This window comes from Gallinula chloropus, assembly GCF_964237585.1.
Source record: "Gallinula chloropus genome assembly, chromosome: 26".
Taxonomy (NCBI): Eukaryota; Metazoa; Chordata; class Aves; order Gruiformes; family Rallidae; genus Gallinula; species Gallinula chloropus.
Window position 1 is genome coordinate 1,239,661 of NC_140111.1, and position 69,512 is coordinate 1,309,172.

Here is a 69,512-nt window from a genome sequence, read left to right on the forward strand (position 1 = left end):
CTTCATTACAATGCAGCATTACCTGCTGTTTTGTCACCATGGGCAGCAGTTTGTGAAATGAAGGAATGAAGCAGGGTCCAAGAATCGGTCATGACTTGGACGAGATACTTGCCAAGAAAACCCAGGACACTGCAGAAAAACGTTAGCAATAAAAGAGGCAATATTCTCTGAGTCAGTAGTGGACAAATGTGGCGGCTTGGCACACAAGACCAGTGGTGCTATGAGAAGCAGCGGGGTAGGGGGGTATCTGAGAATGAGCTACGAGGTAAAAGGCTTCGCATCTTTCACTTTAAGTAAGTGTGACTGTGATACATGTATAATGTAACCTGGCTAATTTGGTTATTGGGGTGCTTTGCGTGTAATTGTGTTAATTCACTGAGACTGAAACTAGCAGGAAGGAAAGGCTAGCTCTGGATAAGCCTCTCTACAAATATTTACATAATTAAGGACTACTAACAGTGAAATACTTGCTGCTTCTGGTTGCAAACCATTGCAAACTAGACCAAGAGAAGACCCACATATTAAAGAGATCTTAGGATCACATGATAAATTGGAAGGGACTTTAGGACATCACCTGGTCCAACCTGCTCAGTGTTGCTCAGGGCTTTATTTAATCAGGCCTCGGAAACTTCCAAGAGAGACTGCGTAGTCTCTCTGGACAACCTGTCCAAATGCTCATCCATGGCCATGATGAAAAACCTTACACCTAGCCTCAGTCTCTCAGTTTTGTTTCTCATCTTCCATTTGGTAATGCTGAACAAACGTACCACTATGATGTGCCTGGCTCCATCTGCTTGACAAACACCGTGTAGGTGTTGGAAGTTCTGTGAGGTGTCCCATAAGCTCTCAATCTAGACACCTATATGGCAAACAAAAAGCACATTTGCTTCAGAATCCTGTTTCTCAAAGGGGTAAAATAGATGCTCTGCCTTGAAAAAAAAACCCAACAAATAACTCATCAATCATCCTCCAACTCTGAAGCCATTCTCATTGCACACAGTGTGGGGAATCGTTCTTCACAAGCACTGGTGGCCAAAGCATTGAAATGGCTGAGGACCCAGCTTGTAACGAGCGAAGTGGGAAAGAACCGCTTGTATTTGAGAGCTCCCGAAGGCAGGAGGGGGAAGCGCGGCGCAGCCATCGCCCCAGGCAGCCATCGCCTCAGGCAGCCGCTGCCTCGCGGAGCTGTCAGGAAAGGCGAGACCCCACGCGCCTTTCCCGCCTTTTGGCCCGCCTCCCTTTTGCCCCGCCCGCCTTTGCGCATGCGCAGTGTGTCTCCCCGACGCCCGCCCGGGCGTTGTGTCAGGGTAGGGCAGCGTGAGGCGAGTGCCAGGGGACAGCGGTGTCCTTCTCAGGTGAGGTGGGAGGGCCAAAGAGGAATCGGGCGAGGACTGGAAACCTCCGTAGGGACGGGGCGGGGGGAGAAGGTAGTGCCGTCGTCCCGCCCGCACCGCTTGTCTTTCTTTGCGAGGCGTTTGTGGGGCAGCTGCCCTCAGTTCCTCTGGCCGTCCTGCCGCACGTCCGGGAAGCGAGAGACCCGCAGAGCCTGCCCCGTTCCCCCGCCGGCCGTTCACATGTAAACACTGCGACAGGAGCCCCTTGCCAAATAGTGAGCTGCCACACTTTAAAGGGACACCGAGACACACGGCGCATGCGCCAGCGCACTGTCAGAAAGTGAGCTTCCCGTTGGCCGAGAAGGCTGGCAGAGCGGTAAGCGCATGCGCAAGAGAAGGGTTGGGGGGGGAGTTGTGTGTGTTTTGAAGCACCGGCGCATGCGCGGAAGTTGGACTAACCCCAGAGCCCATGCGCCGGAGGCGATCCATTGGGTCCTATGCGAGGGGCTGCAGGCATGCGCAGTGGTGTCGAGCGGGGGGGGGGGCTGCGGAGGAGGCGTGGCTCGGGCGTTGCGCCTGCGCGGCCGGGAGGGGAGCGCTGGGAACGGCCATATCCTGCTTGTTCGTTAATTCGGCGCCTGCGCAGTAGGCTGCTGCGGGGACCTGCGGAATAATGAGCTGCTGCTTTCTGCGGGGGGGAGTCGGGGGAGGAAGACATGCTGCCAAATAGTGAGCTCCAGCTGCTGGTGTTCTCCTAGGGGGCTGGCTGCGGACTGGGGGCCGGAGTCCGGGGCCGCGATCCCCACCCACCGCACCTGCTTGGGACAGGGCTTCTGGGGCTGCCCCACCTGCCTCGGAGCGGGGCTTCCTCCGGCGGCAGGAGTCACTCGTAGGGCCAGGAGGTAAGAGCTGTGGGGAGAGGGGGGCAGGAGTTGAGGAGTGTGCCGGGGGGGAGCGAGGGGGCAGCGCCTGAGGGGGGGGGGGGGGTGTGTGTGTGGAGGGGAGAGAGGTGGGGCTGGTCGAAGTTGGGGGGGGAAGGCCTGGTTAAGGGGATCCTGGAGATCCCCAGGCAGGCACCAGGTTCAGTGGGGTGCCAGGACCTGAGGAAGGAAACACGAGTGGGAGAAAGGAAGCGAGGGCTGGAGTGGAAAAACCGAGATGAGTAACAGCGTGACCGAGGAGGGGCTGACAGGTCCTCGCTGGGGACTGTGAGGCGCTTGGCTAAATCAGGAGGGAACTCCTACGAGTTACCCCCCAGGGTGTCTGGGATCAGCACTGGCATTTCTTAGCCGAGTCTCGGGCCTGTGCTGGTGTTTAAAGGAAATGGTGCATCATCATGCAGCGCGGAGAGGCGAAGGAATTCCCTTTCGCAGCTCGGCACGGTTTGATAGCCGAGTGCTAATGCCTGTAGCGAGCACTCTCCTGGTTAGTGATTAGATGGCCTTACAAAGGTGAACCGGTACTCTCCTAGCATTTGCAGAGCAGCCTGTGAGGTGGGATTGCCTTTTTCTGACAGGATTTTTTTTTGGGGGGGAGGGGAGAAAAATACGGGATGTAATGTTATTTGTGGGGTTTTCTGTAGCAACGTTGGATGTGTTTACACCCGTGGCTGTAGAGCGTCATCATGTCATAATGGAAAGACACCCTCTCTTTTTTTAATTCTTGCCTTTAGAGTTCTAAATGCTTATATCTGGGGTGTCTTGGTGTGGTGCCCTGTAAGAGTCTGCAGAATTTCACTGTTGTGCATGCTTTATAAAACAGAACTCGTTGGTTAGGAAAAAAATCAAACCCAGCCTAAATTAGTTAAGCAAAACATATAACTGGCTTGCTGCTTCTTAAGTGACGTTTTCTAACCAGATGCCTGGAATGATTTGGTTTATTACGTCCCTTCTGACGTTTTGACCTGAAGAAAACCCAGATTTTTTCCATTACTGGTACTTTGTTGTGGATGTGCATTGAGATCAAGACAGCCTGATAGCACAAGTACGGCCCAAGCTGTCATCCTGTCACTGTATCAGTAGAGGACAGTAATACAAAACTGTGCCTAACATCAGAGCGTGGAAACTACTATCAAATCTCACCTCCTGATCTCCTTAAGTATAGTTGCCACTGTTATAAAATTAAATTGTGTCTCCTCCCCTAAACCTCTACGATTTGCATATAGATATGGGACAGGGAGGGTTAATGTTCAGATGGAAGGGGGGTTGGTTTGACACATGGTCTCAGTGAGCACAGCAAAGTGCTTAAAAAAAAACCCTATTTCTTGTGTTATCATTGGTACGATTTGATGATGGTTTAAACATGGGGAAGGTACCAGAACTGTCACTAGTATTGGGTTGATCAGACCTGATAAACGTTCAAAACAATTCCATTCACTGGAGTCTTCTCTCAGTTTCCACTGAGCCAACCTGACCAGTGTGGGGGGGAGGTTTAGGGTTAATCTCTGAGCTGCAGCGGAGCCTCCAGACTGACCCAGTGTTAGGTGTGTACTGTGAACCGCGGTTGTTGCCCTGTGTGATTTTTCTGGGTACTGCTGCAGTTCACAGTCAGAGGGACTTACCAGCTTTATTCTTGGCACACCCTTCTGAGCAGCATTTTACGTGTGGGGCTTGCCATTCCACTGCCTGGCTCGCTGTGGGCCTGTAAACTTGAATTTCAGCTGCTTCATTTCATCCTGGGCATTATTCCTATGAAATTTGGCATAAAGCTGGCACAGGATATGTAATTCTTGTACAGCCAGGGGCTGGTACCATTGCTGATTGCATTCATAGTTCCATGTTCGGAAATACCCACTGTAATTTTGTGAAATTCCTTCTCTCCTCCCAGCTTTGGCTCGATTTTCTGCACGATTGGAGTATTATATAAGATCTTGCTGTGTTCTTCCAACCTCTGCTGGTGTTTCCAACTCAGCACAGAGGGGAAATACGACAAAAATGTGGTGTAAACACCTCTGTGGAGAGTGCTGCTGCTCGATTCTCAGATGATAAGCTGCTACTGCAGCTCCCTTGTACTTTGTACTTGAGAGACCTCTTAAATAAAGCATGTGTCCCAAGTTCTAGAGACACATGACAGTACAGGAAACTAGCATGAGATTAAAGTGTTCATAGGCTTGAGGAGGCAAATAAGCCGTTGGTTTTGAGAAGCTGTATCTGTAAATCTATTACAACTTCTTCTCTTGGTTTCACGTTGTGAAGTGCTCCTTTACTGAACTCCAGCAGTGTTCTGGGAGGGAAGGAGTTGAGTGATTCCTGGAGCCTCCTCCTCTTTGCTGATGTGAGTAGCTGAGAATTCAAGAAAGTACGTAGCACACATGAAATGTAATTTGTGGTTTGGTGGTGTGGGTTTTTTTTTTTCCTTCACATTTTTTTAGGACAGAAAAGATGCAGAACCACTGACTGTGTAGCAAATGCCTGGAAAATACTTGGGAGTTCATTTTTATACTGTGAGTAAATCTGTTGGCTACAGGCAAAGGTTTCAGCCTTGCTTTCTGTGAGGTGTAGCTGCTCTTACAACTCCATGGATTTCTAAACATCCATAGAGTTTATAAAGTCAGGGCCATGGGAGGGATTAAACAGTTCAACACTGAATTCATACCTGGAAAATGTGATTTGGGCCATTGATACAGCAGAAGCCCATTGGATCCTGCTGACTGTAGATGCACTGACAGAAAACAGTGTTAAAAGTTTCATCTTGAGATCTTGGGTCAGCTTTTCTTAGCCTGTGTTGTAGGTCTTACTCCATAGGTTATATTGTATGGCTCTGGACTTTAAACCTGGCTTTCATTAGAGACCTAGTGTGCATGTTGTGCATTTTAAATTGGGTGGGATGCAGTGCTTGGACTGTGAATTGCATCGGGTAAGGTTGATGCTTTTGAAAGATTGATCCAACTTCTGATAACAGGAATTATTTTCCAGCAAAAAGGGATGCCCTTGTGCACACCTTTGAAAAACTTGTGTACAGAAAAATTGAGACTGTTAGTTTGAAAATAGGCTGATTTAAAATATTTAGGCATCTCCTAAGCTCAAAAATACTGTTTCTGAAAATGTACTGAAGGTTTAGTACTCTCAAACACTGAACATTGTTACATATTCAGAAACAGTTCATGCCACGTGATACATAAACTTCTATAGGGTGCAGTTGGATACTAGGATACTTAAGTTGCTTGTTGGTAGTTTAATTTACTCTGAATCTACTTTTACTTTAGAGTTAAGGTGCCATCCTTTGGGTCACATCGCTTCCATGTGTGTGACATCAGGCAGGCCAGTGGCATCCCTACAGCATCAATCTGAAATCAAATTGATGTGATGTTCTGAAAACAGAAACTGTATCTCCTGATGCCCAACAGAACTTCAAGAATTACACTTTTTTTAAACTATAAATGTGCAGGAATGGTACTTGTAGAGGTTCACAACATTATTTGTGGGAGTTAAGTAATGGTGTGTAGTTCAGGTTTTCTTCCTCCTTTCCATGAAGGCTCAGTCCTCATGCTTACCAATAACCAGCTGTCTCCAAAATGAATTTAACACATGAATATCTCTGTTAGGGCAGGAACAGGAATAGTGAAGCCAAACTTCATGGGCAGAGAAGGCAGTGTAGGAAAACTTTCTGATCTTAGAACCAAACAACAAGTAGAAGTTTGCTTCAGTTGAAGTAGTAATTTAATCTTAGAATCTGTGTAATTTTTCTAAGTGTGGCTTTAGTTACTGTGCTGTTTATGTGCTTGGCTCGTTGCTGCAGGAGTTTGTTCACCAAATCATAAATCAGAATTGCAGTGGGTTTCTTGTGAAAGAGTTCCCAAAATTATTTCTATTTCTTCTGCTTAGATTTTAAAGCTACTGAAGCCTCACCTTCTCTTAAAATAGAAATCCTTTTTAATTTTTAGTTTTTAATCTAAAATACTGGCTTTGCCTTTGTGCCTGAAAGAAAAGCAGAGACAGCCCTGGCTTTAGAGTCACGCTGAGAGCTGTGAGACTGGCGAGCAGGTGGAGACCAGTGCCCTGAATGTCTGGAGCTGCTGTATAGCAATGCAGAGACACTCCCTGGCTGCCTCCCAACTCCTGCTGCATGGAGAGGCTGGGACAGACACTGCCTGCATGGATGGGAATGTTTGCTGTTAACATGACTAGAGTCATGCCTACAGATTAACTAGGTTGACGGTTAGAGAATGTCATGTCCATGTCCCATCCCCTCCCCTGCCAAGGGTCTCTTACCATGAAGACATCCTCCAGTACCTCCCCGGGATGCATGGAAGGCAGGCTGTTGTGGGCTGGGTGTCCTGACCTTACAGCTCTGCCTTTGAGATTTCAAAATCACTTTAAATGACACCACTGTATTGGTGCCTTCATTTCCTCAGCCACAGTTCTGTAGAAATGTGCAGCCTCAACAAGTTGTGCTTAAAACCCACATGTATCCGTTTGATTAATTTCTTAGAAGCATTTGTGGGCAGCAAGTGGAATTCAGAGAACAGCATTTCACTGCTGCTTTTGAGAGACAGGCAGTTTTCCTGTTAGCTTGGGATTGTGCTCATCCATGTTCCTGGAGAGGAGAACGGTGTGTCAGTGTAGGTGTTTGAGTCCATAAGTTTTTGAAAATCACGTGTCTTGTTCTGCCTTCCAGGTCTCTGCTTTCTAGCAAGTGAGATTGCCATGAAATGACTGCTGTTTATATTTTATGGAACATACTTTTGATCAGGGAGCATAAGCACAAGCAGATTATATTCAGCTGTATCCTGGAAATGTTGTGCAACATCCTTGCTTTAGGTTGGTTCCAACTTCACCTAAAACTGTGTTGAGAGTCTGAGCTTTACGCAGCAGTAATGATTTTGAACCCCTGTGACTCAGAGTTGGTCCTTGGCTGGCAGATAACTGATGCTTCTTCCTAGATAATATTGCTAGTAGCTTGTTGAGTTTTACTCTTGGTGGGGAAAATAGTAGGAAGACAGTAAGACTTTTAAGAGTTGTTTTATAAGAACAGAAGGGGTAAGGGGAAGAAAACTAAAGTAACAAGAACAGTTTTCTTCTTTGAGGCTGGATGTGGTTTTTGGAAAGGGCTTGGTGGTGTAAAAGGGGAAGTAAATGTTGGCATCTTCTGGGAATTTACTTTCATGTACTTTTACATTTCCCTCTTTTTTTAAAGATTCAATAAATAGTTATGCTAACAACAGCTTAGAATATATAATTAGAAGTCCCTGTGTCTGAAATAATTCCTTGGAGACTTGTTGACTTATAACTTCCAACCTTAATGCCAAAAGCAGTGCAAAGCAAGCCCCTTGCTGCCCTGCTTCCCAAGTGTCAGTAATATAAACAGAAGTATAATAATGCCTCTGGCCCAGTCTTTCTCCTATGGACTAAAAAACATATTAAATACAGAATAGCTAAGCTACCAAAAATTTTCTTTGCTCTTTGTCTTACTAATTCGATAATCTTGGTCTTGAATGGTTGGGATATTCAAATCTGGGTGTAGGCGAATGCCATAATTGTGTTATTTGGGAGTGTGATTTATGGTAAGATGTGATTTTATGTTAATGTGAGTGCGATTATTAAAATGATGCTAGCGAAAGCATCACGCCTTGTTGGAGTCGGTGTGGTGTGTTTGGCAGAAAACACGGCTGCTCGTTCTTTTGTTGAGGAAAATATAGATGGTTTGGAAGTGGGAGGTGGTTGGGGTTTGATTCCCATCTCCTTCCTCTCAAAAGTAACTGAAAATTAAGGGCAACTGGTGCCTCTAAACCCCAAAGTCCTGGAGAAGTGTTACCTGGTGTAGGACAGGCTGCAAACAGGACTCTGGTCAGGTGCCTGTTCTTTATTATCTGTTAGAAGTAACTCCTGGGGTGAGCTTTCTGTTGGAATGAAGCAAGAGATTGATTGCTTTTCAGGCTTTTCCAAGTCCCCAGGTTTGCATGCTGATTCCCAGAGTGCCTTTATTCTGCAATCATACAATCTTTATATTTAGCAGGTTAAAATAATTGGGAATCATGCTGCAATTGCAAGTAGGTGAGAGAAACCAGTAGCTGGATGTCTAGTTTTGGCCACGTGTTATAATCTCCAAACCGATGATTTGAAAGCTTGATTTCCAGAATAATAACAGCACAACCTGTTATTTCAGCTCAAGTTGGGTTTTGATGAGCTCTTAGAAATATTAATGCAAGATGGCAACTGGAAAATGCTACGTGAGGACTACCAGATGTTTGTATTACTGGAAAGTTGATATAAATAAAAGGCTCCGGAGAGGATTAGAGTGCCGGTGGTTTGCGAGAGGTCAGATCTGCAATCCCATTTGAGTGCTTTAGTACCAAGTCTCAGCACAGTGGATTGAAAAATTCAGTCCTGTTTAATTTTCAGTTTTGGCTTGTTGTCTGATTAGACATCGTACCACTTAGGCGTTTTCTTCCAGTTATTTTCAAGTCCCCGGGAGCCTGTTGGGATTTTAGAGGTGTGAGGTATTTCTAGCAGTGTGTCGCTCTTAGAAGAGAAGAACAACCTACAGAGGGGAGAAAAACCCTGCTGCTGACAGGCCAATTTCTGAGCCAGAGGCTTCCCTGGGAAAGAGTGGTTTTCATCTTTTAATTTGGAAGATTATTTACATGAGAGGAAAGTGCAAATGTTTTATTTAAAAAAAAAATTGCTAAAATGGCAACTGAGTTACCTGACAAGTGACAGGCAACGATTTGCCCTGGGAGCAGAAACTGAAGCTGTAAAAGACTTTTTACGATTTGCCTGTGAGGGAGAATCTAAAATAAAAAGAGTTCACGGGCAGTTGCAAACCCCTTCTTCTCAAAAAGCCAGATCAGGTTTCTCATTGAAGGCAGAAGTCTGCTCAGGCCAGTTATTTCTCTAAGACATAAACTGGGGTGTGTTCAGAGAATGTTTTTCCTTGAGAAATGGGCAAGAATGGGTTGGCAGAAGGGAAAAGAAGTAAAAGTTTTATTCCTTTTTCACGTGCTTATGATCTGAACTAAAAAATTAGGAGGAAGATATTATTATAAGATTACATTGACGTGTGAGGAAAACCTGTTTTGAAGATGTAAGCGTCTCAGGAAGAGGATAAAGGTGGAAGTGGAAAGAGTTAAAGAGGCAGAATAGGAGTGGTGACTTAAACACAACAGTAACTCTAAAATAAAATGTAAAAAATTGTGTTTGTTTTTAAGAACTTGATTACTTTTTATATTTACTGTGGATGTAATTCTAATATACGTTGGGTAATTTGTAGTTAGGGTTGGATGTGATTAAAGGGGGTACAATTTTCTGCATCTGTTCAAACACCAGCATGAAGCAGTCTTAGGAAAACGTCCAAAATACAAACTTGGCTTAATGACTGAAGAGAGAAATCTTCAGGGGAGGATTGTTTATAAAAGCAGAAGGTTATTTAGAGAACAACTTACCACCAACTTCCTCTCCCTTTCCTTGGTTTAGTTTTAGCTCTTCGCTGTTTTATCTGGTGATGTTTGGGGAGGAGGGGAAGGGATGCTAGATAGTCTACAGCTAAAGAGTGGTGGAGTTTCTTTTCTTTCAAACACATGTAACACTTGCAGTTCTCCTTAAAATGCTGATGTTTCACTGAGTTCTCCCACCCCTTAATAGTTCCATAGAAATTATGGGGCTTGTAGGTGGGGTTTTTTCCCCCCTGATTTATAACTGGAGAATTGGTTTAAGGGAAAAAAAAAAAAAAGTAAAAACATTCCAAGAATGGAAAAGAAGCCTTTGGTTTTGGAATGTTTCTTGAAGTGGAATTTTAGTTACTGAGTTCTAGTGGGCTGCCAATACTCAGTATGTTTGGAGATAACTCTCTCTTTCTTTTATTAATGGTGCTGAAAATTATTTTTCTAGGTAATTCCTCTTTTCTATGATTTGTCATCTAAAAAAAATAATTTTGGCTATCCTGACTTGATAATGAGATTTCTGAAATAAACTGAACTAAGGTGTATGTGTCTGCCTTAAAACCTTCCTTTGATGCAGCGTCCAGAGGGCCCTGCTGTGGAATTTGGCCTTTGGAAATGTACTTGGCAACTTTGGGGTGTAATAAAAAGACAAATACCCATCCAAATCCCTGGATGCTGCTGATGGTGTAGTGGGGACAACTCACAAACTGAGTCAGGACTGATAACGCAGCCCCTTGGAACCCAAAGGAAGGTGCTCAGAGCTGTTGGGAGTTAATTTGCACTGTGTTTTATAAGGCAGCCAGGTCGTTTCTGTCCCCCAGATGAGAAGTTGTAGGTCCTTTAGCCTGGTATACACCTGCCAGTTGGTTCCTCCTATCTCTTTGCTGTGATTGTGTTGATTTTCCAGGCTGTTCTCTCATGGCTGAAGATGGTAAATGAATCTCTGTTTGTCATTTTGAGCTCAGCAGTTTTTGTGGCACTCAACAGGGTACGGGTTAACTAAGATCTGGGACTGGATGTCAGAGCACAGGGGGTAGAGGAAGGTGTAATGCACACACTCCTGGTTTTTAGGAAGTGTTCAAGCCTAATTCACCAGCCACTCTCTCTTTTTGGCTTGGGTTTTTCTTCCCTCTGATTCAGGTACAGTTAAATCTGTAGACACCCCATTCATGTTGCTCATATATAGTTTGTTTTTCCAGGTGGTGATTGACTTCTTGTTGTAGAACTATTGGCATTTCTTTGTTCCAGAAAGATAAGCCCTCTGGCTTGTGTAAACCAGGTTTCCTTTCAAGATGAAGCTCGTTGGTAGGGCTGACTTTAATCTTTCCTAAGTGTTGGTTTCTAATATCAGTCTATTTCTATTGGTACGTGTTGTTTGCTCCCTTCTATACCACCACGTTAATAAGTAGGCAACTTTGTGTAACCTCTGGAATTCACCATTCCTGGATATTAGGAGAAAGTTGGTCAATATGAGGGGGGTGAGACACAGTCCCAGGGTGCCCAGAGAGGTGGTGGAGGCCCCATCCCTGGAGACACGCAAGGTCAGGCTTGATGGGGCTCTGGGCAACCTGATCTAGTTCAAGGTCTCCCTGCTTACTGCAGGGATGTGGGACTGGATGGGCTGGGAAAGGGCTGGCAACCCAAGGCGTTGGGTGGTCCTGTGACATCAGCGTCGGTTCCTAGGCAGGGACTGCTCAGCAGCAGCACTCGCCACTGGCGACTGGTGCTGTGCGGACGCGGTGCCCAGCGGCGATCCAGTGCTGTGCGGACTGGGAAGAGTGGTATGAGACCCTGTTCAGTCTATAGATTTAAATGTGAAAGCTCACCGATCCTGTCCATCCCCTAGTCAGATAGCATCGAGTCCCACATTGCTCCTTCGGTTATCTTTCAGGGTTTGGGTTTTTTTTTTCCGCTTCCTTTTCTTCTTTTTCTTTCTTTAAGGCAGCAAATTCAGACCTTCCATTGTCCTTTCTGAGGCTTTGAAGAATGCAGGGAGATAATGGTCTTTTCCTGTGCTTCCACATCTTAGCCCCTTGTTTTATTGCTCCAATTATCTTTGTCCTGCTCCTTTTCTCTGAGCTTTTGTGCTGTTCTTGGATAGTCTTTGATACGTTGCTGGTCCAAGAAGCATCAACCCCGGTTTTTTTTGAAACACTTAATTAAAAATATACTTCTTTTACAGACTTCTCTAAGTTTTCCTGAAAAAGAAAAGAAAAACCCCAACTTGCTGAAAACGAATATACTTGGAAATTTCTGCTGCAAAGTGGTGATTTCTTAAAAGATGGTGGCTTTATCCTGAGAAGTAGAAATTAACTGGCTCCTTAGGGAAAGCCTAGTCATGTTGAGGCCTTTCCCCAAAATATTTATTGAATTGATGTTCCCCACCTCTCTCGGGTCAGGTCTCTGCTGCTCGCAGGATAGTTCTGTCTGTTGGTGCCTCAGTAGATGGGGTTCTGAGCCGAGGTGTGTGAGTACAGCTGCTAAGCCGGGAGGGAGTTGAGGGCAGGGTGGGGAGGGAACATTTTCTCAGCTACAGAAAGGTCTGGTCTGGCTCTGGTTCTTAGGAAATGTCTTCATCTGGAAGTCGTTGTGAATGAGGTGAGAATTGCTCTCTTTCTTGACTGTAATCTTAACGGTATCCAGAGACAAGTGCTGTTTGTTATTTATATCCAAGGAAGTAAGCGGCTGGCAGGGATCCCTAAGAGAATACTTTGTATTTTGGTCCCTGCGACTTGGTATTTACGCCTGTACCTTCGCGTTTGTCTCTGGCCAGGAAGAATTCTGATACCCAAACTACTTACAAAATGTTTTCCTAAAACCTCTGCCCGCAGCTCCTCTTGAAATACTCACTCCTAGGTCAGAGGTGCCAGCACTGTTAGTGATTCAAGTGTGAACTGGTAAAGTGTTCTGGGGCAAATAAACGCTGGGAGTGCTGATTTCAAGAAACTTAAGTCAGCTGTGGTTCCTTTTAAACTGCATTTAGTGTTCCTCGGTGCCAGAAGAGCGATTCAGCCTGTGGAGGTGAAAGAAGACGTGGTGGTTCCTACAGCACGCTTCTGAGGAGATATTTCAGTGACCTTCCCTGTGCTTGTTGAGCAAGGCAAGCGTCAAGTTCGTTCTTAACAGGAGTTTTTGCAGGAGGCAGTGATGGATATTACCTGTTTATTCCCATTATGAGTTGCTGCAGCAGTGAAAGTATCAGTGATGCCATTTGATACCAAGCATTTGATGGCTGATTGCTGTACTGAGCTTGTATGCTGGAGTTTAACGTTTTAATTTTTTTCTAACTGTATTTAACTGCCTGACAAAGCATCTGCAGGCAGCTTTCATGTACCAGGCTGCAAGTATTTTCCAGATAGTAGAAAATCTTTAAAATCTAGAATTTTTCTCCCCTTTGGGCCATTTTAAAAGCATAATGAGTGACGTGCTGCCATGCAGCCATTCTATTAGCACACTGTCATAACTTTTATTACCACCTGCCTATCCCAGCCATCTGGGAGGAAAGGATATAAGGTAGAAAAGTGACAGCTACTCAGAGGATATTAAATAGTACTGTGTCTCAGTTGCCTTGCCTTTAGACCACAGAAGCTTTCTAAAATGCCTTTGCCATACGTAGGATGGAGGTGATATTTAGGTACATCTTAAAATCCTGTTGAAATGCAGAAAGTAGCTGTTACAATTTCGATGTTTGCATCACAGGATGAGCTCTTTCCTTCCCCTGTGATAGGACTGATGGCTACACTCTTCTCTTTCAACTGCATAATTACCTTCAGTGTTAAATCACTGCTCTAATATGTATATAGAGATAATTAATTGCTTTAGTTTACCTGGATGTAGAAGTCTTATAGAAAACTGCTTGTTGTTGATATATACCTTACCTGAGAATTGGTTCCTTATCCAAACTGTTCTTGATCTGTTCCTTGGAGTGATTCTGGAACCAGACAAGGAGAACAGCATCACGGCCTGCCAGAGTCAGGGAAAGTGAAGATGTGGATGGACACTACTGTTGGCTCTCTGGCCATTCCTCTCATGGAGCTTTAGTGTCCAGCAGTGACAGGCTGTGCCCAAAATCACAGTTAGGTGGGAGGCAGAGTAGGTTGTTGCAGCTTGAGGTTTAATTCGCAGCTACATTTCAGTGAGGTGTGGAGGGGCCACAGTGTCATTTCAGAGAATTCAAAACATGTTTGAAGCAGAATTATTTTTATGTCTCCCCTTCATCCTTCTAAGGGTTCTTTAATAAAAGCTGCATTATTTCTCACTCTGCATAAGGAATAATTATAAAAGAGATCGGAATACCATCCTGTGCAAGTAGTTTGAGTAAAAACATGTCTAGTTAAAAACTAAAATCACTCAAATTAACTCAAGTTTAGCAACAACCACCCCAAAAAATTAATAATATCTGATTTCACGTTCCACTCTTGAGTTCTGTTGATTCATTGTACTTTATTCTGGTCAAACCTTTTCATTAGGCTTAGCATCTTGTTCGGTGTGCCCTCAGCGAGGAAGTGAGCCTAAGGAGCTTCACCCTTCCCTGGCTGCTGCGCCTCTCGTCAGTTTGTGAGTCCCTGTGTTTGTGCCTGTGCTATAAACCAGATCACTAGAATAATGTAGATTAAAAATAGCTGCGAGCAGAACAATTGAAGAACCTGGGTGGAGTTGAGCAGTGCTGCTGCGAAACCCCAAGGAGAAGGGAAAAGCTTGGATCTCTCCTGCCCATGGACTGAAACCATAGGAAAAGCATCGTTCCCCCAGCTGTGAACTGGAGAAGGTGTTTCTTGCTGCTTGTGCTGGAGAATCAGGTTGTATCTGTTGTCCAAACTGGAGTCAGCCAAGCAATGATGGAGGCAAGACTCAGTGTTGCCCTTGGAAGGGCAGTTAGCTGAGTGCTTCAAAAATAGTGTCTGCTGCTTGTGACTTGATGTGACAGAGCGGTTTCGTTTCCGGTGTTTCCAGGTACCTTGTGAAGGTGCACAGAAGTCAAAACCTGTAAACTGAAGTGTGAGCCACGCTCAGGAGAGGTCTGGTCTGCAGCTGGAGCCACGTTCAAATCCAGACTCAGTCCTGCAACTGCACTTAGAGACTCCAAAGCAAGTTGATAGCAGTTTGGGGGGGGATTATGTGCGTATATATTGATGTGCTTAGTGTCAGCATTCTCCTGTGGGTTTCAGTTGTGGGATTTTTAGGTATATATTCTCTATGCTTTCCATTGTCTCTCCACAATTTCCTCCAGAGCGTGAGTCTGCACTTTACCTGGGTATCAGCCTTTGTGTTTGGAGTAGTTCATGTGACAAAACAGCAATTTTCTGTCTTTTAATCACCTTCTTTTTAATCGTGTAGAGTTCAAAACTAACGGCAGTGGAGCTCTTGTGGTTCACTGGCTGCCCCGTGCAGAAAGAGGAAGGCAGATAAATACCACCTGCAAAACAGAAAGTGTTCAGCAGAAGGCTAAACTGTAAGGCATGTGATGCTTTTATGTCTGCCAAAGTTATGAATCCTAGTTTCCAAGCTCATCTTTGAAGAGGCTTTGTGTATCAGCCTTAGGGATCTGGACTGGGAGATGGGTTGATTATTCTATTTTGGTTTTAAATTGCCCTTCTGGTCGTTAGGTGCCTGTTTTATCAGTTGTGCCTGCATATTCATTCAGGTGTGTTGCAGTGGTTTTAACCCCATATGTTCTCTACAGATGGCAACTTGACTTGGGACTTAGAAGTTGGGAACTTCACTAGCATATAAAGGGAAAGAGAATTTCCCTCTGGCTAAAGGAGTTTGGTTTGAAGTAAGGAAATCATTACCAACACCTTCCCTAATAGTAAAGCTTCAGGAGAAGGTTTAAGCTATAAAAGTTATTCTGTTGGTGTCACTGGAGTCACTCTGAACCCAGGGGTTTGTCTTCCTGTTGGGGTTGGGTTGCATATTGCTACCTGTAGCTTTTTCAGATAAAGAACTTGATTTATCAAATCTAATCTCTGATAGTCTGCAGCTCTCAAAGTGAAAATAGGCAGTACATGGTGAGTTGAAGTGGTGGCCTGAGGGTAAAGAAGTAACTCCCAAATCAACTGGGGAGTCTCCTGGTTCAGTTTTGGGTTCCTCAAATATTCCTATATAGAGCTGAATATCGAAAGAATGAGTGGTAGTAGTGGTGTTTTCTCTAGAGAAAACATATGGTAGCACTTAAAAATGTTTAAATGTGACATTAACGTAAAGGTGCTGGGGGCAGAGAAGAAAGCATGGTGGCTTTGTGTCCCATGAGATTTAACAGCAGTCCTGAAGGTTGGGGTGGGCTTTTTTTGTTCTTAGTTTTGTTTATTTTTCTCTTTTTGGGGACTGACAGAGTGAAGTTTGGTTATCAATTTCTTCTGCTGCGTTGGGAAGCTCCGTTCAGTCTTCAAGCTGGCGATGTCAAGGGTGCCGAGTCCTCCTCCTCCGGCAGAAATGTCGAGTGGACCTGTAGCTGAGAGCTGGTGCTACACTCAGGTGAGTCCCCACTGCTGGGATACTTGTGACATAACACAGAACCCGTGGTAAGAGCTGTATGCAGAACTAGTTAAATGATACCATACTTGCCTAACAACAAGTGTTTCCTAGGGCAGCAACGGGATGTTGTCTTCTGCCCTTGGTGGAACTTTGGAGGAGGCAGTTGGAGAAGTTGGAATGGTCCAGCTGCCACTGGACTAGACTTCCACTTCCAGGCTGTTTTCTTTGTTGTGCTAGTGACTCAGTAAAACTTCCAGGTTTTCAGGTATTTTGCCTTTAAGGTGGCCAGGGTGAATGAGTAAGTGCCTAAAACGCTGGTTATCCTCTCGTTCTCAGATCAAGGTGGTGAAGTTTTCCTACATGTGGACCATAAACAACTTCAGCTTCTGCCGAGAAGAAATGGGTGAGGTCATCAAAAGCTCAACCTTTTCATCTGGAGCCAATGATAAACTCAAATGGTAAGAAACAGAGCAAAGGTTCACCCAGTTTGTACACCTGTATGGAAGAATTTGGGGTTCTGTAAAAAATAGAAAAAATACTTGTACTGCACATGGGTTCTTGTTTCTTTGAAGACCACATATGCACAGGGAGAAAATTGCTGTTGCTTCAGCATAATGCTTGGATGCCCAAAACACTGTTCACAGTGTTCCCTGATAATGGAAAATCATCAGAAATAATAGAAGCCATAGCTGGAAGAGAGAGTAGATCCTGCCTTGGAGCAGAGACGTGCCATGGAGGATTATTAACATCTTAAGTTGAGGTTTTTTTGGACTGATGTTGTTCTCTGATGACTCCTGCCCAGGAGTTTCTGCTTCTTAAAGATGACATTATTTCTGCCCGTTTCCTTTCCTATATAATGTTTCTTATCTGCCCTGAGTTCTCAAGTAATTTCCAGTAACTCAGAGTGGACTTCGGACAGCATGTGTAGCTACCAAGAGTTGTGTCTGACCTAGTAGATGTTAAGCATTCAAGCATTTTTCTTTCACCCCTGTCAGTATAGATTGCAGCAAATCAGCCACTGAATAATTTAGTGTGTGAGATACACTTTGTGTTCCCTTCCTTTGGGTGGCAGACCTGTGCTTTCCTCGGCCTGCTTTTCCTGACTAAATGACTTACCTTTGTAACCTTTGCTATTCAGATCTCATTCTAAGGTCTAGATCTTTCTGATTTTTTTTTTCTGTCCACGTGTGTTTGTGCTGTTAGTCATTTGGCCTAGTTTTTGCTTCTTATTAGATTCTGTGTCAAGTTTCAGGTCATGGAAGTGCTTATGAGTTAGCCTTTTCCTGTGCTTACTACCTTGGCTTTGCACAGGAGTATTTTTCTCTTTTCACCCTAGTATTACCTTTTCAGGAAACAACCAGCCTCCCAAAAATCCACTTTTCCTTCCAGTTATTTCCTGTGGAATTTTACCTACCATTTCTCTGGATTTGTTGCACTTCAAGTCAATTGCCTCCATTCTACTAATTTTTTCTCACTTTTCATTTTCTCAAAGTTGACATCCAGGTGGTTTTCCAGTAATTTAAACCCTACTCCCTTCTCTTTCCCACCACATGTTTTTTAATTGGTTTCCCCATCGCTGCTGCCTGTATATTTATTATCTCCTAGAGATGTAGCATGAAGCTGACTACAGCACACAGTCCCATTCTATTTACTTAGCTGTTATTTCCTCCTGGGTCAGTGGCTGTTAAACAGACCTTGTTTGCTGTACATTTCATTGTGAAAATTCCAGCCTGCCCTTTCCTTGAAAGCTGTTCCTGACATCTCATCCACGTGCCTGCTTCTACAGGTGTTTACGTGTGAACCCTAAAGGCTTGGATGAGGAGAGTAAAGATTACCTGTCCCTCTACCTGCTGCTGGTGAGCTGTCCCAAAAGTGAAGTTCGAGCAAAGTTCAAATTCTCCATCCTGAACGCGAAAGGAGAAGAAACAAAAGCGATGGGTGTGTAAAAACTCCTTCTGTCTGATGGGGTCAGTTGTTTGTCTGTTGCTGTTTGATCAAGCGAGTCACTCAGCTGGTGTTTCAAGCACCATCTCCTTTCTTCCAGAGAGCCAGCGAGCGTATCGATTTGTTCAAGGCAAGGACTGGGGATTCAAAAAATTTATTAGAAGAGACTTTCTTCTGGATGAGGCCAATGGACTTCTTCCAGATGACAAACTCACTCTCTTCTGTGAGGTAAGTCTTCCTGTGCAGCTGAAAGAATAGCGGTTCCATTAGCTTAAGGCAGACGTGACCTTATTTTTCATCGTTGCTTTTAAGGAGTCAGAGGTATCGGGAGAGACGCTGCATGTTTGTATGGCACTTAGGTTTTATTTGTGCCTGCCTGTACCTGTGTGGCTGGTGACTTTTGCTGTGTGATTCATCACATTTTGCTTCCATTTATCTTTTTTTTTTGTTGTTGTTGTTGTCACTTTATATTTCTCTTTTACCTGTGGTGATGGTAGGAATTAAGCATGTTTGATTATCATTTCACTTCTGGTTTAGTATTATCATCCATCTGTTTGTACTGCTTAATTTGAAACTCACTTGGGATAATAACCAGCACTAGCTCTGTAGTGGAAACTAGCCCGCCTATTACTCGCCTACTGAATAAAGGAGAGTGTCCTTTATGTTCCTAAGTGTGTCTTTACAGCCAACAAAAAGAGAAATTTAAGATAAAGGAATTTTATCGTAACCACAATTTTCTGTTCATTGTGTTTGTGTTTTCCTACAGCTGCTTACAAAATTATTACTTCACTATACTCATTTCAGACAAAGACACGGACACATCTATTTCTAAAACTAGATATTGAAGTTTATAAACCTTAATAAGCGAATTTAAACTGTCTAATTTAGTGTCTTCAGAGCTTTTGCTGTCTTATTTCCATTGTCATTTTCACTGCAAAATACCTCCTGTAGCTGTGATTTTTGCCAGAAGACAGGTAGGACGAGTTGTTCTCTCTCTGGATCTCCTGCAGTGTTTTTGCAGGAGTCTTTTCTTTTGCCATGTTTTCTTTCAGGAGTGAAAGAAATGCTTCAGAGCAGTTTGACAGCTGGGTTTTGTGTTGGTTTGTTGGTTGGGGTTTTTTTTCACTGGTTTTGTTTGGCCACCATACACATGCTCAAATTTAAATTAACAAACAAGGATGTGTATTCAATCAGTGTAAATGATTACTGTCCTGGAGGGAGCCCTTCCTTAAACACTTGCGGCAGTGTGGGGGGTGAAGAGGTCAGTGTCTTGCATACACCTCTGGCAGTTCCCCTTTCCTGCCTGATAAAACAGCTGGAAAACTTCCAGTTGTGGAGTGAAACTCCAGAATTCATGTCTGAGAGAGGAATTTGCGAGGTGTGATGTAGATAAACCCGAGATCCACCAGTAGTCTTGGCAACCGGTACTAATTCAAGTCAGTCCACTCTTTACTGAATTACTCCCTTCAAAAGCTTCAGCTCAGTGTTTTTGTTTGTTCTGGATGAAGAGCGAACTTGCTGCTCGCTGCACCTGGCCTTGATAGCTTTTTTCTCTTTCAGTCTGCTCTACAGTCTAGCATATAAGAAATCTTAAGTTTAGTGGTATCAGAGGAAAAGGTTTTGCTGTCTGGAAACAGTTTGGCAAGAACTTTCCACAACTTGGGTTGGGTTTGGGTTTTTACCCCCCCGCCTTGTTGGGGTTTTTTTGTCATCTTCTTTGTTTCTTTCTTTCTTCCCTGAGCTTGTAAGTCTCATAGCATGGAAAGCAATGTGCCATATGCATTCCTAATGCTTCCCTGCTGACCGCCGGTGCCAAGTGTTGCTGCTCACATCTGTACTTTCAGCAGCACTTTGTGTGTAGAAACTCTCTAAGGAGTTAGCAATGCTGGATGTTGAGATGATGGTGCTTGTTATATGGGGATATATTGGAGTTTGCTGTAGACCAGGAGGTTGCTGAGTGTCTCCGTTGCACCTTGTTCTTGCTTTATTAAAGTTAAAAGGAAAAATCCTTTTACTCTCTGCTCATGTCCGGTGCTGAACACAGATAATGTCTTGCTGAAAATGCTGTTAAGGCAGAGAATGATGTTCCTTGTCAAGCATCTCAAGTCTGACCTCATTTAGTTGTCTGTTTGGGGATTTTTCGACCTCTGTTTTGCAGGTGGGGTTTATTGTTCATATCCCAACTGCATTACTTTTTGCTGTTTAAATTATATTCCAACATCAGAGGTAAATATCATTCTGGTGAATCTCCAAAAAGAAGGTTTTTCCCCAAGTTAATGCAATAGCTCTCTTCTGTGCTAGGCAGCATTGATTCTCTTGCTAAGATGTTGAAAATAGCTTCAAGCAAAACCTTCAATATTTTGCCCTCTAAGGCTGGTCACCACTTGGAATCTAAACTCCTTATGTAAAAGCTGTGTCATGCAGTTTAATGCCAGTGACTTCCTCCATGTATGAAGAGGATTTATCTGTTGATTTGAGACACAGTTTGCAAGTCTTTTTTTGGCCGATCTGCAATGGATCTACACCTTGGAATTCCTTTTTAATGGATCTGGTGAGCTTTCACCCCTCCTTGAGCCTGTGTTGCTAGTGCAGGTGGCACAGAGCAAGAAGAGGCAGTAGCCATCAGATCAAGGACGAAGAATACTACCTTCCTCACGTTTCTTCTGCCTGACCACTCGTGTCCTTCAGCAAGCAGCATCTGGTGTGTGTTTGGTTTGGAGTGGTGTGTAGTTAATACAGGGCATGGCCTCCATCAGAAACCCACTGGAGGTTTCTCAAGGGGTATGTGCTGTCAGCAGGTGTTTGCCATAGAAGATAATTCTGTCCTCTCACTTGATAATTTACTTCTCTTACATAACTTGTGACGCTTCCTTTGCTCTCCATCATTCTGTGGCCATTCACTGGTTATTAATAGAACTGAAACTTAACTTGGCTTTGTCAGGAAATCCAGGAAATAGTTTCACATACTCTTCCCTGTCAGTCAGCTTCTTCCTTTAGTTATTGCTATAGTGGGGTAGTATTAGTCACCCTGATCTTTTCTAATTGGAGTCTGGAGTGGAAGGCTTATGATTTACCCTGTGTTTAACAATAACAGTTTGGTTCTAAATGGGCTCTTAAATGTTTCCCTTGTCCAGGTTATCCATCAGCATGGCTGGGTATGGGCCCTGCCTAACCATGTGTGCCTTAGAGCAGGTGGTAAAGAATCGATCTGCCTTCCCCAAATCTTCCAAATTACTTGACATGAAGCTGCATTTTTTTATATTCACCGTTTAGAGGGTTTTTTAAAACACACTAAGAAATTTAGATCCTGAAGCAGCAGGACATCTGGAGGGGTCAGCCACTGCCCTTGCACAGACGTGTGGGTGCAGTGCTCAGTTATAGAAGCTCTCTGTATACTTCATGTTCATTTGTACTGCTGTCTGTACTGCATTATTGATTGGGGAGGGTTTCAGAGTGTTGATGGGAAAAAAAGCCAAACTAGGTCAGGTATGGTTTCTGTAAGAGCAGGAAAATAAGGTTCTGCTTCTTTAGGAAACCTTCTCATAAAGTTATGATTAGACTGCATAGAAGTGCTGTTAACTTGGGGTTGAGAAGAAAATCTGCTGGTGTGATTGAGAAGTTGGGCTGGGTACTGGAGGAGCAGAGAACAGGGTTAAGGCAGGGTAGAAAGGATGCTTTAAAAATGTTGGCTTTTCAGTCAGGCACTGATCCTCTTTGAGAGGTGTGGGTTTTGCTCTGCGTTTCCCTTCCCCTGCCCTGGAAATACAGAAGATTATTGTAGGGAGATGATTTTTTTCAGGGGAGGTTTTTGAAGTTTTGGGTTGTTTCCTCTCCCCTCCAGGTGAGTGTGGTGCAGGACTCTGTCAACATCTCCGGCCAGAACACTATGAACATGGTGAAGGTTCCAGAGTGCCGCCTGGCAGACGAGCTGGGAGGCCTCTGGGAGAATTCCCGCTTCACGGACTGCTGCCTGTGCGTTGCAGGCCAGGAGTTCCAGGGTCACAAAGCCATACTAGCAGGTCAGTATGGAGTTGGATGGGCCTTAGTGGGGTAGGAGGCAGCAACAGGATGACAAGTGGGGGGTTTCTGAGTTACTTTGTCTCTAAAGGAGACTTCTGCAGCTCTTTTAACCGCAGAGCTGTAGTAAAAGACCATTTTGTGAACTGTTAGAGGAAGAGGAAATACCTCCTGCATCTTGAATTGCCTGCCTCCTGCCACAGAGAGGATGGTAGGAGCACTCGTGTGGCTGTAGGAGCTATAATGTGTTCCTAAAGAATTTGTAAGGAGAACTTAGTGCATTTCCAAAGGAATACTTCCTTGTAAAGTCAAAAAACATCCCTCACCACCCATGTACTCTTCCACCTTGTTTTGAAGGGACACTAGAAGTGCTCCCATACCCAGTTTGAAGCTGCATCAGCCACACTACGTTATGTCATGACCTGTGCTTCTTTAGCAGTTGTACTAAATGCCTCCTACCTACTGTAGGAGAAACTTTTCCTGCATTAAGTAGCAGGAGAGTTGTTGAGGTGTTGGCAGGCTGTGCTTAGCATCTCCTGAAAGCTGAGGAGAGCATCTCTTAACTGTGTTTTGTTTTCCCACTATCACAGCACGTTCCCCCGTTTTCAGTGCCATGTTTGAGCATGAGATGGAAGAGAGTAAAAAGGTAAGTTCCTGAAGGAAGGAGAACAACTCTGGCTGGGCAAACAGCTCTCTAGTCGACTTAGCATCACTGGTCAGATGATTTTTTTAGGTAGCGTTTGTGACTATTGTCACCTTTTTTTCATTGTTTTTCTCACATTAGATGCAGAGCTGCTTCAGCTGTCCTGAAGGGAGGAAGGAAGGGAGGAAGAAAGGGATCAAGGAGGCAACTGTTGTTACCTTTGTTACTCTTCGGTGAAAGAGTTTGGGGTGGGATAGGGAGAATTAGAAAATGTGAAATAAGACTTAAGTATTTTTACATATTTTTATCTTTTTCACATATTTTTATCTTTTTTTGGTCATTTTTTTTTTTGCAAATAGTACATGTTCTAAATAGTTAGTAGCAAATTTCTGAATACTAAAAGAGTTTGGATAGAGGGAAGCCTTTAGTGTTTTGTCAGGATCTTAATAAGCTTCATTTTTCTGATACAGAATCGGGTTGAAATCAATGATGTGGAGCCTGAAGTTTTTAAGGAAATGATGTGCTTTATTTACACGGGGAAGGCACCAAATCTTGACAAAATGGCTGATGACTTGCTGGCAGCTGCTGACAAGGTACAGTTGGGATTTGTGGGTGTTCAGAGAACCAGGAATGACATGTGCCTTTCTTTATACAGTGCTCCTGAGATTGCTGCAGTAAGCTTTTCATATCGTTGTGGTTGGGCAGTTTCTTTGAATTGGCTGTGGCTTTATAGATAAACCTGGATGGACTTATAGATACATGTGAGATACCTACAGCTCTGTAGATACTTATCTTAACATCTAACTATCAGGAATTTCTGTCTCTACTGCTCATTTCTAAGCATTTTCTTCCAATTTCAGAGGACATCTTTATTCGGCATGATCTTGCATAAGAGCTGGGGGGGGGTGAGAAGAAAATTTCAAGGTGGATTTGGCAATATTTCTTCTTTTTCCTATGTGTGATTATTACCAAATCTCAAAAGTAGTGTTCTGTCTTGGCAAACAGGATCTGCTTCTCCTTCTGGTCTGACTGGTACCAGCAGCTTCAAGAGGTGATGGCTAGCCATGAGTGGGATGGTCCTGTTGTTTATTTTCTTCTTGCAGTGGCAGTTCCCTGCTGTTTATGGAGAGAAGGGGTGCACTGTGGAGGAAGCCCTGTTGCCTAACCCCTCTGTGGCTTTGCAGGGTCCTTGCCAGGGAGGTGTCGGGGATGGTCTGACTGGAAGGCTGCTGGTAGTCCCCTGTGTGGCAGGCACAGCCCTGTGGCCTTGCCAGCCAGACAGCCACTGCCTCCTTCCCTCTGCAGCACCAAGGACAGAAGAGCCATATTAACCAGTGAAAATTCCTTATATATAACCAGAATTTTATTTCCTTTTTTTTCTTTTTTCTTCTCTTAAAAGTGAACTTCAGTGCTGGTGAAAGCTGCCAGTTTGACAGCACTGGAGACTAAAGCCCTGCATTTATCCATCGAGCAGGTTCAGCACGGGTAGCAGCAGTGCAAGATTCTCCACACTGCCCTGCCAATGTGCCTCAACTCTGACCTGGAGGGACCACCTCTGGGGGTGAGAGCGTAGTTCAGTCTCCATGCTTCTTCAGCCCTTGGATTCTCTTGTTGGGTGCCAGTTAGGGTGGTGGATTCTAAGATGTGGATGCATGTTACCTTGTTCCACGCAACCACCCCACGGCCATCAAATTCCCTGTCACTGCTGACCTGGGCTTCATCAGACAGGCTGATTTTAGAGGTGAAATGCTCCATATGCCATTATTAGGCCACTGCAACTAGAATTAAAATGGGAAATAATGCAAGGAGATTCTGGGCCTGATTGCCACGGATTTTATGATCCATTGCCACATATTTTATTCAATATTTAAAGAGTATTGATTGAGAGCTCACATACCATCTTTAACTGAGATGAGTGTAAGTAAGAAGCAGTACATTAAGGACAGAGCAGGCTTTAACTTTTGAGTTTTCTGGCTTTTAATGTGAGGGTTTTTTTCCTTTTAAACTCATTGTGTCTCTTTTAAAAGCAGAAATAAAAAATCTTTCATGAAAGCACATAAAACATCTAATATTTACTCAAGAGACTGAAACAGCTTCTTCTGAGTTCCTCCTGTCTCTTGGGGAAAATATGTAATTAGACCAAAACCAAAACAAAGCACGTCTTCTCAACCCAGGAGATACTATTTCAGCCTCTTGGGTAAGTATGCTATTAGGTAGGGTGGTTTTTTTAAAGTGTAATTAAGAAAGGGGGGGGGGAAAGGGAAATCTTGGTACCTGAGAGACCAGAATGGCTACTTTTGCCCAACTATGTAATTAGAAGCTGAGCTATTTGTAGAGAAAAATCGAAATAAAAATTGTGTGTGGAGGAGAATATTCAGTGTAGAGAAGGAATAATGTTAAGTTTTGTTTGCTGCATTTTAAGCTCTTGATAGGCAACAATATAAATAATGCCTTGCCCCTGATTTGAAACTGGTTTAGTTATTGATACAGATCGAGCAAGCAAATTCAATTTGCATTCTCAGATATCTTGGTGGGAGAAAACTGTCCTGGTTCTGAGTGCCACGCCTCAGTAGCTGTTATTGCTGAGTCTTGGGTGAAAAAAATGGGTTTATAATCTAAAATTATTCCTTTAAATTTAATCATAATGGGATGAAAATCTCAGTCAGAATATAAAGTCAATTTATAGTAATGATGCTTATCGTGTGGCAGGCACTGCCCTCATCATCTGCATGAGCTGGTTGCCACCTCCCTGGCGAGGATGACAGAGCAGTCCTTACAAACCTGGTGTCTCTGCCTCACATACCAAAGAACTTGTATCCCCTCTCATCTCTTTAAGTTGTCCAAAAAAAGCCATGTATACAATACAAAGGATGCTCTGAAATGCAGCTGTCACATCTATAAAAAATGAATTAAGAGACTTAAAAGAGCTATTTTTATTTCTTTTTAAATGGTATTTTCTTTTTAGAAATGCCAGTTTGAAGTCCTGACATGAAGGAGACTTAACTGTGTTTAATCTTTAGGACCATTTATGTAGTTCTAATGTTATTACTCATATAAGAACTGCATTAGAATTGACTGCCTTCCTAATCCCTGTGAAACATAATCATGGGATCTAGGATATTCAGAAATATTCCATTCCTTTCATCCAAAGAGCCACAAACCCCATCATCACATCACACATACACCAAGAGTTTCAAAAGTATCTCGGTCTCACAGTGCCCAACTCTGATGTCTTAAAAGACTGGGGTTTGGGGTTTGGGTTTCATGTCTTAATAACAAGTGGCTTCATGTTTTCTGAGTCCTGACCTCTCTGAAGTCTGCCCCAGGCCGCTGGGTTGCTTTTGAAAGTCCTGCCTGTGGCTGCGCGTTTCGATGCTGCCTGAACCGCTGCGGAAAAGGCGAGCGTGAAATTCAGTAGACAGCACTCTTCTTCTAAGCATATTCTTTGAATTTCTCAAACCATTGACATGGCCCAGCCCTGTGGATGTAAAAAAAAAAAAAACCACATTGAGGCAACTGCACAATTGAATGGTAGAAAGTCTTTGATTGAGAATGTGAAGTTAGACCAGAGGTTTTGCTGGGGCATTACAGACACGCTGTGATGTTTCATTTCCAGCTGGATAGCTGCAAGAAATCAGGGGCCTCTCTTTAACTGTTTAGTATTAAGCTAATAGCATGTACTTGAGTGAGGAAGATCTTAACGTGCAGGTCATTAATGGCAAAGGAAGTGAGTGAAAACTGCCTAAACATCACTGGAACACCTATGGAGCATTCACTGTTAGATAGGTCTTCCCACTGAACCCAGGTAATACTGTCACGCAGTAATAGAGTGAGAATAAAGATTTGGCTTTAGCATTCTGTGCCTTGAAGTAACAGATAGTATCACAGGTGACCTGAAATCCTCATTTCAAAGCATGAACACAGCACCAGTAAGCCTGTAACACAAGAAGAGTCATGGTGGGTATGTTTCCTCTCCATTGCTTCCCTCAGGGTGGGTGCATCATCATTCTCCTATTGTGCTGGTCACCACTTCTTTGAGTACAGTTCAACTGCACCTAGCAAAGCAGAGAGGTCTGTTCAGCATAGTAGCCTAGTTTTGTTACTGGAGAGTGAAGCAGCACAAGTAAGGCTTCACATCAGGCCCAGTGAGGTGTTTCCCTCTTTGTAACCGTGCTTCACCTTGTATTTTGCAGTATGCTCTGGAACGCCTGAAGGTGATGTGTGAGGATGCTCTGTGCAGCAACCTGTCTGTAGAAAATGCAGCTGAGATCCTCATTCTGGCAGACCTGCACAGTGCTGATCAGCTGAAGACTCAAGCAGTGGACTTCATTAACTAGTGAGTTCACTTTTGTTCCCGGATGCAACAAATCTAGAGGGGTTTTATTAGCAAATAATGAACTGTCACATACAGGGGGTTGTCCTATTTTTCGTAATGATAACTTACTTAGTTCTCCTGTTGTGATCCTTCTGGCATCCCCAAAGTGGTGTTGCCCTAAGGGCAGATCAGTCTTGTCCTGCTGGGGTTGGTCAGAGTGTAGGGCAGGACTGCCTCTGTGAGCTGTTCCTGATCCCTTCCTAGGATCCCCAGGACTCTGGGTAGTACAGTAGCAGGCAGTCCCTGATACAGAGAGACTCTTTGCAACTCATGATACAGCAGACTTTTTGCTAGATGTAGAACGAATACCAACAGCTTTGATGCCTGGAAACATGTCTACTCCTGTGTGTCAGTTAATAACAGTTATTCTCAGTAGTTCCTATACTGATTTAAAAAAGTGCTGAGTAGTCAGGGTAGATAAACACTGTATCACTGCTGTTCTCCACCTGGGATCATGCATGCTTAAGCTTTTCATTGAAAGATGGTCCAGCATATAGTTGTACCAGCAGAACCAAAGCTTACCATCTGCACAGAAGGTAATCACACACACCCAGCGATCCTAAAACAGTACCCTAAGCACGTCAGCTTTCTCAGGCACATGGAAAGAATCTGTTTAGGTAATCCTTTTTATCCCTAGTTGATAACTTTGGATTTGTTCTCTCTTCTTTCTAGTCATGCATCTGACGTCATGGAGACATCGGGCTGGAAGTCCATGGTAGTATCACATCCCCACTTGGTAGCCGAGGCGTATCGCTCCTTGGCCTCCGCACAGTGTCCCTTTCTGGGACCCCCTCGGAAGCGACTGAAGCAATCCTAAAGCCCTGTCTGTCACACCGCCCCATGTTTTTCTGGAAGCAGCATCACCTGTTGCTGCTTTAACCTTGACCACCAGGTAGACAGCGAAATCTGTGGAGCTTTTACTCTGTTGTTGGGGGAAAGAGACTGCTTCGTGACACCCAGACTTTTCAAAACAGCACCAAGTAACTTGGGGAGAGGGGGGAGGGTGGGCCTGGGGCTCTGGGGCTGTTCAACCTAACAAATCCCTGTCGCTGCATCGTCTGTGTGTTCCCTTCGACTTGGCTGAGTCAATTAAGTCCAAGGTTCGGTTTAGGCACCGACCCAAGTCGGAATAAGCCAGTAGTGGTACTGGGGAAGACAACGTCTCTGCGTCTGGCAGCACAGAACAAACCGTCAGATGCCTGGAGCAAGAGAACATTTTAGCTTTGGAGAGCGTTGGAGAGTTAAAAAGAATTTCCAGTGAGGTTCTGGCAAGGAAGTACCTGATGGGAGCACCAGTAGTATTTATATCAAAAAAAAAAAAAAAAAGAGAATTTAAGTCCTTCCAACTGAGCTGAAAACTGGACGTTTGTGTAACTCCTTATTGCCATCCAGCAACAGGAAGATCAGTTTCTCTGTTAGTAGCACTTGTATTGTTAATTGCAAAAAAATAAAAGAAAAAAAATTTAAAAAAAAAAAAAAAGAAGAAAAAGCCCCACCTTTTATAAAATGACAGGTTGAAGTGAAAGGCTGTGTGTTCTGGAGGGTGTGAATAGACTGAAGGCAGCCTTTGGCAAGTCTGGATTGCGTTTGAAAGGACTGGAAAATCCTTGATTGGGAGCGTGCTGTCTGACAAGAACAACGGTTACTGTTTTTAGATATTGTGGGAAGTGTTTTTGGCATTTTTCCCTGCTTTATTTCCCTCCTTCCCCTTTTTAAAAAAAAAAAAAAGAAAAGAAAGAAAAAAAAAAAGAAAACAATTTTCTTGTTGATGAACGCTGCGTCAAAAGTTCCTGTCCTGGTCGCTGAATGATTCTTAACAACTGTTTGTACCTGACTTGCTGACTGTATAGGAGCCAGTCCTGTTCCTTTCTATTAGTCACTCTTCTTACAGGGAAGAAGTTTCAAAATAGCTGGTAACTTTTTTTTTTTCTTTTTGAAAATATAAATAATGACTATTTTGTACTGTGTGGTATCTCTGGTCTCTTTTTTTTTTCTTTTCTTTTTTTTTTTTGCTTTGTTTCATTTAAGAAATGGTTTAAAACTGGCTCTGAACAGGTCCTGTTTCAGGCTGCTGCCACGTTACTGGTACGAGATGCTGCTCCTGGAACTCAGGTGGGGAATTTTAATCACAGAGCTTCTCGTGGTGGGTCTCACCAAAACACTAGAGCGCCCTGGTTTTAATAATAGCTGACCCCTAGTCCTTCCCTTTTACCTGTTGGGATGTGGGGAGGGAGGATGGTTTCTGGTATCTGGAGTTAGGGTGCCACACAGGATGCCTGGGTGGGATAAGACTCCACTCATTTATGTCATCCCGAGCCCCAAATCTCCAGGGAGGGGTCAGGCTGAAACACGCAGTGCCTGGGCAGCAGCAAATTGATCTGCCCTTAAGATGGTCAGGTAGAGTGTGTAATGGATTACAGAGAATCACTCTGGTTTGTCTAGAAAACAGCTGAGGGATCTGCTGTCTGATTTCTCATGCTGTTATCATACTTCCTCTCGCAGCCTCTTGTCCCTGGTGTGAAGGAGAACTCTCTCCCTACGCTCGTGTGTCTGATCTCACTGCCATCTATTTTTATCAAATGGTGACTCATGAGAGGGTCCCTGCCCCTTCCTGTGTTCCCCCACTGAGGCTCTCACCACACACACACACACACACACACCCCTGTATAGTAAAGCCTGTCTTCTAGGTGGCTCACAAACTCCCCTATTAGATCTGCTGCTCGAACACCACTAATTCCTGTGCTGTTGGCTTTGGCCTGCGTTTCCTTCTAGGTAAGCAGAGCATGTAGCCGTAACGAAACCCTCCCTGCCTACCCCGTCAGGACTCAAACCCTGCATTTCTAGCTTCTAATTGCTTTCAGACATGAAAAGTTCATTGCCAGGTAATTGCAGAAGTTGTCTGTGTGGCACAGAGATGTCTAATTACGCCGCAGCAACCGCCTTGTTTACTGAAATATTCAAACCCGAGCGAGACCTTTTCTCCTCCTCACGTCCGAGTGACCAACTGTCGGAGCAGCGTTCCCTGGCTCAGCCTCGCAGCAGAAGCAGGGGAAGCAGACATGCCTAGAAGAAAGGAAACGGCTGTTCAGTGTCTCCTGGCCCCAGCCTTTTCTTTTCTGGGGGAAGAGGTATTTACAGGGAAGGGATCCGGGTTTGGCAGCCTCCTTCCCCAGAGGATGGGGAGATACCTGCAGGAAAAGAATCTGTTCTGGGGCTCGTCTGTCCCAGCCCTCGGTGTGGAGCCAGACTCTGGTGGAAGGTCTGAAATGAGACCCATGAAGGAGGCGACTTGCTCAGCTTGTTCCAGTTGCAGGTGAATTAATGATTTATTTGTCAACTTCACTACTTCTTTTTTTTTTTTTTTTGGGGTTGTTTGTTTTTTATTGTAAATGATACAGCTGAAGCCATCTGGTTATAACAACATCAGAGCTAGAGCATACTGTTCATAAACCTCCCACTGACATCCTCCCCTCCCCAGATCTGAAATGTAATTCAAGTTAACTCACAAGCTGTGGCATGTGTTGTTACTGCAGCGATGGCCATGCCAGTGGAACAGTTGGAGATTTGAATTCCACAAGGAGATGCCATGTTTATCAAAACAATATTTCAGAGAGGCATTTTTACCAGGGCTCCTAAACCTGTGGTGCAGCTACCACAGGTCTGGATTCAAAATTGGGGTTGGACCCTGCGCTGGTGTTTTAATTCCTTCTCTTCCCCCTCCTTGAGGGTGTTGCAGAGACATTTCATCCCGGTGTGCAGCCAGCCTTTCATGTGCTTCCTTCTCCCCATTATCTCCTGGCTCCTGCTTCCTCCACTCACTTTGGTGCTGACCTGTGAGGGCTGGGTGCTGGGAGGAGAGACAGGAACGAGCAACACCTCGATGAATCCCTGACCTGTGAGGGCTGGGTGCTGGGAGGAGAGACAGGGACAGGAGCAACACCTCGATGCATCCCTGACCTCCTCCAGCAGCAGCAGGATGTCCGGATGCCCTACACCCAGCAGTGGTCTGTTTTCTCAGAGGATCCAAACACCACACATATTTTTTACTGGCCGAAAGACTTCTTTCCTCGTGGCCCTTGGGCTTTGTTATCACAGACTCTGATTCTATTGAGGTATTTTTCTCATTGTGTGAGGGTTTTTTCCAGATGAAAGGAAACAGCTTGTCTGCTCATGAGCAGAACAAACAGCGGAGTGGGGAGAGCTGCTGTGCTTTGAAACTCTCCCTGGCTTTGTTCTGGTTCTCAAACTGCTGGTAAGGACACAATACTGGCTCTTCCCTCTTTTTTTTTCCCCCTCCTTTCTCCCCACTTCCTTGAAGGAGCCAAAGCTTATTTTATTTTAGTTTATTTTCATTCCTGAAGGTTTCTCAACTTCCCTGCACTTTATTTTGCGAAGGGCTTTGCTGAACTAATTGCCTTGTTCAGTCAGCTTAGGCCATGCAGTCTCCCTTCCTCTCATGACTGCCATTTAACTTGTGGTGCAGAATTACCTAACTCATTTATTTCTAATGACTTTTTTTGGTTAATCTAATATAAAGACATTTAATTATAGACCTTTTTTTTTTCCCCTTTCCTGACCTGCTGCCCACTTGGATCTTTGGCTGCCAATTCCAGGCACATGCTGCAGAAAAAATTTTGCCTCAGCAATTCCAGGGCTGGTTTTGGGGTTTGTTTATTTTGGTTTTGTTTCTTTTTCCTGTGTGTTACGTTTTAAAATTAACTTTAAAACTGCCAGTGGTGATGCCAAAGGATGAACAACTGATGGGTACAGCTTGAACTGCCCAGGAGGACAACGGGCAAAGGAAACTGGGTGACAGTGGGGGGGAATAAAATAGGGCAGCTTGTGAAATAGTTGAGGGAAATAAATTGCTGTGACCTGGAAAGCTTTTTGGGGAAAAAATTATATATATATATATATGATAAATAAAGCAGAAGTGGTCTGGTAGCATGTGGCCTTTGGACCCATCTGAGGCTTGTTGGGCAGAATGCAGGCAGGAAAAATGGGGGTTGGGTTTTTGGGTTGGGTTTGGGTTTTGCATCTTGCTCCTACGTCATATGATGGACTTTGTCTCTAGGACTGGATTGATAAAGTCGCTTGAGGAGATGTTGATGGGGTGAATTGGGAAGGAATGGAGAGAGGATTGCAATTGTTCACAGAATCACAGGGGTTGGAAGGGACCTCCAGAGCTCATCAGGTCCAACCCAGAGCAGGGTCCCTAGGACAGGTCACACAGATTGGTGTCCAGACAGGGCTGGAATCTCTCCAGAGAAGGAGACTCCACACCCCCTGGGCAGCCTGTCCCAGGGCTCCCTCACCCTCACTGGGAAGAAGTTCTTCCCCAGATTGGTGGGGAACTCCCTGTGGTCCAACTTGAGCCCATCCCCCTTGTCCTGTCCCCACATGTTAGGTAGAACTCACAGGCAGGAGAGGTATAAAATGCTCTTTGGATTCTCTTTGAATGATTGGAAATAGCAGTTAATTGAGATGGTGGATGGGAAGCTGGATGGGAACTGGAATGCTTCCCCCCAGCCCTCCAGCAGAGAAACGATGTCCTGGGTTATGCTGGAGTGTTTCTCTCTAATCTGAATGCAGGAGCGCTCCTTTGAGCTCTGCCATCGGGAAACTGAGCAGGGACTGAAGACAAAATCGTTGACTCTTGCCACTGGGGAGCAGTGCTGAGGACAAGAACTCTTCAGATGTTTGTACCGAGCTGCTAATGAAGCTTCCTGAGCCTTGAAGCAGCCAGAGGTTGCAGGTCTAGGAGCAATGGGATGAAAACCAACAAATGAAAAGCCGTTTTCAGGCTGTTGTTCTGCTGCTTCTGGAAGGCTCCTGGCAGACACAGAGGTTATCCCCGAGCGTTTTGAGTCTTTCAGACCTTACTAGAGAGAGCACTTCACCCAACGGGGATCTGGCTCCGACCAGGGAAGGTGGGTGTGCTGGTCCTCAGTATTTCCTAGCATGACATCCTTGTGTGGGCACCCTGCAGCATCTTACGCTGCAGCTGGAGTGCTTTGTATCTGCTTTTTCCATCTTGGCATGGTACGAGTGTTAACCTTGAGTGCTGGGTCCAGTTCTGGGCTCCTCAGCATCAGAAGGACATTGGGGTCCTGGGGTGAGTCCAGAGAAGGGCAGCCAGGATGGGGAAGGGGCTGGAGGGCAAATCCTGTGAGAAGCAGCTGAGGGAGCTGGGGGTGTTGAGCCTGGAGAAGAGGAGGCTGAGGGGAGACCTTCTCCCCACCTCCCCTGCCCTGCCAGGAGGGTGCAGAGAGGTAGGCGATGGTCTCTGCAGCCAGGGGACAGGAGATGGGACAAGGGGCAATGGGCTCAAGCTGCCCCAGGGCAGGGGCAGAGCAGATGGGAGGGAAAAGTTCTTCCCTGGCAGAGTTGTGGGGCTGTGGCACAGGCTGCCCAGGGAGGGGGCTGAGTCCCCACCCCTGGGTGTATTTAGCAGAGGGGAGATGAGGTGCTCAGGGATCTGGTTTAGCACAGGACAGGGACAGTTACTCCATGATCTTAAAGGGCTTTTCCAACCTTGTGATTCTGTGTGATCAACTCCTAAGATTATTGCCTGTCATAGCTGGGTGGGTCCTTTTCCCCCGTTCACACCTCCTCATTTCCCTGTTACCCTACAACTACAAGGATTTTGGTCACTTTGTTTTGCACTGTGGGAGAGTTTCCCACTGTTGGTTCCTGTTGTTGCTGCATTGCAGTTTATCCACACTGCCTGTCTTTCCCACTAACTTTCTTTTTTTCCCTCCTCCAGGCAGGTGGCGTTGGCAAAATTATTGCTTAATATTGAATTTTTGCCAAACAACAAAACACTCGACAGAAATAGAGAAACAGGATGTTGAGTTTTTAAGTCTGGGGCCAGGTTACAGCTCGCAGCCAGCTCTGGCGGTTGTTGGAGGCTTGTCAGGGGTTTCACCCCTCCTGGAAGGACAACCGGACGGTGCTTTTTGTGGGCAGCACTGAGCAAGCTGGAAGGCTGGAAGTTTCTCTGTAGCCTGTGCTTGTGGCTTTGGGGAGATGGGCTTTTATCCTGTGTGCTGGACAGCAAGGAGAAGGCAAACTTGGGTGAGCTAATTATTGTGCCTCACTGTCCTGCTGTGTTTGATTGAAATAACAGTGCTCTGTAACAGTGTGTTCACCCAACAGCAGCCTCAAAGTTGGTGTGTCTTGGGGTAGGGTGGGATAGAGAGGGGTAGAGTAGAGAGTAAGGTAGGGTAAAGTAGGGTAGGGTAGAGTAAGGGTAGGGTAGGGTAGAGTAAGGGTGGGGTAGGGTAGGGTAGGGTAAAGCAGAATAAGGTAGGGTAAAGCAGAACAGAGCATTTTCATTTGGATGGGACCTAAAATGATCATCTACTCCAACTGCCCCTATCTCTGCACAGCTGAGATCCAAGTCTCTGCTTCTGTACTCGCTTCTGGCTATGTGGGCTGCAGGGAAACACCTCCACGTGCTGTACGTGCCCTTTGCAACAGCTCTGCTGTGGGGCAGGCTGTAGCTCCATCCCTGGGAGCCACTGCTTGTGACTGTGAAGCCTTTAGGTCTAAACGAGCAGGAGATGCTCTGGTGGGTTGTAGAGATTTCTCTCTCTAGGGGAAGTGAAATTCAGATGCCTTTTCTTTACTCTCCCCTGCCCGGTGAGATGTCACTGCCGAACGGGTTCTCCTGAATTTAAAAAAAAGAAAGGGAAAAAAAAAAAAGAAATAATCAAAAATAAACCACCTTGTGGATTTGGTTTCTAATGTGATGAGCCAGATGGTAAAACCTGAATTAGGTAGCAGGCCTCGCTTAGCTGGGGCCTGTAAACAAAACTGAACCGCGGAATACTCCTTAATGAGCTGGGTTTATTTCTAGGTGCTGGAGCCTCAAAAGGCAAAGGGGGGAAAAAAAACCCCCAGAAGCAGCATTTCGGTCCAGTAAATGTTTAAATAAGCCTTTTCCTTCCTTTCAGCACCACAGCAGTAACTCCACCCCGCTGCAGGGCTGCTGGGACCTCTCAACCCCGTCATTGCGTGAGGTTCTCATGACCGTGGGTGCCTCAGCGTGGCGTGGAGCTGGGCCGCAGGGCGTGGGCGACGGGTTTTCCTCTACCCAGGACTCCTTTGCTTTCTCAGTCTTGCCCAGATATTCTCAGCCAGGGTGGTTCTCCCAAAAGTAAGCCCAACAAATGTTGCTAGTTCTGTGCAGAGAGAGTGGTGAGGGGCTGGAAGGGGCTGCCCAGAGAGGGGGTGGGTGCCCCGTCCCTGGGGGTGTTCAAGGCCAGGTTGGATGGGGCCCTGGGCACCCTTGTGTAGCTCCAGGCCTGGAGGTTGGTGTCCCTGCCTGTGGCAGGGGGTTGGAGCTCTGTGACCCTTGGGGTCCCTCCCAGCCCAGACCAGGCTGGGATTCTGTGATTCTATGAAATGCCTTTTAACTGACTCTCCGGGCAACCAGCGCCACTCTTCTCCAGGCCGTGATGATCCGGAGCCATGGCGCCTCATGCTGCCCTGCACCATGCTCCTGCCCTGCAGCGCGTGGAGAGGAGCTCCTCTGGATTTTGGCTTTTCCTGGGGGTGAGCAGTCGCTGGGTGCTTTAATTATTCCCTCCCCCCTAATATGTGAAGCCTCTGGCTGTGGACTGGCACTGTGAAACAGCAATGTGAGGACAGAGTGGGCTCTGGGAGGAGAGCAGGATGCGTCGGAGAACAGGTAGGCTGTGGTTAAGTACAGATAATGCCTAGAATAACTTTGCTTTCTAGCACTCTTTAGTTGTTTTAGAACCCACCAAGGACAAACCAGCCCAAAACTTCAAACCTCAGCTATCTCTTGGCTCTCTGTGTCTTGCCAGGAGTGCTTTTCTTCAGCAGACAAGGGCTCTATTAAAGACAGGGGGTCTCAGAACGCAGCCACGGCGAGACCAGGTCTCTGTGTTTATTCCCCATTTGTCAGCACGGGAGGTTTGGGGACACTTGGCGTTGCCACTCCCTCTGCTCATGCTGTTCTTGGCAATGGCTGCATGGCTAGAGAGCTGCCAAGACAGAAATTGGGCCGGTACCTTGTTTTCAAAGGTTTATTGGATGTTGTGAGCGTGCTGTAATGTTGCATCTTGTGGTCAGAGAGTTTGAAGCAATTTTAAGCTCGGCTTCCACCTGTTTTCCAAGCTTCCTTCCTTCCCAAAATAGAAATTAAAGAAAAAAAAAAAGAATGATGAGAAGGCCAAACCCACCCTTTTGCTCATCAAAATGTAAATGGGAAGTTGTGTCTTGAGACCTGCCTGTGCTCTCCTGGTGCTGCGGGGATGAAACAGCCCTCTTCCAACCAGATGAAGAGGGATGTTTTTCCCAAATTCAGCGCTGTCCCCCGACACAAACAACCCTGTGTAATAGTCACAGACCTCAAAAGGAGGAGTTCCCACAGCACGGGAGCTGTGGGGAGATTTCTGCCATCAGCCAGTTGGTCCTTGTCTCGGATCAGCCGTGGAGAGGGACAGGGACTGTGTATTGCAGACCCCAACTACCATTTATTTATGTGGGGCTTTTCTGAGAGAATACTCTTATCAGAGGCCAGAAGCAATAGTCTGGCACATCCTTGAGACCCAAGATGATTATTTAAACTGGGCTCAGACCCCTTCACTGGTGTTAACTGGAGATTATAATGTGCCAAGCAGAAATTCATGATCATCGTCAGGTCGGATGCTGGGAGGATGTGGGTTCACATACAGGGGCTGATGGACTCGTGCATGGTACTGCTTGAGGCAAAATTCCCAAAACCATAGAGAAGATTGAGCTGGATTTAGGGGTGAGGAAGAGGAGTGGTAGAAAGCAGCCACTGAGCCAGCACTGATGGCTGCTCCGAAACCCTTTCGCTTGCGCCCATTTTTTATTTCATTTTTTTTAAAGTCCTACTATAATAGGTAATTAAAGTATACTAATTGAATTAAGATCCCATCTGTCTGAGTTCAGCAAGCCAACAAGTCCCGTAATTAAGATATCATGTTTGCTATAACAGAGGCTGCAAACACGGAGCTGGCCACCGATGGTAAAAGCAAATATCTGGCTGCCCGTGACAAAGTGCCAGAGCATCCAGCAGGCTGAGATGGGAATACAACCTGTGAGGGAACTGGCGCTCGCTCACGGGGTAAGAATGAACCTGAGAATGGTTGTATTTCCTCTAATAGCTCAGAAAAACACTGATTTGAGGTGGGTGCAAACTCGGAGGTGGACACTGGTGGGAGTCGCTGTGGGACTGGGTGTCTTGGGGTCTGATCGCCGTCCCTGTGGGACGCTGTCGGATGTTGCAGGCAAGAAGAGGGAATGTAGTAGTTAAAATCGGTGTCTTCAGGCTGTGATTTCAGGTTTATAAAGCCTCAGCCTATCCTCACGCTGATCTGCAGGCACAGGAGGCTCCTGGGCTGCTCCACCATGGGCTGTCTCTGCTCCTTTATTTAACCATCAGTCCCAGGTGCTCACATGGAGTCTGTCCAGGAGTCTCCTTCCAGATGCTGTATCCTCACTGGCTTTATTGTTGGGATTGTCTTGTCCAGAAAAGTACATTTAAGAGCTCCTGTGCCTGAAACTAAGGATTTCCCTCTAGTTTGGGCTGCTGGTACCCACAGCACCAGCCTCTGAACAGAACCCTTCCCAGGAGACAGTTTCAGCCAAAGAACCTGCTGGAATTCTCATTCAGTTTGGAATTGTCTTTCTACGTTTCCTCCAGCATCTCTGGTCTCGTGAAACTGCGTGAGGATGCTGTGAAGTTCTGGGCTACCGATGGGAGCGGAGGTGTGTGTAGCTTGGGTGGGTGGGTGATGGAGCCGGCTGCATCCCACCCAAGGTGACTTGCTCCTGGGCTTGGTCCATCTCCCCAACGTGCTTTGGAGCAAGAACACAGGGTTTTACATTGCTCATAAAGGAATTGGCCTCGATGGGAGGGGCTGGGGGGTAACAGAAGGTGGTACGTGTGCCTGTTGGGTGGATGGGGAGCTTTCAGCAGGAGTGAACACCGTTGGGCATCACCCCATGGTCTCCCCAGTGTACTGAGGAGGACTAGGGCAGGCGTGAAGCCCACAGCCTTCCAGAAGGATTAACAGAACCGGGGGGAACAGGAGAGCCACCAGGCTGGGCTGGAGACCCCCAGGCATGTGCTGGAGATGCAGGTGGGTGTCCTTGATGCCGTGATGCTTCGAGCTGAAGCTTCCACCCCCCCTTACAGGAAAACTTCCCAACGAGGAGGCTGGATGAAAGCGGAGAGACATCTGCCACAGATCAGAGAAGCCTGGCAGGTGGAAAACACGCCAGCCCTCCCTTCTCCCTACCTTTATCCTGTACGTGGCACATCTCCATTCCCTGTGTGCCGCAGCCACCGCGCTGCCACGGGCTCCGCACCGCTCAGCAAGGAGCAGCAGCCCCAGAAACCATCTGAGCAGGATGGTGGGGAGGCACACGACCTCCCCTCCCTTATTCCCAGCCGCTTTGTACCTTCCCCCCCGTTCCCAAAATACCACACGAAAGCTCCAGGAGCCGGGAGGATTCTGCAGCTCGAGAGCACACGAGTGAAAACTGAATTATTTAGCATATTTTTTAGTGCAAGCAGGTGTGGGGTTTGAGTTGGGAATTCTCTGCAGAGGAGTTAGGGTCTGGGGGGATTTGCCGGAGCCGGACACGATTTCCATTCCTGTCCTCCCCTTGCTGCCTCTTGACAGCCTTTCCTTTTGGGTTGTGGTGGTGGGAGGGGTGTTTTCTTCTCCGGCTCTGAATTCTCGGTCCCTCCTTGTGCTTTTCACCCCCCCAGAACGTCCCCCCTCTCCCTTTCTTTCCCTGCTTCGCCCGCTGATGCTGCCCGTACCGATCTATCGAGCGCTGACAGCGCGCTTGACGCCGCGTTCCGGCGCGCCAGGCGAGTGTGGCCCCCTCGTCCCGGGGGACTTGGCAATCTCCTGCAGACACTGACAGCGCGGTTCAGGCCGGCGCGAGCAACCAGATGCTACTTCAGCTGGAAACGGAGCTGAAAGGCTTGGCAGGAGGCAAGGGCTGGCTTTGGAAGTGGCTTTGTGAGGGGCTGGGGGGGAGGGGGGGGGGGGTGAGGGCTGCTTTGTGCCCGAATTGGGCTTGGTGTGTTTATTTAGGTGGGTTTAATTTGGTTTTAATTGGGTTATTTTAGAGAGCTGGGGGTGGTTTGCAAAGCTGTGTGAGCACTGAGGTGACATGCGCTTTGTCCTGAAGGGACAGGACAGGGATGGACATGCAGAGGTGGCTCAGGAGCTGAGAGCCGTGTCCAAGGGGGTTTGGATCAGCGTTCCCCTCAAAGCCCTTCCTCCCCCCATCCGTTTTGCTCAGGCATTTGGGACCCTCTGTGTGTGTGTGTGAGCAGGAGACTCTCTTCTCCTCCACGTTCTGCTCAGCTCCATCTCACCCAGATCCGTCTTTGGTGCTGGGCAACCCCAGGCTCTGCTCACAGGGAGGGCTCTGAAGGGCACAAGCCTCAGTGACACCGATGTCCCTGGGGCACAGGGAAAGGGCTCTTGGGACAAGAGCTGGGAGCTTGGAGCCAAGAGCTGGGACTGCAGCCACCCTCTGCACCCTGACGCTCTCAGATCCTTTCGTGCCACCCAAGTGAGGCTGGATTGTCCTTATGGCACTTCAATGAGCATATTTCTATTTAAAAATAACCCAAACCCCACTATTTTTGGACTCAGCTCTTGTCTCTTTGTTTGCAATCTGACAAGACAGCAGAGGAAACCCTCACCATGATCTGGATGGTAACAAATACACTCCAGCCCAGCAAAACCAGCAAACCACTCTGTGAGTGGTGACCTTAGGGGCTGGAGGAGACTGGGTTGCTCCATCGCTTCTCCCTCCTACTCTTTGGGCATGAGCCTTTAGGAAACCAGACATTTGGGTAGCAGATGGGTGCTCTGGTAGGTCTGGAAACCTCTCAGGCAAAAGTAAATCCTTCCTTCCCACCAGGAGGTTCAGGCCTTGTTCTGCAGAACAGTTTGTACGAGCTGGAGCTCCCCTAAGGGAGCAGATTGCCCTATTCCTCCGGCGCTTGGCTGCCTGCCGCCCTGCCACCGGTGCTCTGAACAGCCAAGAAGCCTGGTTATTTAACCCTCAAGCCCCAGCAAGCAGGGTGTGATGCTCTCAGGTAGGCGAGGGTTTGAAGGGGGGGGGGATACCAAGGGATGCTTTCCTCACCCACCCGCACGACTGCTCCTTCCTGGGCTGTGGAGGGCGGGGGGAGAGAAATCCAGGGATGGAGCGAGCGGTTGTTGTCGTGATGTGAGGGTTGCACGTCGCAGCTCATCTCTGCCATTAATTGGAGGGAAAACAATCAAGAGACCTGCTGCTTCTGGAGTTTGTTGAAAGCGCAGGAAGACGGGGGGAATGTTGGTGTTTATGAAGCGGCAGCTGGTGCTCAGCTCTGGCAGGGGAGCGGGAGGAGGAGGAGGAGGAGGAGGGGGGGAGCGGTTGTATTTGGGTTCTGGGTCTAATTGGCAAAACTGTAATAATTCTTAGATCAAATACATGAGGCATTCAGCCCACTTGCGTTTTTAGTCTGCTGCGTGTAATAACGAGTCAGAACGCTGGGGATTTCATGAATAATCATTTCTGCTTGCCTCCCCTTCCAGCCGAGGGTTTCCGGAGCGCCTCGCGATCCTGCAGCCTCGCGCCATCCCCAGAAGGCAAATGAATATTATCTTTATAAAGAGAGATAAGACAGACCAGACAAAGGGCTGGAATAACTTGGTTAAGTTTCTCGGAAGAAGCCAGTAGTGCCATCAGGATTTATGCCCGGGAATGAGGAGTCTCAGACCGCTTGGAGAAGGAGATGTCTGTCCCGAGCCCGGCTTGTGTCGGCACTGGGAAACATGGGCTGTGGAGGGGAGAAACTCTTCCCTTTGCAAAGGAAAGATGGCACAGAGCGGTGACAAAGGGATGGCAAGAGGACTATGAAACCTTCTTCAGCTGCGGGGGGGTGGAGCAGAACCCCGACCCCCACGCTGCCTCTTGGCCCATCCTGAGACCTCAGGCCGGCGCCGTGGCTCTGCTGGGCTGGATCACAGAACCGTAGGGGCTGGAAGGGACCTCAAGACATCGTCAAGTCCAACCCCCAGCTGAATGGGATCCAAAACTGCTTTTACACACCCAGAAGAGAGACAGCTCCACAATGTTCACTCAGAGAAAGAATTAAAGCATCTTCAGGTCCAGTAGAACTCTTGTGACAAGAACCTTTTGGTGCTCATTAGTTTGTCCAGAGCCTTTTTGTGAACAAAAGTCCTTCTCCTTTGAGATCTTGCTGTCTGGCTGGGACCTGCTAAGAGGGTTTGGGTTTGGGGAATGAAACCAACCTGCCTGACCCCGAGCTGAGGAAAACTGATGTCTTGATGCTGTCGTGGTGAAGGATCCAGTTGCTCTATCCTGGTGTGAAATTGTACCTTCCTGTGGGATTTGTCCTTTCTGAAATCCCAGAGCAAAGCGTTAGCACACTTTGGAGGTGACAGCTGGCTGGGGGAGTCTCATTCCATCACTGATGGGGGTTTGGGGGGATAAAGGTAAATGGGAAACAGTAGAAAGACAAAATTGGATTGACTGGAAGATTGCAAAGGGAGAAGGGGTCCCAGTGACCCCCAGAGAGATGGATGGATTGATGTTGGTCCGAGGTTAATTAGTCCTGATTGAATTTTACAATATATAGCAAAATGAGTAGAGCAGCACTTGGTCTGGGTGGAGTTGAGAGAAGGATCTGAACAGAAGGATAACTCAAACACTGAACAGTGTCAGGCAGGATCATATAGGTTGGAAAACGACCTTGAAGATTATCAGGTCCAACCACAAACCTAAAGCTGCCAAGTCCACCACTGACCCCACTGTCCCATTGCTGTGCTCCAGAGAACACGAAAGTGATGGGAGCCACCAGCCCAAGAGCAGTGTGGGGACTGGGGCGATGCTGGGATGGCTGCACTCCTCCATCAGCTCCTGACTCATCTAATCCCAAAGCTGGGGAGCCTGGATCTGCTCCCCACCAGCTCTAATGAGTGCAATTAATGGCCAAGGCAGGGCGGGGGGCTGCTGATGGTCTTTGGTGGAGCAGGCTGTTCTGGGAAGCCCATTGCTAAATGTGCTGAAGTACAGGTTAGCTGGGCTGGGAGACTCATGAAATTTAAATTAGGAGGATTTTTGCGGGGAAGAGGAAAAAGTATTAACAAACTAAAGAGACCTAATTACTGGAGATGGAGAACATTCACTTCGTAGTAGCAGATGACAGCAGTAAGTAGTTCCCATCAGGGCTTTTCCTGCTTTGGAGGCAGAGAGATTGGCCATCCGCGGGCTTCTGGAGGATGATAAGGGGCTGCCTTTTGTAAGCGGAGCTGGGCTGTAATTGCCAGGACGCCTGCGGATGCCTGTGCAGCGCTTGGCTGAGCCCCGGTGTCACGGGGAGGTTTGATGTCTGCTGCCCGCAGTCATTAAGCGCCGCTCCGCTTCTAATGAAGTCTGGGACTTAAAGCCACTTCATTGGGATAAATTTTAGCTGCCCCCCTCCCACCCCACCCTCAAATCTCCTCTGTGCCTGTTTCCTGGTGGGGAAAGGAGCTAAACCTTGGTTCCCTGTGCGATGCTGAGGCGGTGGCGGGATTCCGCTCCTGGGCTGAGGGAGCAGCACGGCTGGGGCAGCAGCACAGCTGGGGCAGCACCCCACACCGCACAGAGCCGAGGAACACACCCAGGTACACCTGGGCTTGTCTCGAACGAGGGGAAATTACCCCCAAGGAGGTGGTGCAAAGGCTCTGCCTCGCAGCAGAGGGTGAGCGGAGTTAGGAGCAGGTGGGTCTGGGGAAGGGGGAGGGATTGTTCAGCCCCCCCACCACCATCCCCTTGTGTTGTTTGCCCTTCCAGCTCGGCGAAATCCTTCTTTTCTGAGCACGGGGTGTGACTCCAGCTAGCAGGAATCCTCTTCTCCCAAGCCCGAATAATGGCCCGTCCTGGTCTCCCTAGTAACTGCTGCTGCCACATCACTTTTGACAATGGAGCATCCTTTGTCGCCTGGTTCCCTGCTCCCCTGGCTGCTCTGTTTCTTCAAATGGCAATTGTCTGAAATTTCTCCAAATGAGCAACTTTTGTGCTCGGTGGTTTTGTTTGTTTTGTCTGTGCTGGCAGAAAAAGGGGGTTAAGGTGCCTCTTTGTGTTTCCCTCCTGCAGGCAAACCTGCACCCTTGGGGGAACCTACTTGTGTGAGAGCTCCTGGTTGAGTGTGTGTGTCCCCCTCCCTTCCCCTTCCTAATGCCAAATGTCCCTCCTGTTATTTTCTGAACCTGGGCTCTCAAAAAAGGGTTTTTAAACTTTCTGTTCTGGGAGTAAAAGTCTGCTCCTCATTGATTGTGGCACTAAAAGGCTTTTCTCTGCTCGATGGGGTTTGGACCTGGCCTCTGCCGCGGTGGAAAAGTGCAGCTAATGAAACTTTGCCTGCAGCCAGCAAACCTCTCTCACCACTGAGGAGGAGGAATTTGACTTGGGAAGGATGAAGCATAAAACCTGCTCTGGTGGTGGGTGATACCTGCCTCGGAATTCTGCTGGGGGGTTGTTGGCATAAGGGGATTTTTTTGGAGGTGCCCTGATGCGCTGAGTAAAGGGGGAAGATTTGGGGGTAAAATGAAGGGTGGGAGGGGTGGGAAGCAGCTTTTTGGTCTTTTCTGGAGGAAGGAATGTGTCCATGTAAGGGGGAGCCTGAAGATGGGGTGTTTAGGGAAGCGGAGGAGGTCAGGATTACCCCTCGCACCAACAAATAGCACCCCACAGCCAGGCGACAGTCCCCCAGCAGCCCCCAACGCTGGACCCGACACCCAGTTCCAGTTCAGCTGCACCAGAACGGAGCCGAACTGGGGCCCAGGGTGAGGTGATGCCCCATTGTGCCTCGTTCACAACCCCCCACCTCTGCCCCTTGTCCCCCGGGGCGGCTGGGGTTGCTCTCAGTGAAGACACTGGTCCTGCCTCGGTGCCACCGCCACAACTTTATTCTCTCTCCCAAGCACAGCACCGCCGGTTTGGGAGGGTTTGGGGGCTTTTTCCCCCCCCCCTCAAGGTAAATTAAACACTACAGTCCGAGCTCTGCTTCACACACACACACGGGCACCCACCTTTGCCCGAGGAACGGCAGCTGAGGGTGCCTGGGTGGGGGGGGAGCGGGTGCCGGGGAGCCGGCAGTGATACGCAGCACGGATGAGATGAAGGGGAACCGCATGAATCACAGCGTGTCAGGGGAAACACATGAATCACACATCGTGGCAGCAGCTTTGACAGCTTCCACCAGGAGTTCTCTACCTGCGGAGCCACAGTTTTGGGTCCCTGAACCCCCCCTCCCCATGCCTCGCCGTGCCATGGGGGCCGGTGTGAGCCACGGTGGGGAGGTTCTTCCCTACCCCCTCCCACCCATTCTGGCTCCCCAGTTCCATCCTGGCAGCTCTTCTGCATCCCAACAGGGGAAAACCCGGCTCCAGCTCCTGCTGCTGCAGAACTCAGCCTTGGGGGAGATGATGTGGCTGCCCATGGATGTCTTACAGCTACGGAGGGCAGCCAGTGCCTTCCTCCCCGCACCGAGCTCTTCCCCTGGCTCCAGGCTCTGTGAGCCCGCTTCCAGAGCCCTCTTTACCTGGTGACCAATCTTCTAGGACCATAGAGCCTGGATCCAGGCAAATCCATTATTGCACTGAGAAACACAAGTCCTGGTCGTGGCTTTACGTCCTACAGTCCACAACCCAGCTCCAGCCCCGGCCTCGCTGCACCAGTCTCTAAAGCCCACGGATCCAGGCCAGGTTTAGCGACGCTGGTTCCCCACAGCCCAAAATTCCTCCTCTTGTCTTTGGAGCCTTTTGGGGGAAACTGGAAAATCCTCCTCTTGCTTCTTTGCTTCTGGTTTCTAGGGACCGCTACGCTCCCGCCCCCGCTTACAAAACTGTCCCCATCCCTCCCCTCCCCCCCCCCACCCACCCCTGCCCAGCACCCCCTCGTCACCGGGGCATCCTGAGATGGGCAGGGGGCATCATCCCGAGGGGTAGTAGGGTACGTCGCTGTGGTAGTTGTAGTCGGGACACACTTTCTGCACCAGCCTGTAGTCTATGCTGTAGAAGGTGATGTAGATGCAGATGACTTTGAAGGGCTTGGAGCAGACCCAGGAGACGTGGCTCTGGGTGTGCTCGTGGTAGCAGGTCTTGGAGGGGTCGTACGTGCAGAGGGTGGTCTTCTTGGCACGATCCACCTTCTCGTACTCCACGCGGCAGTTGAAGATCTTGGATTCTTTGGCCTCGATGAAGATCTGTTGCTCCAGGTCGAACTCCACTGCCTTGGTGGGGGGGACGAGGCTGACAGAGATATTTCCTTGCCCGGTGGAGTTGTGGCGGAAGAAGACGTTGACTGTGCCGTTGCCGTGGTCAACCACCTTGCCGGTGATCAGGAGGTTCAACTTCACCGTCTTGATGTTGGAATAGAAATCTCCCCAGCCAAAAATCTTTTTCAGCTTGCCTGCTGCTGGCCCCAAGTCCCTCTGTCCCCTGGGGTGAGGAGCGTGGTCCCGCTCGGACAGGTTGTCCAGGATATCCCATAACTCCCACGAGCTGCTCACCAGCTCCAGCAGGGTCATGTTCTGCAGCAGGGTTGGAGTTAGCAGGGACTTTGGGGAGAGCAGCCCTCTCGTCTTCGGCGCTCGAGCTCTCTCCTGGGTCTTGGGCTCACGTTGCTCTGCACCTTTGCCCAGTTCTTCTTGGCCACAGATCACCTGAAGGTAGCAATGGTGGGGAGTGAGAGATGGGTGACTGGTGCCTACCCTCCCCTTGCCCTCCAGAGTCACCCCACTTCTCCAGACATGACCCTTCCCCATCCTTCCTTTCCCTGCTTCCCTTTCCTTTTGCCTTTCCTCTCTGCCAGTCCCTGTAGTCCCTATTTCCCTTCCAGCGGTGGTTTTCCCCTGCTCTCATCCTCTTGTGGCGGCTCAGGGAATGGGGGAAAGGAGCCGGGATGGGTGTGTTGGCAGCAGCACCTCTCTCAGGGCAGAGCTCTTGCACCCGGGGGATCTCCACAGACGCCGGGGTGCTGTGGGGGAGGACACACACCTGCGATGAGGGTGCCCAGCTTGTGGCCTTCGCACCGGGCTGGCTGCTGATGGCACGTCCCGTGGGACCCCCTCTTCTGACCTCCAGACCGTGGTCTGGCAGAGAGACCCGGGGCGGCACGAGGGACGGCGAAGAGAGGAGCTGAGTCCCCCCCCCGCCCCGGGGAGATGCCCTGGACCTCCCGCAGCCACGCACCGGCTCCTCCGCAAACTCCCCTCCTGCCAGCGCGGGGGTTCTGCCTGTCACCAGCCGTGGACCCCGAAATTAGCCCATGTGGGGGCTGAGGAGCTGCCGGGGTGGGCGCTGCCTTGCTGCCAGGCTGTGGGCACCCAGCGGGCAGGGAGGGGGCCCGGGAGGGACGAGGATGCTGCAGCCCCCATCACCTTCGGTGCGAAGCTCTCACCTGGCAGAGAAGGCAGCGGGGAAGCCGGGGGCAGGTCGGCCTGGGGGTGGGGTGGGGGTGGGGGTGTCCCTGCCGGGGATGGGGCGGAGGATGGGGGGGGGGGGGGCTGCAGGATTTTAGGCTGATCAGGAGATCCCTGTGTCACCAGCTGCAAAATACCAGAAGTTTTGGGACGCTTGTTTTTTTCGGGGGGTGGGGAAGGGAAGGGGGGGGGATGCAAAAATCGATTTGGGAAATATTCCTGCTCGTCCAGCTCCCTCCTCACCCCCACCCTCGTCCTTTTTAACCCCCCCTCCAGCACTCACCAGCAGAGAGATGCTCCCCTGGATGAGGAGGACGATGCAGCTCCGAGGAAGATGCATTTTCCAGCCGCTGCCGCCCGGCTCCGCCGTTTCTCCGATTTAAAGAGGGTTCAGGAGGGGGCTGGGTGGGTTTTTTTGCTTCTTCTCCTTCTCCTTCCCCCCCCCCCCCCCCCCCCCCCTTCTCCTTTCTTTCCCTCGCTTCTTTTTAAGCGAAGGACGTCAGCCAGGGGAAGGAAGGGGGTGTCCCCCTTTATAAGCCGGTTCCTAGGGGCCCCCCCCGGCCCATGGTGGCTCCGGCAGCTCCCACCCCGCTGTGCCGGACCGGGAAGCGGCTTCACCTGCTGCCGCCGCCGCTCCTGCTCCCTGCCTGGTCCTCGCCGGTTCCCTGCCCGCTCCCTGCCCGCTCCCTGCCTGGTCCTTGCCGGTTCCCTGCCTGGTCCCTGCCCGCTCCCTGCCTGCTCCTCGCTGCCTTGTTGGAGACTCAATGAAACTCCGCTCCATCCCCTCCTCTCTCCCCCCCGCCCCCCCCGCCAGGTACCGGGAGCAGAGCGGCACCTCCGAGCGTGTAACCCTTTGCTGCCTGCAGCCTGGACAGGCCAGCCCGGCGGGGGGAAAGGGGGGTGATGGGGGGCCCGGGGCGGCTCTGGCAGGGTGGGGAGGGCTGGGGGGTGTCATGCCAAGGGCTCCCCATGGGTGCCCAGAGAGGAGCATCCCAGGCTGGGGGTGAGAACTTGGCACCAAGGGAGCCAACGGGTGGGGGTGGGGTGGGGGAGACAGTTGGGGGGACCCACGGGGTGGGGGGGGGGTAAACTGCTGAATTGCTTTATCTCACCCCAGGGGGACAGGCAGCATCGGGAATTACCTCTGCTCGGGGCTCAGCTCTTCCCCAGTCTCCTCCCTCCAGTCCAACCGTGGGGAACAGGAAAAAGGCTTCTTCCCCCCCCAGTCTCCCCCCAGCCCCGGGGGGTGCAGGACCAGGCTGGGGGCACGGGGAAAGGAGGCATGGCATGGGGCAGAGCAGCTGTATCCTTTGGCAGGGGTGATGGACGAAGAGGCAAGGGGAGACTTTCTAGGGCCTGCATTTTGGGGGGAGGTTTAATATTTGTTCCCCTAAAACTGGCTGCTGCAGCGATGCTTCCTCCCCATCACAGGGCCCTGAGCTCTCCTTTCCCTCCCCACCCTCAAAATAATTAAAACCTGAGAGAACTGTAATATTTTCAGGATCTTTGTGTGTGTGTTGTGGCCTCTTCCACCTGCTCAAAATGGATGCAGAGCGTTTTCCTCCTGCCTGGAGGGTCCAGCACCCCCTTTCCAAGAGACAGAGCCCGGGTAGGAAGTTTGTTTTGTCTTTATTTCTGGGTTTCATCATATGGACACACATGGGTAAGTCAGCAGCGTCCTCCCCTCCCCTCTGCAGGGTGAGGTGGTGAATCGTGGCTGTGCTGGGGCACTGCTCCCCCTTGACTTTGGGCAAGGAGAAAGGGAACAAGGAAATGCTGGTCCTGCGACCCGCAGCCAGGCAGTTTGGTCCCTCTGTTATCCAGAGGGGTGGCAGCCTGTGTTGTGCTTAAAAAGGCTTTTCTCATGGTGGGTTTCATCCCACTCCAAGGCAGCACTTTGTCCTTTCCCATCTTGCAGCAGCAGTTGTGGTACCGAGCAGTAACTTGCCAGGGGCAGGACTAGCATTAAACTGGGGAGTTTCTCAGCCCCTGGGCAATGATCCCTCCTTCTGCACATCCCTTTGCCTTCCTGCCTGTAGCCTTTTCGTGTGATGTGTCCTGTGTCCCCCCCCCAGCCCCCCAGCCCCCTTCCCTGGGCTGCTCTGCACAGCCAGCTCTTGTGGTGATGCTGACGATGAACAGACGACAGGGGAAAGAGCACGTTGGGAGATGCAAGATGCTCTCACTGAATGCCCTGCTGGCACTCCCATCTGCACAGCAAACCTGTCCAGCATTTGCCTGCGATTGGGGTCAGGACAGGGAGGGTTCTCCTGCAGTTTTGGGGAGGGGGAAGAAGAGGGGGCGTGTGTGTGTGGCAAATCTGTGCGGTGGCTGCTGCCTCTTGCCTGCTGGGCTTGTTGGAAACCTGAAGCAGGTTGGAACTGCCACCTTCAACAGATGCCACGGGAGTTACCTGGGGATCCAAACACTCTTTGGTCACTACTGAACAACCTGCTGGGTGCTGATGGCACCAGACCCCCCCAGAATGGCACCGGAGGGCCAGGAGCCCAGCGAGCCCAGTTCCCTCAGCTGACCTGTGCTGAGGGACCAAAGGAGTGATGAATCCCTCAAAAAAACCCCTTCCTGGTAGCCAGGGCTATTAAGCTTTAGAATATTCATCCAAGAGTGGAGCTGGAAGGACCCTGGGGCCTCCTAAAACCAGAAGGAACACAGTGTTGGAGGATATATGGCAGTACTAATGCTGTCCTGGCCCCAGTGGCGTGCTGGGTACCTTTAATAGGCTGCACGTCTCTAACTACTGTGATTTCCATCAAAGATCTTCATAAACCTTCCAAGTGCCTGTGCCATCACCTGCTCCTGCACAGCAGCATCTCCCTCCTGCACAGCTTCCCTGGAGCCGCCTGTGCCGTGGGAAGTCGGGTCCACGCCACCCCCACCACCCCCAGCCCCCACCCTGGATGCATCCCACCTATTCCCACGCTGGTTCTGGGTGGTGAGGTGAGGGGCAGCAGCCCTGCAGCTCCAGTTTGGCTCCTCGTGGTTCGGGTGAGGCTGAGCCGAGGTCAGTGAGGCTCAGGACAGGCAGGAGGAACAAGGGATAAAAATGATTTAATGCGACTTTCTGGGTTTCCTGGTGTTTGGAGGGAGCTGGGGACTGGAGTGGCATAAAGAAGGAGTGATTTAGGAGCTGCTCCAGCCTGCCTGGTGCTGCGATGGCTCCCCCCGGAGCTACTTGCACAGTCGGTGCGTGGTGAGCGTGGGGCTGGCGCTGCCGGGGGTGTCTCCCCAGGACCAGCCCCGGTCCTGGCCCATCCCAGGGGCCCGGCCAATACCCAGGGGACTCCCGCACCTCCCGTGCAGAAACGGGCCCCCAACGGTGCCGATAAAGGAGCCGGCTCAGTGTTTAGGGACAGGGTTTCCTCTGAGCACTGGCCAGTGTGTTCCCAGTGCTGTGAAACTGGATGGGACTGGGGAAGGGGGAAGGGAAGGGAAGGGAAGGGAAAAGGAAAGGGAAAAGGGAAGGGAAAGGGAAGGGAAAGGAAAGGAAAGGAAAGGAAAGGAAAGGAAAGGAAAGGAAAGGAAAGGAAAGGAAAGGAAAGGAAAGGAAAGGAAAGGAAAGGAAAGGAAAGGAAAGGAAAGGAAAGGAAAGGGGAAGGAAAATGGAAGGAAAATGGAAGGAAAATGGAAGGAAAGGGAAAAGGCTGGGGGATGTTTTCAGTACATCTAAAGAAACTGCTCCTGCTGCTTTCTTCCCCAGGAGGGTCCAGGCTGGGGTGGCAGGGGGGGTTGGAAGGGCACCCCAGCCTCTCAGGGGGGGTTTGGCTCTGGCTTTGCCGGGTTTGGCTGTGCTGGAGCCAGGGCTCAGTGGGGCAGGTGCCCAAGTGGGACCCGCGAGTTTATTCCACGGGGTCTCAGCAGTAATGGGCGATCTGGGGGTGCCCCATCCCGGGCTGCGGCCGCGGGTGGGGGGTTTAGGGGTGATGGAAGCTGAGTGGAAGGCAGTGCCAGGCCCTTTCTCCCGCGGCTCAGCCCGGCCCCGGTTCCTTTCCTGGGTTTCTATTGCCCTCTAGTGGGACCCGGTGCTGGGGACCGGGCTCGGTGCGGGGCGGGGGGGGGGGACACAGGATGCTGAGCAGCAGGACCGAGAGAGATGGGGACGGGGGAGGCTCTGGCCAACACCTCCCGCTTACCACAGCAGAGTCTTCTATTCACGGATCTTATTTTGGGAAGCTTTTCCCCCCCTTTATTTCCAAGGTGCCGCCAACCGCGGCAGAATTAAAGCCAGGAGGAGACTAGAAAGTCAAAGGAAGGATGGGAAAGGGGGGTGGAGGGGGTATTTTAAGCAGAAGGGCTGTGGTGAGCTGAGGTGCAGCTGTGTGATGGTTTGGGAGAAGCCAGCTGCGGGCAGCATCACTAGCAAGGATGGGGATGGGGATGGGGATGGGGAGGGGGATGGGGAGGGGGTCACAGTTATCCAAGGCAGTTTAGCTACACAGGACACACACTCCACAGGGTCCTTTTACAGGGTGCCAGGTGGGCATCTCCAATATCCATCACCAAAGGGAAAGGGCTCGGTGTTCTCATGCCGTGGGGGAGATGCAGCAGTGACAGAGCTGCCTGGTGCCCCCCATAGACCCCCAGAGCTGCTCTCTGCAAAGCAGGAGCAGCTGCATGTAGAGCAGCACTGTCAGGAGCACGAGGGCTGAAGACCAAAAATAAACCAAAACCCCAACCCTGAGAGCAAAGATGCTCTGGGAGAGACAGCAAAGATCAGGAGGGCAGGGAGACCAGCTTCTGCAGAGACTGAACAGGAGCAAGGGAGCATAGCAAGAGTGGGAACCCAAGCCTTCAGCTGCCTGACAGCTGTAAGGGGAGGAAGATAATTAATTCAGGTGTTGATTAAGAGGGATACACAGCCTGAGATGCTGCGTGTCCCCTGGTGCAGCCCTTTCCCCCTCCAGTTGCTCTGGGAAAGAAGCTGCCATCCTTATTTCTATTTTGCAGCCCAACAGCCCAAGGTTGTTTGGGCACAGCAGTGAGAGCTCAGCTCAGCTCTGCTCTGCCAAGCCACGGTTCAGTGCTCTGTCTCCTGCCTCCTCTCCAGGAGCTGCAGGATGTGTTCAGCCTTCCTGGGCTGGGCTGGTGCGGAGGGATGCGCTCCCCACACAGAGGGAGCAGGTGGATGCTATTGGCACCCAGACATCCCTGAAATGTGGGTAATTCAGGCTTTGCTCTGGCAGAGCTTCTCATTAGCAGGTATAAAAGGATTTCTCCAGGCTGGCAAATACATTTATTCCAGATTAATTTGCAGTTAGGGGCCTGGGAGCAAAGCTGGGGGCCAGCAGGCAGGGTCCTAGGGGCCAGCAGGCAGGGTCCTGGGGGCCAGCCAGCTGCCTTTTGCTGCATCCTCTCCTGCATACACAAGACAAGCCAGTTCCCCCTGCCCAAAGTACCACTGCAGGTGTCCATGCTGGATTCCTGTACAAGATGCAGCTCCATTGCCATTGTTTTTAACAAGTGCACATGAAGGGGATGTTCGTGCTCCAGACTCCAGCTCTGATCTGGGGAGAGTTCCCCTAAAACCCTCGTCTGACTCCAGCTGCTGGACAGGTTTGGAGCCAACAGCCCCACCTCCTGCTGTGCTCAGCCCTTCCCTGGATCCAGCTGAACCCTCCCAGCCAGGTAGGATGTGTTTTGCTGGGGCTCATAAACTGGGTACCCCCAAAGAGCAGCTGGGTTTTGCCTTTGGGGGGGTGGTGGTGGGGGGGTGTGTTAGGCTACTTGGTGGGATGCTGAACTATAAAATCATACTGCTCCTGGGAAAATGCTCTCTAAATCCTGCTGCTTGCAGGGCCCCAGCTCTTTGCCCTGTTCCCATCCATGCACAGGGGTCTTTCCCCTCCCTTGTCATTCCCACAAGGTGACACCTCACCACAGCGAGCTCGCTGAAACACAGAGACCTCTCGACCCCTTTTCAAGTAGGAAAACAAATTCAAAGCTTCCTCCCCACTTCCTTTTCCTCTTGCACACACCAGGGTTTTCCCAAAGCACCGGGGCAGCACCTAAAGCCTGAGAGAGATTGGTTTGGGAGCAGCTGGAGCCCGATGCCTTGTGATGAGGATGCGATCGGGGCTGCATCCCCCACCACCCCCCGGCCCGAGGGCAGCAGGAGGATGGGCTGGGGAAGGAGCTGAGGGTGAATCCTGCCTCTGCGAGAGGGCAGGGAGGAGGCAGTGGAGGCTCGGAGGAGAGCGCGTCCTTCTGCCGTGTGACTGCAGAGGGAAGCAGGGAGCTGCTCTGGGCATCGCCGGGTCTCTGGGTACCGGGGCTGGCAGGGGCGCGAACCCCACAACCTGCCGGGCTGGGAGGGGTGGGTGCTGCCCAAACCCCCCTTCCCCAGCGCGGTGTTATTGATGGTCCAGACCCTGCGTGGGACCTGAGGACCGCGGGAAGGGAGCTTTGAAATCACTGCGGTGCCAGGGGAAGGAGTCATGTGCATCCCGGGGGAGGTGGGGACCGGGCAGGGGCCAGCGGGTCTCTCCCTGGGGGGGGGGCTGGTGGGTTATTTAATCCCCATCTCCTCTGTGTTTCTCTCTGCTGCCTCGTTCGATTTTTCTCAGGCCAAACTGGGGAGGGAGCAAAGACATTTCTTGCTGCTTCTCCAGGGTATTTGGGTCTCCCAGTTGGTTCCAGTTTCACCTCCAAACACCACTTCTTGCCCCCACCCCTTGCTGAGCATCCCCACGCTCTTGGGGGGTTGAGCATCCAGGATGGGGACCCCTGGATGCCACAGGGGTCCCAGCCCACTGGTCAGCTCCAGGGCTGTGGCTTCACTTTGTGTCAGAGCAGGAAAAAAATCAAGGACTCAAGGCCAGGGGCCCTTTTCCTGATGTTTTACATCTGCCTGAGCACAGCAGGGTCCCTGAGAGGTAATTCCTTCTCGGGGCCGGGCAGAATCAGCCCCTCTCATGGGCTCCCATGCCCCAAACCTGATGGGATTGGGTCCTTTAAACTGCATCAACTGATCTAAGAAGAAACACCTGCCTCTCAATCCTAAATCTAGGTTATCCCACCCTTGGCTGTATGCTCAGCCAGCGGCTGCAGGGTGCACAGCACCACACGTATTGGGACCACCCTCCTGCTCCCCCCTCAGGGCTCCCGGCTGCTGTTCAGCATCGATGGGGAGATTTACATGACTTTCCTAACCTGATTATATGGAAATGCAGGTTTGTGATGTGTGGTGGAGGCTGATGGCCCCAGGGGGCGGCTGGGCATCTCGTGGGCTTGGCTGGTGACCCCCTCCCCACCCCAGCATTTCCTTGTAATACCTAAAAATGTAGTAAAAAGGTATTTTGTGTCTCCTCTCAGCAGCCTGTGCAGAGGGGTGCAGGGGGAGGGCAGGTATTCAGTGGTGAGTTTCCAGTGCTCACACTCCATCAGCAGCCTGGGTTGGGTCCCTCCCTGTCCCCCCATCCCCCCGTCCCCCCCATCCCCACAGACTCAAGTGGAGGAGCTTTCCATCCTGGGGATCCAATTGCCCATGGATGGACGCCTGGGCCAGATGTCTTGGGCTTGTTTTGGGGTGGAGGTGGGGGGGGTTTAGGTGGGGATTTGGCTGTTGGGATGAGCAGCGTGTGGGCTGGGGGGGTGTGCAGGGGGAGGGGGGCAAATGGGGTGGATGCTCAGTGCTTCAAACCCCCCGAGGTGACACCCACTGCAGTGTACCTGTGGTTCTAGGGGACATGTCTGGGTCGCTCTCCGTGTGCTGTGGGGCCAGAGCAGCATCAGCCCCCATCCTGCCCTGACCTCTGTGTCCGGGGGCTCCCTGTGGGGTGATGGGGGGACAAGACCCTGTCCTTTCCTGGGGAGCTCTGCTTTCTCAACCCCTTCTTTCCATCGTGGTGCTGATCTTCATCCCCCATCCATCATCAGCATCTCAGGCTGACCTGAACCTTTCCAGCCCAGTCCCCTTTGCTACTGCGGAGCCTTCAGCTGGGACCTGGTGTTGGGAGGGAGGAAGGGGAGGTAGGGGGGGCTCAGCCAAGACCACCAAGTGCTTTTGGTTCAAACACAGGGTCCTGCAGCCTTGTTCTACCTGGACCCACGTCCTGAAACGTAGCCCAGGGTTGTGCTTGGCTTCTTCCCCGAAATAAGATGCAATTGCAGCAAAATCCTGCAGTGACTGTGTGTGCCCCACCACCCCCAGGCTCTGCTCACCCCCTGACCCTCCAGCTGCCTTATCCCCACCAAAAAAAAGCAACAAATCCAGCTGAAAACCTGCAAATCTCTCCCCTGACACCTGCACTTCCAACCCAGCCTTGTCCCTGAGGAGGGGATGGGGCCACGCGGGCAGCAGGTCCCAGCTCCCGGGGGGGTTCATGGGGCTGGATGATTGATGAGCAGCTTCCCAGCCCTCTGGGTCAGCGGCGTCACAGCTTTGCTTGTTCAAGGGCTTTGGGGGGTGGGGAGGGGGGATTTCTGCCTTTCTTTAGGCTCTGCTTTCCCATCGCTGGGTTTTCAGCCTGTTCTGCTGGAGAAGGCTGGGAGGGGGCTGGGGGGAGGCAGCAGCTTTCAGTGGGCAAAGGGGCTGCAGCGCTGCCTGTCCTCAGCGTTGCTTTTTTTGGTGTGATATCACCCATTTCACCCTCCACAGCCGGTGCCCGTTTGCTCCCTGTCTGAGCATCCTTCCTGCAGCCATCAGGGGGGAGGCAGAGCGCGGGGCGCGCCGTGCGAGCCCGTGTTGACAAGCTCAGACTCCCCAGGGGATAACCCAGATGGATTTGCTCTTGGAAAGCCGTGCTTCGGGTAACGATGTGGCTTCCCTAATTACCCCCATGGCCGGATCCCAGACAGCGTGGAGCAGCTCGTGGATCAGGGCCAGGCTGGAGCAGCTGAGGCTCTGGGTCGGGCGATGCTCTGGGTCGGGCGCGCGGGTCTCTGTCCGATCGCCTCGAGCTCCAGCAGCAGCAGCAGATGGGGCGATTCATGGGAGCTGGGAGGAAGGGGGTTTGTTAGATCAGAAGGTCTCCCAGTGAATGCCAGACTCTGTTCCTCTCCTCCCAGCTAACCCAAGTCAAAGGCGAACCTCAGGGTGTGTTAGGGGGAGTTTTCCTTGGGGCTGGCAACTAGTGAGACCCTTGGAAGAAGCACCCAAAACTGGAGCATCCAGAGGTCATGGATGCTATTGGTGCCTCTGTGGGGCACCTTACAGTGCTTCCCCAGGTTGGGGGAGACCAAATCCTCATCCTCTTTCCTGCTGGTGGAGGATTCGTGTGTATTCTTCACCGCTGGGTGAGTGGCTGGGGGGGGTCAGGATGCAGCTTCCCACCAGAGACAGCATCTCACCACAAGCTGCAGCCAGAGACGGTGCCTCTCCGGCCCGGCTGCGCCCTGGGGAGAAGGAGCCCTGGGTTTCCTCCTTCTGCCAGTGCCTGTTTATGCATTTTATCCAATTACTGCTTAATGCAAAATGCATAAGGAGCCCTTGGAGCAGGGACAGGAACCCACGGCTTGGCTTTGCCGGCCTCATCGGCAGAGCCGACCCTTTAGGACAATTTCCAGCCAGCTGAATGACTTCATGAGAAGCTTTCTCTGTCTTTCCCTATTTTATTTTATTTCATTCCAACCAGTTGTTACTTCTCTTTTTTTATTATTCTTTTTTTTTTTTTGTCCTGCTCTGATTTAGAAGCAGAAACCGTATCTGGAGGCTGAATTTGCTTCCCTCCAGCACCCCACCACTGCCAGGCTTTGCGCTGCTCGATGAAAAGCGTTTGCACTGGGGAACCAGGGGCTGCTTTCAAGAGGTCTTGAGCTGGCCCACCCTCAAACACCGAACATCACAGGGAGCTCTTGGAAAGCCTTACCCACCGCCAGCATCGTGGCTTCCCGCTTAACCTGGCAGGGCCCACGCCGACACCTGACCTGAGACAGGAAAGAAACAGCTTGTCCAACCCAGCCCCACTGTGGCTTTTGAGGTTTTAGCGAGTTAAAGCAACAAATTGTCCATTTAAGTGAAACCTACACCAGCGTCCAGCTCCCAGGGGAGCCCCAGATCCCCAGCCAAAATCCCCGAGAGCGGCGGATGACACAGAAATCGATTGTTATTAGAGGGGATCAAGCAAACACCAAGGCTCTTCTTCACCTTCTTCCCTTGGTAAATCCCTTTTTCCTTGGGGAGGCTCAGATTCTCACATCCCTGGTTTTACCCTAAGGGGGAGAGGCTGACTGAGGACCCCAAGTCTCCGTTACTTCAGTAGAGATGATGCACCCCATGAGATGATTAACCACAGACCTCTTGCAAGGCCTGGCAAAGAAATTTTCCAACCTTAATTGGATTTGTTTTCCCTGTTTCTGTGGCTTGTGTGCTCCTTGTTTTGTTATTTATAGAAAACATCTGGCTGCTTAGGTGGGAAACCGGGGTTGGGCCAGGGCGAAGCATCAGCTACATCAAAAGCAACAGTGGGGACCCTGCTGGGTCTCTCTTTTGGGGGTTCCACAGGTGATGAGCTGTCCTTGGGTGTCTCCTTGAACCCAATAGCAGTGGGATGGCAGGATGAAATGTACAATTTTATTTAAAAAGTCAGTAAATGCTACTTGGGGAGGGGGGAATAATTCTCTTCCAGGAGCTTCCTCTGCCCCAGGGCTGCTGAGCAGGGGGGGTGGGGTTGTTTTCCCAGGTAAGAGGCAGTCTGGCTGGATGAAGAGTGCCATAATGCTGACTAAGCCCGTTATTACAGCTGTGATTAACCCAGGTAATTAATCTCAGGGATGGAATGTGGTAGAGGTCAACGTTTCCAAAGCCGGTTGGGAGACGGTGGTGATGTCACCGCTTTGGAGACGTTAATTCTCCTCAGCTCCCCCCACCTGCACCCACTGTCTGCTCATCTTTTATGGTGTCACAAAGGGCTTTTTTTCCCCCCTCATCTTTTCTACTTCCCAGGAGCTGAGGCTGGAGGGGTTTGTACCAGAACCAGCAGCGGTGCAGACAGACCCCCCCCCTCACCCTGCCCGGCGGAGCTGGGGCTGGCGCGTGGTGAGGGGTCCAGGGCCAGCTGCACACAGCTGATGGGGTGACCCCGCTGCAAATCCCCAGGTGCAAAATCACTCTGCTGGGTGGGAAAGGGGAGGGAACTGAGCCAGGGTGGGGGATTAATTGGGTAAGATCACAGAGTGAATTTATGGCAGCTGGAAATCCTCCTCGGTGCTCCGTTAGCTCCAGAGCACTCCTCTTCCTCCCTGGGCACCTTTCTGAGGGCTCTGCCCTATCCCAGCAGCAGGTAGGTAAGAGCTTGAGCTCCCAAATCCATTTTATCCTGGAGCTTTTACATCACAGAAAAAATACTGAGTCCAAAGCATAGTGATGTGTGATGTTTTGTGGGGAGAGTTGGGGGGTTTTATTTGTGGTACCATGAAGATGCTCCTCGTTGTAAGGCTGTGGGGACCTGGGGTGACATCCCACGGTGCTCCCTGGATGGTTTTATTTGTACCACGAGGCACTGCTGGCAAAAGGAGCTCTTGGTTTGTGAAAGGGAGGATTGGCTACTGATAGCAAAGTGATTTACAGGGAGGCTTCAGCTGCCCAGCTCCAGGAGTGCTTTTACATGACGGGCTAATGGTTATTAATTTGTCTGGATTTTACTGTAATGCTATTAATCCTGATAGGCTTGTTGGGTATTTAATGCAAATATTTTAAGTGCTTCTGTGGGATATTATTTTTTCTTTCCCCTGGAATGGTGTGTTGAGCTGCTGAGTGGGAGCTCCTGGGTTTTGATGGAGTTTTTAACAAACTTTTCCCCCCTCTCCCTGGTTGCAGGGTGTAACTCAGCCCTGCTCTTCCCCATCACCTCGGGCAAGGCTTGTCCTGCATCCCCATCCCCTCTACCCTGAGGTTTCAAATTCCTCTCCTCTTTTTTCCCAGCTCTAAACACCTTTCATCTCCTCTCCTTCACAAGAGTCACCCAAGTGGCCACATCCCCAGCCGGCTGCCCCGAGCTGGTGCTGCCCAACCCTCTCCTGGGGGTCTCTCCTTTAATTTCAACCCCCCCTCTCTCTTTGACTCCTCTCTTCACGTCGCTGGCTGGCGAGGGGAGACACAACCCATGTGTTTCTGTTTAGGTGGCCTGACAGATTGAGGTTTCCAGCTCTCTTGGTGGGAAACACGGCTCCACAAGCCTGGAAACGTGTGAAGGCTGCAATCTGATTCCAACTGCTCCCCCTCCTCTCTGTCCCTGCAGGGGGAGAACAGCTGATGCCAAAAGGAGGAGGAGGAGGAGGTTGGGGAGGGAAATCCAAACCTCCCAGGGAAACTGGAAATGTATGTAGGACTTTATCCAAGGATCAATTAGATAAATCACAAGCTGGGACTGTGAGAGCGGCAGGTTCCTGCTGGAGGAATCGGCTTCCCAAGTTTTGTGGCTGGAGTGAGATGGCTCAAGGACTGGGGAGGGGAGGGGGTCTGGGCTGCACAGCCGGTGCCCTAAATGTGGGGAGGGGGGTAAAAAGGCTTCCACATTCACTGAAAGCCAGGGGGAGGGTGTTTCCCACGCAAGGGCAACAGGCCCCTAGCTCAAGCCCCCTTCAAAGGGGTTTGAGTCTGGTGGGGGGAGAAGAGCTGCCAGGGGGCTTCATCATCATTATCATCACCCCCTGGAGACAGGCTGAGGGGGAACAGTGGAGCATCCCTGTGTGCACATGGCTCCATCCCCGACGTGTCCCCCTCCAAGGCTTGCGGCATCCCTCTCGGGCGAGCGGGCTGGAGCTGGTGGGGACAAAGAGCCTTTTGAAGTGTTTGGAGATGTGAGTCAAGGGCTGGCTGTGCCCCTGCGCCGAGGGGCGAGGGCCAGGGCGAGCTGTCCCTCTCAATTGATGGCTTTATCCTTTATTTTCTGTCCCTGCTCTGTCTGCAGCTCCCCAGCGGGAAGCGCAGCCGCGTGCCTGACGTCTCACCCAGCCAAGGGCTGTCGCCCCTTGTCGCTCAGGATCGTGCCTGCTGCTGGCAGCTCCCCAGGACCCCCTCCCCTGTGTGCCCCGGTGTGGGGCTCAGTGGGCATCTTGGCTCAGCTGCAGGGGTCTTGCATGGCTCGTCCCCCTGTGTGTGTCTGGCTGGAGCCGGGGCTTTCAGCCCCCCTTGGCTGGAGGAATGCAAGAGGGTCGCCTCTCATGACCCTCTCCCTGAGCCAAATCTCAGGGCTTGGCTCCTGCCCTGGCTGAGCACATGCAACTGTTTCCTTCCAGAGGAAACAGCCTTTCTGGGAACCAGGGGGAGAGAGTTGGAGAGTTGCTTTCCTCTCATCCCTTCCCCAGAGCGGCTGGGTCTGGAAATGCCCCCCCAACACCAGCACCCCTGCGCTGCCTGTGTGAGTGCAGCCAGGTGATGCCACCCACGGGGGGGGGGATGGAGATGATGGAGACATGCCCCAGCTTCATGGAACCCCCCCCAGGGGATGGGGGATTTAGGAGAAGGAGGCTTTTCAGGGTGGGATCACTTAATTTACGGGGTCAAACGTGATGCCACCCCGGGGATAATGGGCGTGATGTTCGTTCTGTTCCTCTCCACAGGATTTTACAAGGGAAGTGTCCAGGGAGAGCCCTGCCTCTTCGCTGAATGATTCCTGATGGGAGCAGGGTGTTTGCCAGGAAAAGGGTGGATGGGAGCGTGGTCATCCCTGGGACCCACTCACAGAGCCCAGCCTGTTCCCAGCAGCCACCGCTGCGCTCTCCTGGCCTGTGTGAGAGTGACGTGAGGTGAGCATGGTGCCTGCACCCCACTGCCCAGCTGCTCTGTGGGGTGGTGGGGATAACACCCAGTAAGGTGGGAGGTAGAGGAGGGATTTTTGGTTTGGGAGTGGAGGAAGGGCTGCTGGGAAGGGTTTGGGGTCTTGCTCTGGCCCCGTGGAAGTGGCACGTGTTGCAGGAGCTCTCCGGTGAGCCTGGCTGGCGTTGGGGCTGCCGTGCCCGGGGTGGCTGCGGCTGCTGCTGGCCAGATGTTCTGCAGTTCCAGGCCGTTCAGTTCCCAGCATCTGCTCCTGCCATCAGCCTGGCCCCCAAAGCTCGCTCTCTGCGGGCAGCAGATTCCCCTCCAAGAATAACACACACCAGTGGCCAAACGCCCGGCTCTCCTCCGGAGCCCCTGAGCCTCCTGACTCATGATGGGAGGAGGATGGGAGCCCCAACGCCTTCGGGAGGTCAGGACCAGGAGGGAGAAGTGAGTAACAGGGCTGGGAGGCAGGGCTGCTTGGAAGATGCAGGAGGGGGGTAGGGTATGGCCAAGGGGATTTACAGGATCCCCATCCCTCCACATCAAGCTTCTTGCCCACACAGGCAGAGTGTCCCTGGCCAGGGACCCGGGGCACCGTGAGGTTAAACACCGTGGCTCTGTGCTTTTTGGTCCCCAAGAGAAAGTCGGTGTTGAAAGCAGAATCTGCAGTGCCAGGGTAGGAGAAATGGCCTTACAAAAATAAATAGCGTGGGTCACATGGGTTACTGGCTTTTTCTGGAGGAACTGGGTGTTTACATGAGTGCTGGAGGCTTGGCTGGGCTTCTGGCTGGCAGGAAGGTCCTGGAGGAGAGGCTGAGGCTGAACTCGAGCTAATTAAGAGTAGGCTGTCTTTGGGAGGGCTGGCTCTGCCCTCAGCTGTGATGTTACCCTCTGATACACACAGGGCAGGCTGCTGACAGAGAGCAGACACGGGACAAGGCAGGCTGCTTGGCTGATGACTCTGCCCTGTTAATTGGGTGTCTCTGGGCGCTCTCAGCTCTTGGACACCCTGTGAGAGATGCTGGGGCTCGGACCCTGCACGGAGCTGTGCCCAGAGACTGGCCAAGAATCCTGAGGGTGGTCCCTGCCCAAAGCTGGGGCTGGAGGGGGTGGGGGGGTGGGGGGTGACCTCAGCCCCCAGCCGACTGCAGCATCGGTGGCCGGGAGCGCTGCCAGCACCTTCTCTGATCCCTAATTAGCAGCATCACCCACACATTTGGCCATCACTTGTGATGGGGGAAGGATGTCATTTGTTCCTCCAGCTTATTCTTCCTTTTGAAGTCATAATCCCCCCCCTCTGACCTCACAGCCATTACCAGCACAGCTAATTGCGATGCCACGCGGGGAGGTGGGAGCAGCTCGTGGGCAGAGCCCACCAGCCCTCCCCCGGGTGCCAAAGCCCCTCCAGCTGCCCCGGTGTTGGGGGGGGAGCTGCGAATGTGATACGGGGACAGAATCGATTGGGCTCAGCGCCTCCTCGGTGTGAGGCCAGGGGAGAGCAGCATCTCCTGCTGCCCTCCATGGCAAGCTCTGGCCCAGGGCTGCTTTCCCCTGGGGAGTGAAAACAAGGGGAAAGGAGCTCCTCCCTGGGAGCATCTTCCTCTCCTGGGGTCCAGAGCAGGGATTGTGCCTGGCTTGCTTTGCAAACACAACCAAAAGGTGTTAAGTGCTTGTAATCCCACTATAAACACTGGTGTGCCATCGCTGGCTCCTTTAGCACTTTCTAAAGTGCTTTAAGAAAGCCCCTTCTGCTGGGTGCAAGCTCTGGGACCCGGGTGCCAAAACACCTTTTAACAGCACCACATTTTTCTGGGAAGTGATGTGAAAGTTCCCACCCTGACACGGGTCCTGGCTGCCCTTTTATTCGCCGGTGCTGGTTGATTTTTTTTGATGTAGTTGAGAAGAGCTGAATGAGTGATAACAGTCATCTCTTACCCCCTGTTTGAAGAAACCTTGTGCATCCCCAGTGCTGATGCTGGGAGCAGACGCTGGGTCTGTGGAGAGGTTGGGTTCCCACAGCCCAGCCGCTGCCTTCCCTGCACAGGAGGGGGGGTAGGGGGGGAGCCCTTATCGGATGCTGCAAAACAAACAAACAAAATAATGGAGGAAACCAAAGCCCAGAGGGAAAAGAGGGAAGGGCTGGGGAGGAGGGTGGGCTGGGAGGATATGGGTTTATTTCTCACATCACCTTTCGCTGGGTCGGCGGCAGCAAATGATCCCGAAGGGACTCTCGTTTTTCTGGGGGGGGGAAGGGGGGGAGTTGCCATCACTGCGTGGGATCCATGGCTGCTGCTGGCTGCTGAATGGCTCCAGAAGGCCGAAGCGAAAGGCCAGGTCCCACACACGTGTGGAAGGGTGGCTGGGCAGCCTCCCCACCCACCCTGCACCCGCACAGTCACTCTTCCCTTCGCTGGCTTCATCCCAGAGCTGGTTTGCTGCTGTTGTCCTGTTTATGATGGAAGTGAGAGGTCTGGGTTGCTTCCTTTAATCTCTCTCATTGCTCTGCTCCCTGCCTGGGGGGGGGGGGGGGGGGAGGTGTGGGGTGGTGGGCAGATTTATTGCTGATCCCACCTTCTGGTTTTGCCTCCTGAACATCTGTGTTAACTCTTCCCTTGGCCATCAGGAGCAGCACAGCTGGCGCCGAGCCGGCTCTGCCGAGCTTCAGCCCCGGAGCAAACGCTGCTGGGCTGCGCTGGGGGGTGAGGGGATGATGGTGCTGAGTGTTTCACCATATTGCCATGCTGGGTGGGATGTCCGTGGCCTTGGGCAGGAGAGGTGCTCTCCTCCTCCTGGGATGTGCAGCACGCAGGTGTTGTGCTCCTTCAGCCTTTCCCACGTTGTCTCCCCGGCCATCCTGCTTCCTGCATTTACCTGCCACCCCCCCACACCCCACCCCCCCCTTTGCCTCCCCCAGGCTGGGGCAGCTGCCAAGAAGAAAGGGGATATTCGTGTTAGAAAGATGCGGTCGCTGCCTCGATGGATCAAGCAGATCAGCTCCAGTGTTCTGTCCAGAAGCTGATGTAGCTGCTGGGACCGTGCATGGAGCCAGCATCTCCTCCTCCCGGAGCTCCTGGCTCAGTAGGTTACATCTGATGCCTCTTCTTAACGCAGCCATGGAGGTGTTTCCATGGGTTTGGGAGGCTGGTTTGTCAGCTAACAGAGCCAAAAGTTCCAGAAGGAAACCCTGGGCTGCTCCCTGCTGACATTGTTTTATTGGCTTTGAGGATTTAAGAGCTTTGCTGGAAATATGGGGGCATCTTTAAAGCCCCCCCCCACCCCCCCAGCCTTGCCTGCAGCACTGCACTTGTTTTACTGGGTCCCTCCTCCTGCTGTGGCTTTTCTCTTTGCCCTGCTCTTAGGTGACTGGTGTGATAATTGGGTCTAAATTGATTTGAACCATTTCCTGTAAGTCTCTAGGGAATAACTTTCCCGGATCAATGGATGCCACTAGCAGCAGCTGGAAATGCTGCTGCCCTAAGCAGCGCTCAGAGCCAGTGTGTTACTGACCCTGCGACGCTTCCCGCTTCTCCCAGTTAGTCCTGGCTTGAGCAAGGATCCCTGTTTTTCCTGGGTGCTGATGCTCTGGGCAGGGATCCCTGTGGTCTGAGGAGCAGGGCTAAAGGAAGGGTCGGGTACCCGGTGGGTGCAGGCGCTGCTGTAGCCTCCCAAGGGGCTGGGGTTTGGACAGACAGAAGGGAGAGGCAGCAGGAGCGTGTCCATCCCACCTCCTGCTTCTCCAACTGAAGGTAAAATCCAGGAAAATCCCCTTTACATGAAGAATCTGTTGAGTTCAGATCCAGCTCTGAGTGCAAAGAAGCCTTTTTTGGGACCTTCGAGGCATTTCCACATGTCCTGCTGCATCCCCAACACACCTCCCACACATCCCCCCAGGACCCCCTCTCCCTCTGGCTTTGCTTGATGCTTTTTTGCAGCCCCTTGGGTGGGTTTGGGGAATTTTCTCCCCCCTCCTTCCTGCCAACTGCAGTACCAGGGTCTGAAGGGCTACAAACCATCACCAAGGTTTCCCAGGGACATTTCCTCCCACCTCCAAGGATCTGGTTAAAATCTCTTAGAAACCAGAGATGCTTTTGGGTGCAAAAAAATCTCCCGGGGCTGCCAAGAGCATCCTCTCTGCTCTGCTCCTGTGCCCAACTGCTGAGAAACTCAAGCCTCTTCTGAATTAACTGGGTCAGGGAGGGGATCTGGGGGAATATTCCCTGCTGGAAGGCGAATAAATCCCTTTGTTTGCTGCTTTCAGCCCTTGCCCCACTCGATCCAAAGCTGTTCCCTCTGGAGCTCAGACCCACAGCTGGAGATTTATCAGCTCTTGGACACGTCTCTCTCCTGTTATGAGTCTTCCAGGGGCTATTTTATGGTGATTTCTTGCCTTCACCTTTCCACCAGCTCTGTGGATGGTGTTTACTAAGTGTATTTTAATGTATTCACCTCTCACCTCTTGACTAGATGTGTATTGATCCAACATTGATCCCTGGGAAAGGGGACGGGGAGCTGCGGCCACCCCGAGCTGGAGAAAGGGGATGGTGACAGCTGGGGATGAGCCCATGGCAGGACTCAACGTGGAGAAGACAACAGGTTCCTACACCCCATCCATGCTGGGAAATGGGTCCCCAGTCCTGAAAATACGGATCATGGCAGCGTTGCCACTGGGGGTGGTGCTGGTGGTGGAATTTCGGGAGGGGAGCTGGGTGCTTGGCTCCCTCCATGGCTCTGCACAGGGCATGGCAGGGGTGTTTATCTACAGAATCACTGTTGATCCCACTGCAGACCGGAGCTGGTGCAAGCACATCCTTTGGGGTGCTGGATTGGCCCAACAGCATCATGCACGCCCCATTGCTCATGGGATGCTGCACTGTCCTGGCACTCCCCAGCTATAAACACTTGGGAAAACACATCCACAGAGCTGGTTTCTCCAAAGTTTTCTTGGGACTAGGGCCAATGTGTCACTGTTCCTCAAGGAGCTCCTGGAGTAGCTTCCTTTATTCCTCTGGCAGATTTTAGAGGTGATTTGGGGGGCTGAACCCCTGATGCACAGTGACTGCAACACGTCCAGCCAGGTACCGAGCAAGAAACGTGCAACCAGAGACCCCAGCCAGGGGAAACAGCCCATCTTGGGACTGAACGTGGGAGCAACGGGAGGTAAGAGGTAAAAGCTGAGATGTCCCAGCTGCTGCTGGCTGTGCCTTGCTAATGTCACAGGGAAAAGGCGTTTCTGAAGAGCTGGGGGAGTCTGTGCTCCTTGCTATCTGTGGGGCAGGTGAAGGGGGGGACAGGGATGGGTTCTTTCCAACAGATTTGTGCCTCCAGCCCTCCCTGTGTCTGCCCAGAGAGTGCAGCTGGGCTGCAGCCCCCACAGCCCTTCCCACAGCTCGCGGGGGCTGGGGAAACATCCTGGCCCCTTTCTGGAGCTGCCTCAGCCCTTCCAGAGGCTCCCACGGCCTGGGCTCCGGTCGGGCCTCCTTGCTGCAGGGAGCTGGCGGGGAATGTGGACAGCAAGTGGGCTGTGGATCCAAAACCCCACTGAGAACCCCCCCAAAGTAAATAGGGGACAGAAACCCAGCAGCGCTCGGGGAGGCGAAGTGATGGAGATGGAACAAGAAGCCGACCCTGCAGGTGTCCGTGAGGCTGCTCCTGGGGAAGGGGGCTGAGGAGGGGATGGGGTCATGGCACCAACCCTCAACCTGTGGTGGGGAGGAGGAAGCTGGGGGGGGGGGGAGTATGACTTCTTCCAAGTAGCATCCATGCAGGGAAGCATCTGTGGAGCAGCCCTGAAAGCTCCCACGGGACTGCCCGCACCCAGCCCCACGTGGGCAACACCATTAGTCCCCAGCTCAGGTTTTCCCCACCTTTTTTTCCCACTTTTTCTCTCTCCAGGGGAGCAGAGGAGGGAGGAAGCCAAACCCTGTGGCCCTCAGTGCGAGGGCAGGGCTGGAGGATGGGCTGGCTTCGAGGTCGTTCAAAGCCATCCCCCCCCTCATTTAATTTCCTGGTAAAGAGGAAGCTGCGTTTCCATCTCACCCCGAGTCTTTGCAGAGTGTGGCTGCTCTTGGAGCAGCTTTTGTTTATTTATTTCTTCCCCTTTTTTTTAGGGGGCAGGGGGGGAACTGGAGAGTTTGTGCAGCTGATGGAAAACAGGGGCAGCATCAGCTGCTAAAAACTGGGGTTAGAAGAACACGCAGTGGCTTTCACTGAAAACCTAAAGCCTCCTCCCCAGGGGAAGCAGGGAGCACAGGGATGGAAAACAGGATAATGTTTCCCCCCCTCTCCCCGGTTCCCACTTGTGCTGGTGCTGGACTTTGTTTGAGAGGAGGTGATGATTTACCCGGGGTGATCCGGGGGCCTGAGGGGTGATTTATGGAGCAGTAAAACTCAACAGTCCTGTCTTCATCACGGGTTGGATGGGGGTTTTTTCCCCCAGAAAAGCTCGTAGATGTCGTCTTCCTTCCGGTAAAAATCCCAGCCGAGCAGAAAATCCCTCCCAGCCACTCAAAGCCTCTTCCCCCCTGTAAAACACCGTCCCCAACCCCGATTCCCACGGTCCAACATCCAGCAGAGACCCTGAAGGGATCGTGTTGCCAAAACCTGCTGCCTGTCTGCAGATCCCTAGGGATCCTGTGCCGGGGATCGGGTGGTCTGGCACCCTCCTTGCAGCAGCCAGGTGATGGTTAACGCATCCGCATCCGTTCCCCTGCCCTGGCTCACCTGCATCCCCCATGCCCCGGGGACTCCCTGCATCCCTCCATCCTGCCGGGGCTACCAGGAAGGAGGCAGGTGTAGCCAGAGTTTAATTTGTTTTAAATTAACGTGGGAGGGGTGTGGGGGGAGGCTGGGAGGTGAAGGGATTTGTTTTTTCAGGGGGAAGAAAAGACTCTCCTGGTTTCTTTGGGAAGCTCTCTGCATCCGGAGGGGGAGGAGGAGGGAGAGGTCAGTGAGTTCACATCAATTAGGGGTAATAGAGGTGTTTTCCTTTCCTCTTGGTCCTCACAAAGCATAATGGGTTTAATCTGTTGCTCGTTCAGGTGAGGCTTCTCCCATCCCAAGTATCTGAAGAGGCCTTGTGGTCGGTGTGGCAGGAGCAGGAAGAGCAGGACCTGAGGAAGCCCCTGGAGATGCAGGTGGGAACATTGCAGGACAACAGGGTGCTGGTTATTCACCTCCTGTGGTGCTTCTGCTAGTGAAGAGGGGAGAAACTCAAATAAAACCTGTGCAAAGTCTTCCCTCTCTGCAGCGATGTTGCTGGGACAAGGTGCTGCCATGGGATTTTCCTTGGATAAGACCAGGCTGCTGGGGATGGGGATGCATTTTTGGGGATGCATTTTTCCATTTAACCTGCTGAGGCTCTTGGAGATGCTGTTTTGGGGAAGGTTGGGGGTGCCAAGGCTTTTCCCCTTGGGGTCTGCAGGCAGCAGCTCTGCCTGGAAAGCGAATGGAGCTGGGGAGAACAGTGTGGTGTGGGGGTGTCGGGCAGGGTGCTGTTCCTAGCTTCTTCCCTGCTCCAGATGAAAAGCAGGACTCAGCAAAAGGCCACGTACATCAGGCAGCTGGAGATGTTTTAATTAACCAGCAGGTAACAGAAATCCCCCCATGGCCTCTCGGTGCTGGGTAGAAGAGGCAGCACTTGGACTGAGCCATCGCTGCCCCTGGAGACACGTCAGCAGGTCTGGTCCCCATGGTCCCCATCACACCCCGCGGCTCTTCCCAGCAGCATCACGCTGCCGTGGCCCAAGAGGGGATGGGGATGGGATGGGGATGGGGAGGGATCGTGTCACTTGGCTCATAAGGAGCAGGAAGCGTGGCAGCAGCGTGGGGACATCAGAGCAGAGCTCTGTCCCTGCCCCCAAAGGATTCCTCACCCAGCAGCTGGTTGTGTCGTGCGTGTGGAGTGTGCACACGCCTGTCAACCTCACCGCAGCTTCACTCTCCAGCCACTCAGAGGGGGGATGAGTCAGGGGGGGTCAGGGAGCGATGCCCCAGCTGGGCTCGGGATGCTGAGGTGGCTTTTCAAGTCCCCCCTTTGGTGGGTGAGGAAAATGCTGCGGGAGAAACACAAAACCATGTGAAAGTCGTTGAGGTTTCAGCTTTGTTACCAGCACGAAACTCGGACCAGATTGCGGCAGGGCCACGCTCACCCCTCTCCCTGCCGCCTGGAAACCAGAATTACACCCATTTATTCCTCTTATTTTTTTTCCCTTTTCTATTTATTCCCTGCAAGCTCCTTGAATGCCTTCTATTTTTGGGGCCTTTCTTTTAGCCAAAGAGCCAACTGAGTCACCTGATGGATGAAATATTTTCTTGATAAGACACTTTTTTCCCCTTGTTTTGCTCCTGGGGCGGCTCCATCCCAGCCAGCTGCTGGTCCTCACGGAAATATTTGCTGTAACTCAGTGTTACACAGCTGTTTCTCACTAGGGCATTCTTCAGAGGTGGATTATTTGTCATTCCTCAGCTTAATAATAATAATCCGTTAATGCATTTTTGTCATCCAATGAAGGAACAAAACGCTCCCATGTGTTTTTATGGCAGCGCTGCTCTTTCACACATGCAGACAGGGTTTGGCATCTCCCCGTGCCCCCTCCTCAACTGCACACACTCAGTAACTCCCGCAGTGCCTCCTGTTAAGGCTTGTAATGTGATGGAGTGGGTCAGAAGTGTGTGAAAACCACTGACTAACAAGCATGGAAAGGAGATGGGAAAGGGAAGGGGGGGGAAAGTGATCGTTTCCGACGTGTCGGTGGCCGTGGGGATCCCCTTCCCTCCTCTCCTCCCTCCCTTCCCTGACTTGTGCTGCCTGGGAATCCTGTGCAAACGTTTGCTTTCCGTCCTGCCCTGGCTCAGAGGCCGTCCCACGCAGGGGGACTCTGTGGCTCCCGGGGCGCGCGCTGGATGCTGCGCAGCCGGCGGGCTGGGGGCAGATGTTCTCGTCCAGATCCAGATGTGCCGCGTGAAGCTGCGGCTCTCACCTTCCTCCCCGGCTCCGGGGCTTTGCTGGAGCATCTCTTGGGAACATCCCGAGCACCTCTGGGCAGCAAAGTCATCCTTCCAGTGGGTCGTTGGGTGTCTGCTGGGGAGGGACCGCTCTGCCCGGCTTGGAGTGGTCCAAGCT

The 69,512-nt window shown here is 50.7% G+C and overlaps 2 protein-coding genes across 3 annotated transcripts; one reads left to right on the forward strand and one right to left on the reverse strand.

Annotated features, from left to right (window-relative positions):
- The first annotated feature begins 2,093 nt into the window (after positions 1-2,093).
- On the forward strand, positions 2,094-29,125 carry SPOP (speckle type BTB/POZ protein). Of its 2 annotated transcripts, XM_084275443.1 has the most exons (10): positions 2,094-2,236; positions 16,043-16,185; positions 16,522-16,643; positions 17,972-18,123; positions 18,230-18,357; positions 21,971-22,148; positions 22,737-22,792; positions 23,260-23,382; positions 26,983-27,125; positions 27,837-29,125. In XM_084275443.1, exons 2-10 carry the CDS (start codon positions 16,108-16,110, stop codon positions 27,979-27,981), a joined length of 1,125 nt encoding a protein of 374 aa, XP_084131569.1. In that variant the 5' UTR covers positions 2,094-2,236; positions 16,043-16,107; the 3' UTR covers positions 27,982-29,125. The 2 variants fall into 2 exon arrangements, with proteins under 2 accessions (XP_084131569.1, XP_084131570.1); XM_084275444.1 differs by lacking the exon at positions 2,094-2,236 and having other exon boundaries at positions 15,880-16,185.
- A 16,058-nt stretch (positions 29,126-45,183) lies between these two features.
- NXPH3 (neurexophilin 3) lies at positions 45,184-47,014 on the reverse strand (the record flags this gene model as incomplete). The annotated part of the gene is made up of 2 exons (XM_084275512.1): positions 45,184-45,915; positions 46,958-47,014. 2 exons carry the CDS (start codon positions 47,012-47,014, stop codon positions 45,184-45,186), a joined length of 789 nt encoding a protein of 262 aa, XP_084131638.1.
- Positions 47,015-69,512: the final 22,498 nt, after the last annotated feature.

What these genes read in the sequence shown, in the direction of transcription:
- SPOP (XM_084275443.1), top strand. Translation starts at nt 16,108, where the DNA reads ATGTCAAGGGTGCCGAGTCCTCCTCCTCCGGCAGAAATGTCGAGTGGA. An exon ending in AACTCACTCTCTTCTGTGAG is followed by an intron (nt 18,358 to 21,970) that starts GTAAGTCTTCCT and finishes TCTCCCCTCCAG; the next exon opens with GTGAGTGTGGTGCAGGACTC. An exon ending in TCACAAAGCCATACTAGCAG is followed by an intron (nt 22,149 to 22,736) that starts GTCAGTATGGAG and finishes CCACTATCACAG; the next exon opens with CACGTTCCCCCGTTTTCAGT.